General features: G+C 42.2%; 3 protein-coding genes across 6 annotated transcripts; 1 reads left to right on the top strand and 2 right to left on the bottom strand.

The window, feature by feature from the left end:
- Positions 1-15,073: 15,073 nt before the first annotated feature.
- LOC141810881 (DENN domain-containing protein 2A-like) lies at positions 15,074-45,544 on the bottom strand. Of its 2 annotated transcripts, none has more exons than XM_074698727.1 (21): positions 45,279-45,544; positions 44,489-44,554; positions 38,056-38,243; positions 33,915-34,955; positions 33,700-33,791; positions 32,619-32,713; positions 32,316-32,525; positions 31,289-31,382; positions 31,139-31,183; positions 30,856-31,058; positions 29,960-30,069; positions 29,802-29,871; positions 29,345-29,422; positions 29,108-29,248; positions 28,855-29,003; positions 25,014-25,191; positions 24,897-24,938; positions 22,584-22,692; positions 16,634-16,906; positions 16,476-16,562; positions 15,074-16,374 (listed from the first exon to the last, which is right to left on the bottom strand). In XM_074698727.1, exons 4-21 carry the CDS (start codon positions 34,835-34,837, stop codon positions 16,343-16,345), a joined length of 2,931 nt encoding a protein of 976 aa, XP_074554828.1. In that variant the 5' UTR covers positions 34,838-34,955; positions 38,056-38,243; positions 44,489-44,554; positions 45,279-45,544; the 3' UTR covers positions 15,074-16,342. The 2 variants fall into 2 exon arrangements, with proteins under 2 accessions (XP_074554828.1, XP_074554829.1); XM_074698728.1 differs by having other exon boundaries at positions 16,634-16,903.
- A 2,002-nt stretch (positions 45,545-47,546) lies between these two features.
- On the top strand, positions 47,547-59,195 carry slc37a3 (solute carrier family 37 member 3). Of its 2 annotated transcripts, XM_074698766.1 has the most exons (15): positions 47,587-47,647; positions 49,096-49,181; positions 49,421-49,670; positions 50,525-50,639; positions 51,879-51,971; positions 52,064-52,147; positions 52,237-52,382; positions 53,952-54,048; positions 54,138-54,222; positions 54,405-54,607; positions 54,696-54,837; positions 55,064-55,165; positions 55,282-55,481; positions 55,714-55,779; positions 57,851-59,195. In XM_074698766.1, the coding sequence occupies exons 3-15, from the start codon at positions 49,594-49,596 to the stop codon at positions 57,941-57,943; spliced, it is 1,503 nt and encodes a 500-aa protein (XP_074554867.1). In that variant the 5' UTR covers positions 47,587-47,647; positions 49,096-49,181; positions 49,421-49,593; the 3' UTR covers positions 57,944-59,195. The 2 variants fall into 2 exon arrangements, with proteins under 2 accessions (XP_074554866.1, XP_074554867.1); XM_074698765.1 differs by lacking the exon at positions 49,096-49,181 and having other exon boundaries at positions 47,547-47,647.
- Positions 59,196-64,816: 5,621 nt separating this feature from the next.
- On the bottom strand, positions 64,817-70,750 carry cdkn1d (cyclin-dependent kinase inhibitor 1D). 2 transcript variants are annotated; one of them, XM_074698803.1, is made up of 3 exons: positions 70,552-70,750; positions 67,238-67,716; positions 64,817-67,008 (listed from the first exon to the last, which is right to left on the bottom strand). In XM_074698803.1, the coding sequence occupies exons 2-3, from the start codon at positions 67,704-67,706 to the stop codon at positions 66,950-66,952; spliced, it is 528 nt and encodes a 175-aa protein (XP_074554904.1). In that variant the 5' UTR covers positions 67,707-67,716; positions 70,552-70,750; the 3' UTR covers positions 64,817-66,949. The 2 variants fall into 2 exon arrangements, with proteins under 2 accessions (XP_074554904.1, XP_074554905.1); XM_074698804.1 differs by lacking the exon at positions 70,552-70,750 and adding an exon at positions 70,232-70,437.
- Positions 70,751-71,294: the final 544 nt, after the last annotated feature.

Genomic DNA, 71,294 nt, shown 5'->3' with positions numbered 1-71,294 from the left:
TAATGATTTGGAAAAAACACCAAATCGGAAAATGTAATGTCCAGATTAGGATTGTGAATTTTGGAAGCTGAAGTGAATTTGCCGCTTCTGAGGAAAGCATAGAAGGCTAACAAAAATATGGACTCTAACATTGTGTCAACATAAGGAGAGAAAACACCTTCTCTAAGAACTGAAAGCATTTTGTGTAAAATGAACAGAGTAATGGGTAATCTGCGGTCAGGAGCTGAGGGAGAAGCTTTAGAAATACCTTTCAGCAACAATTTGATGGCAGGATTGGAAAATATGCTTGGGAAGGCAGATCAGAACACCTAATGTTAAACTGGATGCCGGCAACCAAACCACGGATATATTGAGGTTTGAAATGGCGAACGTCCATGCAATAACAAATAAATGCACAAATAGTTTTTAATAGGACGGGTTTAAGTGGCACATTGATGGATAAGCAAAACATTGCAAATGTTTTCCAAGCAAAATCATACGATTTCAGGGTGGAAGCTGCCAAGCCCTTCCTCATATAACTTTTGGCAGCCTCCATGTATCTAAACAAAGAGGTCTGCCCTAAAAGAGAGCTAACTCCTTGAGGGGAGGAACTGGCGTTGGAGCTGGATTGGCTTCTGGACAGATGCTGCGGAAGGTCTGGAATTTAAAACGGGAGAGTGCGTCAGCTAAAACGTTGAAATGACCAGGTATGTGACGAGCAGTGATAATGAAGTTGATGGTAACAGCTGACCAAGTGATACTTCTCATGAAAGGCATGATGTCATTAGCTGAGGAGCGCCCTTTATTGATGATACACACTACAGCTTGATTGTCACAAAGCACCGCGATGCGCTTGCGCCGCCAGTGATGCCCCCACACGCGACATGCCACCGCGATTGGATAGATCTCATACAGCGCGGAAGAAGGATCAAGCCGAGGAAAATCCAGAGGCCAGTGGCTAGCGAACCACTGGCCTTGGAAAAACCCCCCAAAACCCACGGATGGAGCCGCGTCCGTGAAAAGCCGAAGAGAATCTGAGGACTGCACGAGTTCGTTATAGAAAAAAGTGACCCCGTTCCATTGATCTAATAGGAGAGACCAGAAGCGCAGGTCAGAGCGTCAGCCCTCATCTAATGAAACAGTGTCATGCAGGTTGGAGACTGAGGAAGCCTTATCTAAAAGACGAGAGATAAATGACCGCCCCTGGGGAATGACGCGCATGGCAAAATTTAGGTGACCGAGGAGAGAGAGCAACTGTTGTTTAGAAATATTTTCTGCAGTACAAAACGAAGAAGCTATTTCCCGGATGCGCTGCAATTTCTCTAGCGGGAGAGACACTTTCATAGCGACGGAGTCGAGAGATATGCCTAAAAATTCAAGACATGTTTCTGGGCCGACAGTTTTTTCTTGAGACAAGGGCACTCCGAGGGACTCGAAGCAGCTTTTAAGCTTCTTTAACGAAGCGCCAGAGCTGTCGTGAGGGGGATCATTCAAGAGAAAATCGTCCAGCAGATGTAGAACCGCCAGGACTCTGACTCTGTTAAGCAGAATCCAGCAGAGCGCCTCGGAAACCTGGTTAAAAATACTGGGGCTACTTCTGCAACCGAAGGTCAGCCGCACAGCGAAGTAAAATTTCGACTCCCACTTAACCCTGAAAAGATGCCACTGAGATGGATGAATGGGGACTATTTTAAACGCATCTGTTATGTCTGCCTTAGATAACCAAGCGCCTTGCCCTGCAAGCTTAATGAGTTGGATGGCATGATCAACTGAAGCGTAATGGAGAGAAAAAGGTTCGGGAGGGATGAGACTGTTGATGCTTGGCACGGAGCCGGAGTGGTGCAGACAGAACGAATATCAGTCTTTTCTTCCCTGAATATTTCCTGGTCGCTACTCCCAATGGACTGGTTCGAAAAACAGAAAACGGGGATGACTTGAAAGGGCCAATGACGTAACCTTTTTCCACCTCTCTCTCCAGCAACTGCGTGACTGTTCCTGGATCTTTAGCAGCCGACTGGAGATTGTTGGCCACGAAGGTAAAAGAGGGGAGAGAAAGGACTCCTACCCGAAACCCCTGCGATAGCCCTGTAAGGTGGTGATCTACGAACACAGTATCAGGATGAGCTGACAGTTCTGCTGCTAATCGTGATAAGTTTATTGGAGTAGACGGGTGATTAGTTATCAAGTCTTTGAACCTCGCCGGTTTTGCTGCCGCGCAGGGATCCAGAAGTTCCTGCTGCGCCGGGGGCAAACAGACCGGGGGTGAGCGTCCCTGCAACTGAGAGAAAGACGAAGGCTGCGGCAAAGGAGGGACGGCCGCAGGTGTGGAGGACTGGAACGGAACAGACGGGCACAGGGAAGCGGAGTGACCTACATTCCCGCAACTACCGCAAGACGAAGCCTGCGATCCTCCTACGAGCAGAACCAGGAGCTCAGTGTCCAGAACCGACCAGTCCAGGCGAGTGTTAAATTGGGTAATGAAAAAAGCTGCTTTGCTGGAGAAAGATTTGTGATACTGATAAAAAAGTCTGCCATATTTCAGATTCAGGTCGCCTATCAGTGCCAGATAAGAGTCCAGCTCCGCCCTCCTCTCCGGAAAAACTGAACATATAACGTCCCGGTAAATACCAAAAGCTACCAGAAATTCTCCAATGGAAAGCTCTCTCATTAACCGGGGATCCGCATTTTTTAAAACTGCAGTAACATTTTCCCCCGGAGCTTGCTTTGTGTTACACTCGGGGGACGGCAGAATGAGGCTCACCATATTAATGTCTTTGCCTTGCAGAATTTTTGATCTGAGGCGTGCTGAGATATTGGCGGCTTGAGGAACAAAAGGCCTACCTAGAGGTGGTGCTGGGGCAGCGGTGGCCAGTGAATGCTGAGCCGCGGTCAGCGTGCCTGAAGAGGGATCGGATGAGGGCGCGGGCTGAGGCAAGAAGGCCTGGGTGGCGAGTAATGGAGCTGGTGGAGCGGCATTCTCCAGAGACCGAATGCGAGTGTCGATGGATACCATGGAGTTAGCCAAGGCCTGGATCGAGGATAGAAGGAGGTCGTCCGATGAAGATGGTCCGGGAGTCGCGGATGGGGATGTGAACACCCGAGCTTGGTCCGCTGGGATGACGGAACTTTTCTTCTTGGCCGGGACTTGAGGGTGGTTGCGTTTCGCAGCCCTTTTCCGTCCACGGCCTGAAGCGGCAGGAGGAGCTGGAACATCTGGACCCGGGCTCTGAACGAACTCCGCAGGGCTCTCGCGGACTGCTAGATCCACCAGCTGGCGGAGTTGAGAGACAGAAAGCTCTGGATCCGGCGTGATGCCGAGCTCTTGAAGATGAAGCCTTAGAGCTGTCTCATCTGGAGGGGCTTCCCCACGACGCAGGAGGCGAGCGCTTCTGCGCCGAGAGCCCGATGAGGTAGACGCTGTTTCAAGCGTAAAATCCTCGCCGAGGCCCGGACCGCCCGGGAGCTGGTCGATATCGGAGTCAGACATGGATTTGACTGCTAGCAACACAATGAAGGTAAGTAGGAAAAGATTTGCCATTCGAGACGCGAGCCTGAAAGACAGCTGACAAGCAGAAGAGATGGCATTTAAACTTTGACAGCTATGAAACGATTGGCTAACGATTGAAGTGGAAACGATGTGATTGGACAGAGAAAGAATTGACTCCAAGTCAGCTGATAGACAAAAGCGGGAAAGAATGAGTGAACAGAAGTGTGTGTGAGTGTGCCCCCAGTCTTCCTGACTGAACTTTTGCTAAGCTTCATTACCACTGCTGATCACTCAGTCAAATACCAAGGAAAGGTTTAAATCTCTGTTCAAACAGTACCTAATAACGTTTGATGAGTAGCAGTAAATGTTATGAAATGTATTGACACCTCTTTTTTTCCCCTTGGAGTTTATTGTGTGTAAATGAGGGGTGTAAGTTTGATGTGTTTAAACTGTATTCATAACCTCGTTTCTGCACCATGATTGTAAATGAAATACCATTTTTGTTACTTTTTTTTTTTTTTTTTTCCCCTTGTCCTGTTCAGCGTCACGACAACAGAATTATGGTCTGGCTGCCGTATTGTGCAGAACACATTTGCTTTTCCAAAGGGAGCCGTTAATGTATAGAGCTGCCCTTGAGTGTTAAAATGGTACTCTTTATTAGTGTTTTTTTTTTTTTTTTTAATTATATATATATATTTTATACATAAATACACATACATACATATACATACACACACACATACGTATGTATGCACATATATATACATACGCATACATGTATCCATACAGTTTCCCTCCCGTATATTGCCAAGTTTGAAGATTACTGCTTAACCAGAACAAGGTGATATCAGGAAAGAAACAGTGAAAAAGGAAAAGATTGTAGAGAAGAGACTAGACAGGGGGGGAGAGAGAGACAACAAAACAACAGTAGAGAACAACCACAACAACTGAACAGATGACTACAGACAGGAGAAACAAATAACCAGCTACTGAGCCTGAAAGGAGACAGTATCCTGGGGTCTTTGACGTCATAATCACAAGAAGAACCTGGAGAGATGAACTGGAGAAATCATGAGTAGCAGTGAGCACAACAATGACAATTGCAAAGAGGTACATATACGTATATAGAAATATACACAGAAGCATATACTCACCTACACATATAGGGGTACAGGTGGCAGTATAGAAAATTGGGTTTGATTTAGGTCAGGTGATCATGCCAAGGAGTGATCATGCAGATGTGGCCCCGCTGCTCCCAGAGGCCAGACATGCACTGAGATAGCCCTCATCCCCGGGCATCCTGCAGCCACAACAGAGCACAGGTCCCAGACAGACCACCATGGAGACAGCAGCACGCCAATCCAGGAGGAGGCAAGGGGGGAGCGTCCCGGGAAGGCTAGAGGCAGGCCCCCGACACTGCAGAGGGAGGACCCCAGGGGCCAGGGACTGAGGTCTGCAGGCCCCGCTAGACGCAGGGCCCCCGATCGAGTGCAGGGGGTAAGACCAGGGGTCACCTGTGCCCAAGGGCCACTCACCCCCGAGGATGGGGGGTTCGGCCAGGCACCCGGGAGGACGGACCCAGCCCAGGCCACCACCTATCACGAGTCGGTGCGAGCCCCCAGCGCACCCGGTCAGACACCAGAGACCACAGAAGTCCTCTCCCCAGAAACCCAGTATCCCCCGTACACAGCCTCCTGTCCCAACCCACCCCTATCCCCCTCTCATCTTTATCACAGCTCACCAGCCCTCCACCGTGGACCCTGACACCCGCACATAAACATTCTGTCCATCCATACCCATACGTTCACACAACAGCACAACAACACCACAGCACCACAAGACGACCACACAACAATATCACAACACGGCAGCACCATATCATTACACACTCAGAACCTCCAGCCACTCAGGTGGGAAATACCCCTCCTTTTCCTCCTCACTCACCAAAAAAAAAAAAAAAAAAAAAAAAAAAAAAAAAAAAAATATATATATATATATATATATATATATATATATATATACACATACATATACATACACACATACATACACATACACATATATACACAAATACATATATATATATATATATATATATATATATATATATATATATATATATATATATATATATATATATACACATATATATATACATATATACACATATATATATACACACACACATACATATATATATTCATACATATATAAATAATTTTAAAAAGAGGATTAAATAAATAAATAAATAAGTAAATAAGTAGATATAAAGCCATGGGCATCCTCCGGGGCGCCGCGGGACCCCTGCTGTGCCACTCGCCCAGATCCCAAGGCAGCGGATCCCCTTTTTACCCCATGCCCCAGGGGGCATGGTAGAAACATGGGTGTGAGAAGAGCCCCCTGCCCTACCTCCCCCGCTCTGTAGTGTGTGGATGTTTGTGATCCTAATGCAGTTAAAAAGAAAAGTTAAAATTGGGGAGTGGACGGCCTCGTAGCTCATGGGGCAGTGCCCTTCAGGTGGTTAGCTCAAAGTGCCCTGCCTACCATATACCACTTGGCCCACCCCAAGGGTCTCTGTGTGTGTTGTGTAGAGTAGTTGGCATCATGTAGGGATGTCTAAGTGTAAGTAAAACTGAGGCGCAAGTCTTATCAGGGTGTAGCAGAAGTGGTCCCTAAGGACCTCTACCACCGCACCTGACGAACGTGCACCTCAAGGTCCTAAGTGTGTGGATGCTCTAGATGAGCGGGGGAGTGAGGGCTGTGGGGCAAAGTAAGACCAGAGAGGAGAAAGCTCCCCTCTGGAGGGTGAGCCGCCCTATTGGCAGCAATAGGCACCCCTGTTCCCCGGGGCCCCCCGGGGCAGGGAGGGCCCAGGATCCGCCAGACTCAGAGCACCGGGCCGTGGCAGCCAGAGGGTCAAGGACACCCCGGACCACCCTGGCCCATTGTATATTAGAGAGATATATACTATTATATAGTAATATATAAATAATAATAGAAATAATAATAATAGAAATAATTATGGTAATAATAATAACAATAATAATAACAATAATAATAATAATATTATTCCATTGTTTAGAAAAATTCACACACGTACATAAACACAGACCTGCACACACACACATCTGAACGTACCCCCATCTGCCCACAAGCACACACAACACACACACACACACACACACACACACACACACACACACACACACATACACACACACACACACAGTGGGGGCTGGTTAACCCTCTGGCCTGTTAACCCCCTCACCCCTCCCACTTAGGCCTCCATGGTCTCTAGAGCAGGGACCAGACGCCAGAGGCAAGCCCCGACCCGTCCCCATGGAGGCGAGCCCAGGCAGGCCCATGCCCCCCTGGCCCGGGCCGCCCCCCTCCCCAGGACAGAGAGCAGCCCTCAGGCACCAGGGCCCACAGCCCACCTCCCAGCACACGTCAGGGGTAACCCAGCTGTCCAGCCTGGTGCTGGCAGCCCGCGTCCAAGGCCCACCGTCAGCCCCCACTCACCGCTGCCAGGACAGCCCCAACCCTCCCAACCCCCCCGGCCACCCCCACCCACCACCCCCCCCCCAGCCAGACCCACCGCTGCCCCCACGACGGACAGCCCAGCCCGGCACCCCATGGGACCACCAGAAGCCCGGGGAATCCCAGCCCTCCCAGCACCTGTCCAACCACCAGTAGACGCGGAATCCCTGCCTATCACCTGCCTAAGTGATGGAGCTAATCACAGGGGACCAGAGAGTGTAAACATCTTCCGATTTGTGCTTAGAGGAGGAGGCAGACATTATTTCATTGCTGATGTAGTCTAATAGAAGGTTCTTAAACTGATTGGTGGACAGATTTTTTTTGCTTTTCCAATTCAAGAGGATTGTTTTCTTTGCGATGCATAGGGCAGTGAGGACCAAATATGCAGAGTTATAGTTCAGAAAGGTGTCATCCAGGTCCCCAAGAAGGCATAGTCTGGGGCATACAGGGATATTACACTTAAACCATGTGGAAAGGTCTTCACACACCCTGAGCCAAAAGTTCTGAACAGGTGTACAGGACCATACAGCATGTAAATAATCATCTGGTGCGTTACTGGTGCAGTGTGAGCAAATGTTTGATTATGTTAGACCCATCTTGAACATCCTGTGTCCTGTGTAATGGATTCTGTGGATAATTTTGTATTGTATAAGTCGTAAACTTGAGTTTTTAGTCATTTTAAATGTGTTTGAACGTATTTGCGACCAGCTGTCATTACTGAGACTGGCAGATAAATCTGTTTCCCACCTTATTGTTGGGAGTGAGATGGAATCCTCTATCTTGACTAGTTGTCTGTATATCTTTGATAACAGTTTTGGGGCACTAAGATTAATAAATTCAGCAACCCCAACAGGAAGTTGTAAATCCAGCTGGTCAGAATTATATTTCTTGCTAATTATGGATTTCATTTGTTGGTACTCTAGGAATTTGGCGCTACTGATTTCATATTGTTTAGTGAGTATGTCAAATGATATGAAGTTTCTGTTTTGAATGATATGTTCAAAATGTTTAATACCTTTAATATTCCACTGGGTAAAGTTGATCATTTTCTTATTTTGTAGGATGTCAGGGTTGTTCCAGATGGGTGTAAACTTACACGGAATGATTGAAGACTTGGTTAATTTAAGGAACTCCCACCAGGCTGTAAGAGTGGAATTAATGTTGATTTTTTTGTAACATTTATGATGTCTAACGGTTGAGCTGATAAATGGCAGATTAGAAATTATTAGGTCATCACATAGTGCTTGCTCTACATCAAGCCATGGTTCATCTAGTTGGCTGGGATTCAGCCATTTTGAGATATATTGCAATCTGTTTGCTAGGAAATAGAGATGAAAATCGGGCAAATCCAAGCCACCGTTGTTTTTAGTCTTTTGTAGAGTTCTTAAGCTGATACGTGGAGGTTTGGCTTTCCAGAGGAACTTATTGATGACTGAGTCTAACGATTTAAACCAGGCGGAAAGGGGTTTGGTGGGGATCATTGAGAACAGATAGTTGACTCTAGGTAGAACCATCATTTTTATGGTGGCAACTCTCCCCATGAGTGATATGGGTAAGGATGTCCACCGTATGAGGTCATCCTCTATTGTTTTAAGAAGCTGGACATGATTTAGTTTTATTAGTTCAGAAAGACAGGGGGAAATGTTTATTCCTAAGTATTTAATATTCCCTAAATTTAGATTAATATCCTGATTATTCTGGAAAGTACAGTTGATGGGGAGAACAGTAGTTTTTGACCAATTTATGGAGTAATCAGAAATTGATGAAAATTTCTTAATGAGTGTGATTGTATGAGCGAGAGACGTTTGTGAGTTCTGGAGGAAAAGTAATACATCATCAGCATAAAGACTTGTCTTGTGTTCTATTCTTTTACCGTGAATACCTTTAATGTCTTTGTTTTGTCTGATACTAGCTGCTAAAGGTTCAATAAAGATAGCAAAAAGTGAGGGAGAGAGTGGGCAGCCCTGTCTAGTACCCCTTTGCAGATTGAAGCTTGGGGAAGTTTGATCGTTTGTCCTGACGCATGCATTTGGGTCATTATATAAAATCTTCAACCAATCAGTAAAGGATGGGCCGAATCCAAATTTGTTCAATGTTGCAAATAAGAACTTCCAGTTGACTCTGTCAAATGCTTTTTCTGCATCTAAAGAGATGATTATGGATTCTAGATTGTGTGTGGTGGCATAATCAATCAGATTTATTAGTCTGCGCGTATTAGTGGAAGAATGTCTGCCCTTTATGAAGCCTGTTTGGTCAGGATGTATGATGAGAGGAGTAACTGATTCTAATCTTCTGGCAAGGGCTTTGCAGATTATTTTGAGGTCGGTGTTTATTAACGATATTGGCCGGTAACTGGACGGGAGTGTGGGGTCTTTCCCTGGTTTTAGAAGTAGGGTAATGTTTGCGGAATTCATGTTTTTAGGTATTTTACCTTTTCCCTTGATCTCTAAGACCATTTTGTAAAATGTAGGTCCCAGTATGGTCCAGAATGCCTTATAAAATTCTGCAGGAAAACCATCTGGACCTGGGGCTTTATTACTGGGCATGTCTTGTAGTGCTTTATAGAGTTCCTCTGTTGTGAGGGGAGAGTCCAGAGCCATTCCCTGTTGCGGTTGCAGTTTTGGGAGGTTAAAATTGCTCAGAAATTCTTTGATACTGCTGTCGGGCGGGTCAATTTGTGATGAATAAAGTGTCTCATAAAAGTCCCAAAAGATGTGATTTATTCTGTCAGGGTCATGGGTGATATTTCCAGCTGAATCTTTCACAGAGTTGATCATTGCTTTTTCTTTTTTTGTCTTCAATTGATTAGCGAGGTATCTACCAGATTTGTTACTATGTTCAAAGTTCTCCAAGCGTAGTCTTTGGAGCATAAACTGAGTTTTCTTTTCAATTATTTCATTCAACTCAAGTTTAGCCTTCCTAATACTGTTCAGTGTTTGCTCGTTGGGGGATGCTCTGTAAACTTCTTCTAGTGATTTGATTCTCAGCTCCAATTCAGTTGTCCGCTGCTTCTCTTCCTTTATCTTGTGTGACGAGAATGAGATTATTTTTCCTCGCATTACTGCCTTTCCTGCTTCCCAGAGGACACAGGCTGAGGTCTCTGGTAGGTCATTATTTTCTAAATATAAAGACCATTCCTTTTCAAAGTAGCTGACAAAATTAGGGTCTTTAAGTAATGATGAATTAAATCTCCAGCTTCTTGTTGGTGGTTTTATTTTCTTATCATTTAGAGTCAGTGAGACTGGTGCGTGATCACTGATGGTGATGGGATGAACACTAGTTTCTAATATATCGCTCATTTTTGAGTTGTTAACTAAAAAGAAATCTATTCTGGAGTATGAGTGGTGCACTGATGAAAAATATGTGTATTCTTTAAGAGTGGGGTGGAGTGAACGCCAGGCATCGCAAAGCCCAAAATCCTCCATGTATTGTTTAACAACCTTAGTGGACTACCAGAGCCGATGGTTCCCTGTTGCACTCAGCCTGTCCATTCCTGAGTCCAAGGCCATGTTGAAGTCTCCTCCTATGATGAGCGTGTTATCTAAGTGGTCATAGAGTGAAGTGAACAGGGAGTGAAAAAAAGAGGGGTCGTCAACATTTGGCCCATATATGTTAGCAATGCATAGCTTCATACTTTGGATAGTTAATGTGATAATTAAAAATCTGCCTTCTGGGTCAGTAATTGTGTTTTCCACATTGAAGTTTACCCTTCTGTTTATTAGTATGGCTACACCTCTTTGTCTGGAATTGAGACAGGCTGAATACACATGAGGAAACTGTGCAGTGGAGAGTGAACCCACTGTTGTCTCTGATAAATGAGTCTCTTGTAGCAAAACAATGTCTGCCTGTAGATCTTTCAATTTATTAAATATTTTTAGCCTCTTTTCCCTGGAACCAGCTCCACGTATATTCCATGAAATAAACCTGAGTGGTGTCATGTCTCGGCTAGCAGAGTAAGTCAACTAGGAAAACTATGTGTATGTGTGCAAGCAGTTATATATGTATGTGTGTGCCTGTATGCATGCATCTTTGTGATCATGCATTTTACACTCATGTACGTGTGTGTACCAGTGAAATCCCCTGTGTGATGATTCTGTATCTGTTTATGTGCATTAAATCCACATGCTGTGAGTGTGTTTTTGTGCATGGTGAGTGTTGATATGTGGCCACATGCTGTTTGAAGTGCAGAGGTGCTATAAGTGACATGTTTTTGGTTGTACTTGTCTAAGACCCAGCTGTTATTGCAGCATAAAAGAATAAAATTCGTAATATTCATGTTGCAGTTAGTTGTGGAGGGGAGAAAAGGAGAGAGAAAAAAGGGAAAAACAAGGAAAATAGGGGAAGGAAAAAAACATAGACAACGCAAACAATCAAATAGAAAAAACATCAAAAGAAACAACAAAAAAATAATAGTGATAGTAATAAAAATAAACCCACACCTGGAGACTAGCAGTGAGCATTCTATTATCTGTTACTGGTTACTTAGTATGTTAATTATGTTTATTTTGTTAATGAGTGGTGAGTAGTGTTATTTACCTGACGTTAATACAGCCAAGGAGTGATACCTGGATCGCGATAAAGTTGGTTGTTCACAAACAGCTTGTCAACAGAAATTACAGCTCGGGCGCCTCCTTCCATGAACCTCCGCCTGATTGGGAACAGGACCTTGCGTCTCTCCAAGATCTCTTTAGGGAACTGGTCGTTGACGCTGAAGTCCGTCCCTCTCAGCTCCCTGCCCTGGCTCTTGACCTGTTCTTTCTGTTTGAAATTGACAAACTTAGCAACAATAGGTCTAGGTCTGTTTGAATCAGTCTTCTTACCTCCCAGACGGTGGACTCGGTGAAACGAGATTTTACTTGCGGTTTCCTCGGGAAGCTTCAGCTGTTTCCTGATAAAGGCTGTGATCGTAGCTTCTGGATCCTCCTCAGCCTGCTCGGGGATACCTGCGAAAACCAGTTTATCTCGCATGCTACGTGCCTGTAGATCAAGGACTGTTTCCTTGATCTTCTTGTTTTCTGCAGAGAGTCGGGTCATCCCATCGGAGAGAGATTTTACCGACTCTCTGAGGCTGTTGTTCTCCGCCGCGAGCGTCTCCACCTGGTGTTGGCTATACTCCAGCGACTCGCGCAGCGCCTGGAACTCCTTGTGGAGGACCTCCAGCAAGCTCAACCGGCCGTCCAGGGTGGTTAATTTCTGTTCAATAGAAAAAAGAATATCGGTTGTGTCGTTACCTGGAGGCGAGATAGCGCCAGATGATTCCCCGTTGCGCGGTCTCTTCGCTTTGGATGAGGTGGACGGGGTCGATGTCATGCTAGGCTTCCCCATGACGATCCTTTCGTAGCACCGATCAATGTAGTCCGTCAAGCTGGCCAGGTCCTCCTCGTTCTTCTCCAGAATGACCCTGTTGAGATATGAACTACTTTTCGACAGATTAAGTTTGTATTGGCGAGTGTATTAAGTTCTGAATGAATGTTTTGAGCGCGCCTAGACTGAGTCTGCCGTCTCACGGAATCCACGTCACAGCATATGCGTCACTTACCTGCGATCTTACCTGAGGGACTCATTTTTGTTACCTTTTGTACGTATTTGTTTGTATACTTTATGAGGAGCTGTGTTTTTTGTTGTTGACCTTACTTTAGAGCTGAAACAATACTTCGAATAATTCGAGGTACTTGAGTACAAAAAATGCTCGAGGGATTTTCTCCGCCTCGAAGAATCGTTAATTTAAAAAAAAAAGATCAAAGAGTGGTATTTCAAAGCAAGCTGACGCTATATTTAGAGAGTTTTCATACCCCTCAAGTTACCTCTTTTTCAAAATAGTGACTGACAACAAATCTAGCTTCTTTTCTGGAGTTTGGAGACTGATAAGAAAGCATATATTGATCTGCATCAGCTGCTTGTCAACGAGCCGCACGTGCTGAGCCCCTCCCCTACTCAAAATCACTCACTCATCACTGACGGACGTCTTGCTTGCTGCAGTCTCTTGTCACTGTCACACTGGCTATCTGAACTGTTTTCATACACTCTTCAAAGTCCATTTTATTTGATCAGTGTGACTCACTTCTCTTTGGCACCTTAGGAGAGGTGAGCTTCAGCGCGAAAAAATTCCAACACGCGCACAAATGCGGATACTCCATATGATCAATGACATAAGATCGCTGTGACCGATTCTCTCAACGGTCATTTTAAACAATAGCGGGGGTGTCAGAGGGCTGTGTCGCACCTAAACAACTTAATATGAGCCTAAAAGTCACTGAAGTCGTAGCAGTGTTCTCTGCGCCTCATTGTGCAGGCGGGTAGAGTATGGCACGGCTTGGATGGCCAGTGTGACTGCGCAGGAGACTGCGTATCGATGAATAGTAAAGGAGGATTGATATTTTAACATCTCAAAAAGAGTCAACCAAACAAAGTTTATTTGTAGCTGTAAACACATTAACAGGTTGCAGTGTTCCCCCTACTTTCCGCCACCCTGAATGTCCAGTTATTTATTTATTTATTTATTTATTTATTTATTTATTTCCGTACAGCGCCAGATCACAGCAGAAGTGATTTAGAGTTCCCTCTCATGAATCAGGTCCATACCTTGTTTTTTAATCTAACAGGTATAATAACCTTATGTTACTAACCTAATTTTCATGACTGGATGTCGTTTCTACATCGTTGGGTTCACATTTCTCCTCGCGGAACTTCACAGTGCGTGAAAGAGCGCGTATAATCTTTAGCGCACTGTGAAGTTCTGCTCCAACTTGTTCACAGACACACAAACACATGCGCGCATTTACACACACAGACAAGTTCATTCCCTATAGAGAACAAATAAACCACACCACCTCAAGAAACATCTCCAATGCTTTCTCCGTGAAGACGCCACACTCGTCCTCCTGCGCTTGCACCCCTCACCCCCCGCTGCCGTAACGTGGCCGCCCCCCCAAACTGTGAACCCAGGGGAAACACTGTTGTGATATTATACGCTTTCTGTCCCTCACACGATGTTATTCCTCTCTCCTTCAGTTCCACAACCGTTACATACAAATGACTTGTTATGCAAATTAGTTGATTACTGATTTACTGTAGATAATCTACAAAACACAGCTCTGAAGAGTGAAGAAGATAAAAAAATGAAAACATAATAGAGCTAACTGGGCAGGTGTCAGGGGTAGAAGGGTACAAATATCAAGTAGTAATGGAGCTATATGTGCTCCAATACAGCAGAGATCATCATTTTAGTCTGAACACAAAGACACAAAATCTTTCAAGAATGTCTCATTCCTAGTTCAAATGTCACATATATGTAGTCAGAATTTAAAATGTATCACCCAAAGTGACTTGATTTTACACTTGCTTGAAACAAATTTCCATTTGAAAAATAATTGCTGTTTAAGTACGCGAAAATGCGTTTTATCCGAGTACTCGAGTACTCTATGTAATTTTCAGTAGAGTACTCGAGTACTAAAATATTCGATAGTTGCAGCCCTACCTTGCTTGTTTGTGTTGTGTGTATTTTGTCCGACTCTTTGTGTTGGACCCCAGGAAGAAAAGCCAATGCTTTTGCTAGTGCTAATGGGGATCTTAATAAAGAAAGAAAGAAAGAGAACCTGCCTGCTCAATTCTCTGCAGCTGTTCCATACATCAGAAAACTACGCTGTAGATTTAATGCACAACTTACTGGAAGGAGTTGTGCAGTATGAGTTAAAGCTGGTGTTTCAGCACCTGATCAAAAACTTGATGTTTGGAGATTGAGCAGGGAAGACAGATGCTGGAACCTGCTGCTCCTCTTAATTCAAATTGTAAACATTGTGTTTTCACCTGTTGTAACTCGTGGTATGACTTGCTATTTGAAACATCTGATACTTGATCATCACAGGCTTTTCAAATCACTCTTTCCAGAGAGAAGTTTGCTTCCCAAGCACCATCTAATGATCCATTACCCAAGCTGCATTAGGAAAATTGGGCCCCTCATACACATGTGGTGTATGCGATTTGAGGGAAAGCATAACTTCTTCAAACAGTCAGTAAAGAACTTTAAAAACACAACAAAAACTCTGGTAAAGAAACATCAAACTGGCTTTTCATTTTGAAAAATTTTACTTCAGTAGGTTACAGTTTGGTGTCATCACTGAGGTCATGGTCAGCAGTCTGGAGGGCAGCGAGGCACTGGAGGAAAGTTTTGATGTTGGGTTCAATGTTTCCACTACTTTCTGGGTCGAAAGCTTTGGAACAGTATCAAGATGGGATGTACGTATGTTCTGGTGTTGAAAACTAGATGCCTGTACACAGTAGGATTGTCAGTATAATTTTTTGAGATGACAATAGTTATCTTCTGACTTGTAAAGTCTCAACAATGTACTTTGATAAACACTTCAATGCATTTTGTATTGAGGAAAATCTAAATGTCTTCCCACTGATCTGTGTATAGCTGCATTTCCACCAAGCAGTACGGGTCGGTTCAGTACGGTTTGGGACGGTTTGGGACAGTTAAGTCTGATCCCGTTTGCGTTTCCACAGCAAACTGTGCCCTCTCGTGGTGGGCGGCGTGTAAGCCGGATGCCGGAAGCCACAGCTGGTAAACAATAGCGCGACGCCGTAGCAGCTTACCTCGCTATTAAATCCAACAAAGAAGAAAACGCGACACAGTAAACAAAGAGCACGGATGGAAGACATGCAGCATTTCGTCCTCTCTGTGATTTTCATGTAACTCTCTGTTACAAAGTGCAATCAAGCTTTGTTTCAGAGAAATCTGTGTGCCGCCAGGAGACATGCAGCCGCTGTCGGGGTAAGTGGTGATTCTTTTGACCAATCAACCGTCTGCAGTGTGTTGCTCCACCTCCCGAGAGTGGATCGGTTCAGTCTGGCACCCATACAAAAGAGTCCCAAAAAGGTGGGACGGCTCGTCTTGGTTTTCAGGGATCCGTCCCGGGATGAGTCAGTGGAAACGCCGCTAAAAGCGCACCGTACCGAGACAAACCGACCCGGACTGCTTGGTGGAAACGCGGCTTATATGACCTGGTGTACTACAGACCCTATGACAGGTAGTATTCTTGTGAAAACAATGACAGAATGTACAATGTCCCATACAGCATGTTTGTATGAATTTCAAATGAGGTTTTGAAGTATTTAAATGGTGTACTTCAATACAGTGTTTCCCAATCCTGGTCCTCGGGCCCCCCCTGCCCTGCATGTTTTAGATGTTACCGCTCCAGCACACCTGATTCAAATAAATGGCCCGTTATCGGGCTCGAGCAGAGCTTGATGACGAGCTGAGTGTGTGTCTGCCGTCCATTAGGGATTTTCTCATTTCTTCTGGTTTGTGTGTCTCTCAGGGTATTTACCCTTAAGTTATTTCTTGGAAAGAAATTTCATTCTGTTTCCTGGAGCAAAGAAAAGAAATGTCAGTGTTTTTAGGTGAGATTGTTTTTTTTTTTTCACAGATAAACAGAATCTGTGTGATATGACTCAGAGACAGTCTTACCTAGGCCTTTGAGGAACCTGTTCACTCTGCGGTGTTCGTTCTCAGTGATGGAGTCCAGATACTCATGCACCCTCAGCTCAAACAGGCCTGAAGTTAAAGTACCATGAATCAGTGGATCATCTCAAAGCTGTGTGTGACTTTGGAGGGGGTCTTTGTACCTTTCAGAGCCTGCCTGTGGAGCTGCCTCTCCTGGATAAACCAGCCGAACATCTGTGTCTCCATGAAGACCTCCAGGAAGCGGCGTATGGTCTTAGATGGGATTGCTTTCTTAAAACCCTCGCGCTGGAAGAAGCAGGTGGCCGGAGATGAGGAGGAAGAGGAGTAACCGTCTTCTCTTTCACCAACAATAAAGAGCGGGTAGTGTCCTACCAGCTCGATGAAGAAACGAACAAAGGCTTCGGACACGACTGTGCTGAGGATGCTGTAGTCTGCTGAATGTGGACAAACAAGTGCACAAATTAAAGCCACTGCTGTGCTGGAGAACAGGTTCAGCTTTCACTCCTTAGTCAGGAGTTCAGAGGGGTTTTCTGTTATTTCCTGGGCTTAAAACGTCTGATTCTGCAGAATCTTTTTTGTTATTATTTATTTTCAGAGTGTATTAAGTTTACAATACAATCAATCATTCATCTCACTTTAAATAAAAGCTTGCCAAAATATTAAAACAGGTCAGTATTTATTATTTTTTCATAGTCAATATTTTTGTTTATGTTCATTTTTGGTACAAAGAAATGTCAGAAAACAAAAAACAAGAAAAACAGCATCTTAATTCACAGCAGGAATAGCTTTCAAAATCTTAATGCATATTATTACAACTGCATACCACTGTAACAATGTTAAAATGTGACAATTTAACACTAACACATTCAAAGACAGTGGGTTCTTTTGGCCACCTGTGCTTGTCAGATTATTTTTGTGGTCTGTATCATCAAGTTATCCCTCAGAGTTAGCAGTCTGTGTGCAAAACACAACAACACATTAGAAAACACGAAGGCAAATCAGAAAACCCAATGCAAAAAGAGAAAACACAACGACAAAACGGAAAACACAACGCAAAAAGAGAAAACACAACGCAAAAAGAGAAAACAACACAAAAAGAGAAAACACAACAACAAAACGGAAAACACAACGCAAAAAGAGAAAACACAAAAAGAGAAAACACAACGCAAAAAGAGAAAACAACGCAAAAAGAGAAAACAACACAAAAAGAGAAAACACAACAACAAAACGGAAAACCCAACGCAAAAAGAGAAAACAACACAAAAAGAGAAAACACAACGCAAAAAGAGAAAACACAACGCAAAAAGAGAAAACAACACAAAAAGAGAAAACACAACGCAAAAAGAGAAAACAACACAAAAAGAGAAAACACAACGCAAAAAGAGAAAACACAACGCAAAAAGAGAAAACAACACAAAAAGAGAAAACACAACAAAACGGAAAACACAACGCAAAAAGGGAAAACACAATGCAAATAGAGAAAAAAACGCAAAGTGAAAAAACAAAACACAAAAAGAGTAAATTAAAGAATAAATTTCAGCACCTCCAAGTCTGAGGCCATGGTTACAGTCTGACAAGGGTGGACTGCCCACTCCAGGTCAGGAGAGAGTCTTTGTCCCAAGTGGAGAAGTCTTGTTCACAAGTGGGGGGAAATGGAGCCAGAGATTGACAGACGGATCGGATCGGGCCGGTGGCGGCAATGATGCAGACACTATACCAGTCCGTTGTGGTGAAGAGAGAGTTGAGCCAGAAGGCAAGGCTCTCAATTTACTGGTCAGTCTACCTTCTGACCCTCACCTATGGTTGACTTGTAGTTCTCGAGACCTGTCTTGGTCTCAAGACCGAGGCAAGTCTTGTTACGGCCTAGACAGTCTTTGGTCTCAGTCTTGTCCTTGTCTCCCGGTCTCAATGGGTCTCGTACTGACATGTCGTTCTCGGAGAGGTTTAAAGCCTATAAAATCCAGGGACACTGCTGGCTTTGCAGAGCACAACTTTGGCACATTATTATTATTATTACACACCCTTTGAGTATTTTGTGATAAACGTCTGCACTTGTCCTGTCTGTGACAGTGGAGAGGCAGATGGGACGCATTTGTAATATCCTTTCAGCTTGCTTTAAAGTCTTGATTGCCTAAATTGAGAAAATGTCTTATCTGGGTTGAGTAGCAGCAGTCTTTCAGGTTTAGCAATCCCATTCTACCTCTACTCTTTGGGAGTTATAATGCTTTAAAGCTTCTTGGTTTTCTACCTTGCCAAATGAGCCTGAAAAGTGTTTTATCCCGATCTGAAAATTACTTTGTTTCTATTTCTATCAGGAGAGCTTAAAACATAAATAAAAAAACTTGAGAGAATGTTCATTTTGATAGTTTCTATACTTTGGGTAAAACTCATATATGGATTAGAGTTCCATTTTGCAAGATCTGTTTTCATTTTATTTAGTAGATGGGTATAGTTGACATTTTAAGATATTTCTTTTGGTAATTTCACTCCTAGATACATTATTGCTGCTAGGTTCCAAATAGTCAGTTAAGCTTTAAAATGTGTCTTTTGAATGTTTAGTTTATATCCTGTATAGTTCCAAAATGATTCTAGTAAATTAAATAATTTTGAGAGTGATTTTGAAGGTTCACTTAGATATATCAGTATTTCATCCACATATAGGGCCAGCTTGTGTTGATCATGATTAAAATGTATTCCTGTAATCTTGTCATTTTGCCTGCCTCCATTGTGCTAATGGTTCTAAATATAAAGCAAAAAGAAGGGAGAAAATCCACAGCCCTGTCTCAATCAACATTACAGTTTTATAGGTTTAGACTAGGGATGTGCGCGACTAGTTGTTTAATCATTCAACCACCTACTGATTTATTAAACGTTTAGTATTTTACAAGTCGGTTAAATGCTGCATTAAGCATCATGCATCTTGTTCTTCATGCCTCTGCCTCGGCTTCTTTGTAAACAGGCTGAGCAGCCAGGAAGGGAATTCCCCCCCCCACACAGACACATGCATAGCAGGGGGGCAGGGCCACAAAGTTTGGGGAAGAAAGTGTGAAGATGCCAACGCTACAAAATCAGCACCATTTGGCAGTATTTTGATCCAGCAGATGACAACAAGATCGCTTGCTGGCTGTGTAAGCAGAAACTTGCATATAACCACTCTACTGGAGCAATGAGAAACCACATTCATAGTAGACACCTCAATGTAGACCTGCAGGGCGAAGATGGCAAGGCCCGGTGGGTATGGTGGCGGGGCAAGGCTGACGAGCACGAGAGCGTTTTTTCCAGCCAGACGCTGTGATGCTCACCGCACAGCCCAGACTGCCCGCTATATGCTGCCGCCGTCTTTTGTTAAAGGCAAAGGCTTCGAAAAGTTAATGCAGTATATCAAGCCTGAATACACAGTGCAGACTTGCAAAACAATTATATCTCGACTCAAGATCAACCATTGCAAAATGAAAGAGGAGATGCAACGAGCGTTTGAGGGGGCCGAATATGTGGCCATAACTTCAGACAGGTAGACGTCCATAACCACTGAGTCATACATGACTATAACATGTCATTACATGGACGAAGGACATCTCAGTAGCTGTGTGCTTCAGACATGCACCTTGGAGGAGAGACACACCACTGAAAACTTTGCTGCCCACCTGCAAAGTGCGGTGAGTATGTGAGGACTGGCCTATGAGACCCTGCTGGACTGGGAGTCAGTATCGTGTTTTGCTCATGCTCTGCAGTTAGCAATCAATGACGGGTTGAAGCAGAACTTGATGGGCCGACTGATCGGTGCTTGCACGTTTGGTGAGCCATTTTCACCACAGTACCGTGGCTACGGTGGCACTGAAGAAGAAGCAGCTAACAACTGCATGATCCAGGAGACAAGAGTCTGCCACACAAACTGATACAATCATGCAAGACACGCTGGAAATCCGTCCTCGTTATGTTTAAGCGCCTGCACTCAGAATGATGCCATCACTGCCGTCTTCTCAGATAGAACAGAGACGGAGCTAACAGACGCCAGGATGTCTGAGCTGACTGACAGAAACTGGCACACAATCGATTCTATGCTCCCTGTGCTGGACTCGCTCAAAACAGCCACCACTGCTCTGTCTGGCGAGACATACGTGTCTGTGTCACTGGTGTCCCCCATCATCATGAGTTTACTGAACACGTAAATAACTGTCAAATAATTTTGAGAAAAGTAGCCCAGATGTCTGATGTGGTGAGTGGTGTTTGGGGCAGCAGAGACACAAAAAAGTTATATTATGTTTTAATATTTTCCATTCAATTAATTATAGGCATCTCAGGGTACCCCAGCAAGGTGGTGGTGGACTTCAAGAAGACAGTGGCAGCATCGCTGTAGAGAGGAATGAGTCCAAAAAAACAGGAGAGAGCTGGTTGTGTGGTGCTGCTTGCCTCTGCCCTTGATCCCCGCCATGCTGGACTTTCTTGGGGATGGCTTTGGAGAGCATGCAGAAGATCACGATGAGCTGGAGTGGTACTGGCTGGAAGCCTGCATCCCAGCAGACGAGGAGGATCCACTCGTGTGGTGGTGCAAGAAGGAGCGATCCTTCCCAAAGCTATCTCATCTTGCACGTCGCTATTTGTGTGTGCCTGCTACATCTGTGCCGGTAGAGAGAGTCTTTCCAGCTGCTGGTCTCACAGTTCACAGGCTGAGGTCTTGCCTGACACCAGAACATGTTAACATGTTGATTGCACTGAACAAAAATTCCTCTTTTCACTGATGCAGCAGTTGAATTGTTAATGTAGCTTGACCCTGCCTAGTAGTGTTTCTGACAGCGATTTATATATTTATATTTTCTCTTAGGTGAAATATGTGCAATGTTCATAACGCACTGCAGAAAGTGCCACTTGCATTTCAGAGCTTTTTTTTTTCTTATTGATGGTTGATTATTTATTTTTATTTGCTGTTATTAAAGTGTGCAGTGTCAGTATAGTGCACTGGACAAAGTGCCACCTGCATTTCAGCTTTAGTGAAGTGTTATTTATTTAATTTGATTTTATATTTCTGTGCAATGTTAACTGAATTGTGCCACAGATTCAGGGAAACTCTGTTCAAGGCTGCTATGTTGTACGTTTGGAATTGTCATGTTGCTGCATCCAAGTTTCATACTGGAACAGTATTCATAATAAATGCCATGCCATGCATCACTTCTTCCGTTGCTCTGTAGCTTGCAAAGTTAGCAATTCTAGTCCAGGGTTTTGTTTGTGAGTTTCTCGAGTCAGCTGGCTGGACCCGGTGTGCTCGTTCAATCCTTAGTTCCACTTCTGTTTGGATGCCCAGGGCATCAATTAACATTTTTCTCTAGGAAGATGCACATATTATCTCCTTCTTCTTTCTATGGTATGCCATAGATCCAAAGATTGTCCTGGAGTGCTCTCCCTCCTTGGTGGATTAGCAAAGCCTCCATGGTAGTATGACACTGCATCAGCCTTTTCATGAGCTTAGCCATAGCCTGCAGCATTGTTTCGACATCATCAATCCTTTCAGCTTCCTCCAGTCTGCTGTTTGTTCTACTCAATTCTAGCTTTATATCAGTTGTTGATTATCATCTCAACAAAAACCTTTGATTTCACTGAGAATGTGGTTCCACTGTTTTTTGCTGGGCTCTTGTATCGGTGAGCTACTCTGGCTAGTTTGGGTGAGCAATGGCCTTTCTTCATGGTTTTTGGCCCAGTCATGTTCTGAGCTCCCCTGTTTTTTTGTTTGTTTTTTTGTTTGCCTTTTTGTCTGTCATCTCTGTTTTTATTCGTTTTCTGAAGTATTTACCACAACAAAAGTGCAATTTTTTAAGTTAGTCGGGAGCATGGAAATCAAGCCGCCATCTTGTTCGTGACCCAGAAGTGAACCCAATTCTGCAGAGTCTTTTATGAAGTAACTCTCTTAGCAATGTTTTAAAGCTGTTTATCTCATTCCATCAAATTTTGTGATGAAATGTGAAATACAGAAGTGAAAGCTGGATAAAAAAACACTGTGAAAAGACACTTGAAATACTTATGTGTGTGTTATTTCAAACGTCTCTGTGGTGTTTGATGTTGCAGAAAAGAAGCAGGAATTGTTCAAATATTTTACAGTATTACTCAACTACGACTCACCACTCGGTGTGTCCCCTCCTCTCTCATTAGAGAACTCTTGTCTCCTTTCCAGAATGGTTTCCAGAGATGATTGGAGCTTAGAGGGCAGGAGAGTGTCCTCATCATCCAGCTAAACACCGTAATTAAAAATGGAACAAAGAATAATCAATATCCACAGTATCTTATAGACAAAGGAAGCAGTGTTAAAGAAATGAAGGAGGTAGCCAATGGATTCAATTCATTTTTTGTAAATATAGGACCAAAACTGGCAGAGGAAATAAAAGTGGATGGGACAGAAATAGATCCAACTAATTATGTGGAGGGAAATAAAAGCTCAATGTTTTTAACGGCTGTGGAAGAAAAAGAAATTTATGAAATAGTCAAAGGATTTAAGAACAAAACCAGTACAGACTGGGATGATATTGACATGGTAACTGTGAAGAAAGTTATTGATGGTATTGCAAAACCACTAACTTGTGTTTTTAACCTGTCTTTCCAAAAAGGAATATTCCCACATAAGATGAAAATTGCCAAAGTTATTCCGATATTCAAAGAAGGCGACAAACATAACTTCAGTAACTATAGGCCAATATCAATACTCTCCCAGTTTTCAAAAATACTAGAAAAATTATTCATAAAACGATTTGATGGTTTTGTTGAGAAACACAAGTTGCTAACTGATAGTCAATATGGTTTCAGAAACAATAGATCAACAACAATGGCCCTCATAGAACTAGTAGAAGAAATAACAGACTCTATTGACACAAAGAGGTACGCACTGGGAGTGTTTTTAGATCTCAAGAAAGCATTTGACACAGTTAATCATGATATACTAACAAGAAAATTAGAGAAATATGGTATCCGTGGCCATGTTTTGCATTGGTTGAAGAGCTATTTACGAAACCGTCAACAGCTTGTACATATTGATCAGATTGCGTCTAATCTTATGGACATTACTTGTGGGGTCCCTCAAGGATCAGTCTTAGGACCAAAACTATTTATAATGTACATAAATGACATTTGTCATGTGTCAAATGTATTAAAATTTGTGTTATTTGCAGATGACACAAACATTTTTTATTGTGATGTGGAATTACAGCAGCTTTTGGATGTAATTACAAAGGAAATGAATAATGTTAACAAATGGTTTAAAGCAAATAAGCTGTCTTTAAATCTGAATAAAACAAATTTTATGTTATTTGGACAACGAAGCAAAAATATAAATGTAAAATTAAATATTGACAATGTTAACATAAAAAGAGTAAATGAAATCAAATTCCTTGGTGTAATTCTTGATCACAAAATCTGCTGGAAGCCACATATTAAATATGTTCAGGGGAAGTTGGCACGGAGCATTGCCGTCCTGGGAAAAACAAGGCAAATTTTCAGCCAGAGAGCACTTTATATTTTATATTGTGCATTAATTTTGCCATATCTGTCATACTGCCTAGAGGTATGGGGAAACACATACAAAAGTAATCTCCAAACACTGATTAAAATGCAGAAAAGAGCCATCAGATTCATCAATAAAGCAGGATTTAGAGACCACACAAACAGATTTTTCCTAGAATTACAAACCCTAAAACTTCAAGATATGATTCAGCTTAAAACTGCACAAATAATATTCAAAGCAAGAAACAATTTACTTCCAGACAACATAAGAAAACTGTTTACAGAAAGAGAAGGAGGTTATAGTTTAAGAGGGGAGCTGAATTTCAAAATACACCATGCTAGGACAACATTAAAAAGTATGTGTGTGTCAATATCAGGGGTTAAATTATGGAACAGTTTGAGAGATGAATTAAAGAAAAGTAAAACTATAGGCATATTTAAGAGAATATTTAAAACACACCTTTTGAATAAATATCAGGATGAAGAACAGCAGTTTGACCCAGGGCGGTAATGACAGAGCCAATTGAAAATTAAACAAACAAACAAATAAAACATATACAGAAATTAAGTATCATATAAGGGAAATGTTATGTGAATGTGTATGAAAAGTATGAATATGTAAAAGTTAAGATATCACCGTAGGAGGTGTGGATAATAGGGGTAGGATTAAATAAGTTTAACTTCTTCCTACTCCTTTTCGAGCATGTAGTTATGTAACACATGCAGGTTGTTGCTGCAGTCTTCGTTTTTCTTTTAAGTTTAGTATGCATGTGTTTGTTTATGGTGACGACCTATTTCTGTTTTGTTTCTTTTTTTGCATGTTCGAAATAAATTCATTCATTCATTCATTCATTCATTATATGTGATTATCCAGGGAGTGAAAAATGATCCATTGTTATGTCATAGACGGAACAGCTACAGGACTTAAAACAGAAGTCCTACCTGTCTGAGAAACCGGCTGTTTCCAAGATCCACGACCAGGACCTGAGAACAGAGGCCTGAGTTACTCTACCCAACTTTTGCATGAATTTACTGAATCTGATTTAAAGCCTCTCTGACCTCCTCCAGGGGTAGCTCTTTGATGTGGGGCAGAGAACTGGACAGCAGGCCGATGATGAATGGCGTTGGTGTGCAGACTATGTCAAGCATGGCCAAGGGCAGCACAGGGATGTAGGTGTGCTGCCAAACGAAGGGGTAGAGGAGAGCTACGATAGCATGACAGCACTGAGACAGTGTACTGCACAAGAGAGAGAGAGAGAGAAATGTGACAGGACAGCAGGAGGAAGAAGTAAGTTACCTTCTCTTTCTCACCACATGAGGGCCCTGTGATCTAAATAATGGTCTATGAGAGCTTTTGTTCCCCTGAGAAACGTTTCCCAGAGAAGAGAGCATTGACGTCACTCTCTTTAACATTCCAGCTATTTACTCCAGTGACCGTCCTCTCTGACTCTCTGAATTCATCCTGCATTCATCCTCCACCATGGCCCCAGCACAACAATGTCCACAGAGACACAGCCTAGAACATCTCTGTGGCATGCTTCTTTCATAAAACTGAGGGGCTTCCTTGATTTTGGACCTGGACTGGGACCTGGACCACACACACTTCTTATAGCATCATCATGACTACAGCTGTGTCCCAATTGAGGGTCTGCAGCCCATGAAGGTTACAGCCTTCAGGGGAACCGGTCTTTGCAGCCTTCATAGACTGCAAAAGCTGAACTGAAATGAAAGGTCTGGTCTACAGAGCATTTCCTGTTTGCCACTCTCATCAGCATGCAGCGTCACCTTCACCAGTCAGGCTTCCATTAGTAATGTCACATCAAATTTGTATAGCAAGCTTTTCAAACACATGTAAACTTACATTTGAAACAGGATGGGTTTTTGTACTATTAGTATTTTTACTATTCTATATTGTAATATTTTTTATAGAGTACAGAACCACAATCACGTCATAAAACAGAGTAAAGCAAAACTGTACCTTTTCAATATTTGAACAAGTGCCAGGGGGTTTGTTACATCAATTACAAAATATTATGTTAAGTGCCAGCCCTTTTAGTTTAACTGCTTGTCTTTTTTCAAAGTACTTAATTGATCAAATGTATTGTTTGAATTCTCCACTTTATTGTGGTCTCGGTCTCGTCACAACCTCGACAGTCTTTGGTCTCAGTCTTGTCTTGGTCTCAGGGTCTCCTGGTCTCAATGGGACTGACATGTCGGTCTCAAAGGGATTTCAAGCCTACCATATCCGGGGACACTGCTGGCTTTGCAAGCACAGCTTTGTATAATGGCACATCATTAATATTACGCGCCCTTCAAGTAATTTGTGGCAAACATCTGCGCTTATCCTGTTTGTGACTGAGGAGAGGCAGACGGTGTTGTATCATTTTTTAAGGGACAAGCAAGAAATTGTACAGCATTTTACTTCTAGCAGTCAGCACATACTAAGGAATGTCTGCAGTCTAAAGTTAGCTGACAGCTGCCCCTCCAGCCCTCTCAGCTTTGGGGTAGGAGAAAACAGAATTGTAAATAACAGAATGACAGGTTACCACATTGCTTTCAACGTCTTCAAAAGTACAGTGGTTGAAGCTGGACACTGCCCAATGGATGAGCTTGCAGAATATTATAATGTTGCTGTCTATATCAATATGACCTTAAAGGATCTCTGGAGTCTGAGTAACATTCTCACATTTAAATATTTCCTCTCTCTGACTGACAAATGAAGACATGATCACGTTACACCAGTCTCCCTCCTGAAGTGTCGGCTGACATGCAAGTCCAGGGCCAGCTATGACCGAAATAACATGGAAACATCTGAGTCTGCTCCCATTCATGATGCAACAGGAGTTGCTATTATGAACTTCAAACTGAAAACCAATGCACATCTTCCAAAGGTGGACACCAAGAGGACAGTTTGTGTAGCTCAGAAAAAAACAGCCAATCAACTCGTTGTATTGAGGAAAGGATGGCCTTGCCGATTATCTGGAACGCTCTACACCAGTATATATTACACAAGCTGCATCACCCTTGAAGGGTTTTTTTTTCTAGAAGTTTTTTCCTAGAGAGGTTTTTTCTAGGGGTTGGCGAGGGATGGAGAGAGAGAGAGGGGAGAGGGTTTTTTAGTTGATTTCCTGTAGACCTGTCAACTCACTTTGTTCAAGATGGCATGTTTGAATAAATTTTTGGATGACTGAACTCCTTGGCTGAATGGAAAATCACAGAAATTGTTTTCAGCAGAGATAAACACAGATCTCTCTTCTCTCTACTGAACTCCGTCAGCTGACATGATGTTGTCATCAAGACTTTAACCTGCTGTAAATCAATCTGGTCCTGTAAGACCAAAGAGGGAAGCTGAGTAATGGCATTTGAAAATAACCTATACTGATGCTGATAATCTCATTTTAAGTTGTGTATTACAATCAGGCATCGAACAGAAACTATTTCAAGATTACTTGGAAAGTGCTCACAGGCCCTTTAATTTTATTCTTGTTTTAGCTTTAATAATAATAATAACAATAAAAAAACTCATTTAATTAATTAGTTAGTAAAAGCTGTATCAGTGCCATGGTCAAGGCACCCCAGTCTAAAATAACTGGACACACCTATGCTTGTCAGCGCAAATCCCTCTGCAGGTACGTTATGTTGCTTTGCTCACCAACTGATGAATATATGCTGGACTGAGGGTTCAGCTCATGGAATAGAGGTAGTTACAATGCAAAATGGACTTAACTTTCTCCAGGTAAGAGTCAAACAATTCCCCAAGCATGCAACGCGTCTCTCTCTCTCTCTCTCTCTCTCTCTCTCTCTCTCTCTCTCTCTCTCTCTCCCTCCAACAAGGCTGATGTGGATCACCCATCGGTGTCCGGTTGTTGTAACTTTTTCTGGTGCTTTGGGCCTCCTGCTGGCCCCGTTGGGATGGGCCCCTAAGGCCTCTGCTTAAATACCTCATTATTGAATTTTCCTTGATCTTACCTTACCTTACCTTGATCTTAGACTATTGAGGAAGAAGACGCAGAGTCCATTCAGCCAAGGAGTTCAGTCATCCAAAAATTTATTCAAACATGCCATCTTGAACAAAGTGAGTTGACAGGTCTACAGGAAATCAGCTAAAAAACCCTCTCCCCCCTCTCTCTCCATCCCTCGCCAACCCCTAGAAAAAACCTCTCTAGGAAAAAACTTCTAGAAAAAAAACCCTTCAAGGGTGATGCAGCTTGTGTAATATATACTGGTGTAGGGCGTTCCAGATAATCGGCAAGGCCATCCTTTCCTCAAAACAACGAGTTGATTGGCTGTTCTTTTCTGCGCAACAGAAGCTGTCCTCCCAATTGGGAAGCTAAGAAGCAGCATTTTGAGGTAACCTGTAACCTGTAATGTAAGCGCTTATAATCTTATTTTAAAGTTTGAATTACAATCGGCATATATCTAGAAGGGAGACTTTTTCAAGATCACTTAGAAACTCCTCACAGCCCCTTTAAACAGTGTTTATTAGGTTTCCTATATACTGTTAAACATGGGTATAAAGTCACAAATACTGGCTGTTCAGACTGAGTGTGCTGATTTTCAAGCCTCTACATATTCATATTTTGTAGAAATCCCTGAATCGGTCAGTCAGTCTGCATGAGATCTGAGGGCACTAGAGGGACAAAATGAAGACTAAAAAAGGATAATATCCCCTTTTTAATACTTTACAGCTGATGATTTGGATCTGCAATTGGATTTAATTTATCAAGTAACAATTGAGAAGAGTCAACTGTGAGAATTTCAATAACGGCTCCTAAAATTTTTTTCAAAATTGTAGTTTCAAGCGCATGCACACAATCCACAGGGCTGGATTTTAACAGATATCTGGATGGATTGATTTCAGGCGAGTGTGTCAGACTGCAAAATAAATGAGGACACTGACCTGAGCTTGTCAGCAGTGAAGATGACTCTTCGCTCAAGCAGCAAAGACCCGAACACTCTGAGGAGCAGCCGCAGGCTGAGACAGGAGAAGAGACACTCAAAGTCCACATGCTCTAGACGAGAGTCAGGGGGACGACAAAGCTCCATCACCTGGAGGAGAATATCCCACACTGACTTTATGTTGTGGTTTTAGATGAAAATTAAACTTAACTTAGTCCTTTTTTCTGTAATTGTGAAGTCTGTCTGTGTCCAACCTCTGTTCCTGATCCTGGAAGGAACGTTTTAACAGTGATGATTCTGCCTGGAGCTGGAAACTGAGCCTCCATGATGGCTCTCATGAAGGGCTGCACAAGGGCTGGAGATAAAGCCCTCCTTCTCTCTACCTCATCCAGAACCTACAGTAGACATAGATACACTTTAACATCCGAGAGATGTGTTTATCTTACTTAATGTAGCTTATATAGTCACAGGGAGCAGAGGTAGAAGCTTACTTTAGAGAAAAGGTCAAAACAGCCCAGATGACTGACAATACAGTAGACTTCAGGGAGACGTTTCCCTTTTCCACTGGGCTGCAAAGAAAAGTTAGGATGCTTATTCTGAAAAGCCGTATATTTTATTTATTTTCATATAACTGGGTTTTTTTAAAGTATTGCATGAGGAGAGTCTATAAGAAACACAGGCATGGACACACACACACACACACAAACACACACACACACACACACACACACACACACACACACACACACACACACACACACACACACACACACACACACACACACACTTTCCCAGCCACACACACTTCCCCCCTGACTCCCAGATGGACTCTTTTCCCACAGGCATGCCGACTATTTTGGCAGAGTTATTTTCCCAGCCGTCATCATGGTATTTTTTTCACTTCCTGTCCAACAGCAGAGCTTATTTATCTGACATACTTTTATTTACCAGTAAACGCCGGCAGTATCCAAACCTCCTGCTCCCGTCCTCTCCAGTCAAAACAAAGGAGAACATCTCACTGTGAGGCCAGACCACAACACACAGGATCAACATCAGCATGTCTTTATTGAAGAGGTAAATATCTGTGTTCAGATCATCAGTCTTACCTTGGGTAGTGTTCTGTGGGCTCCCAGTCTTTAACGTCAGGGAAACAGAACTGAGGAATGATCCTCAGCTGATCCTTCATCTCCCTCATAAAATTGAAGCTTCGTTCCAGCTGCAGCGGGGCAAAAATGGAGCAATAAAGAGATTCAGATTGTGATACTCTCCTGATGTTTTCTCCATGTTAAGCTTCCCAACATATATGAACTGTGGAATCTGAATTATGATTGATAAAATTAAACAGTAAAAGCTAACTTTTTGAAAGAGTTCCCTTAACAGATTTAGGATTATTCAGATCCTGAGCTCTGACTTTCCTCCATATGACTTAAAGTCATTGATTTCTAATCTTAGGTATCACTGGGATTAACAGTTGATCACTGAAGATCAGCTCATGGATTTACAGAACACACATCCAAACTGTAAAACTTGAAGCAGCAAAGGCGTGAGATAAACTGAACCATTACTCTCGTGCTGGTGACCTCAGAAAGCAGAACTGTTTCCCAACAGTTTTCACAGGCTGATGAGCCTTACTAAGATAATAATAGATAATACCTGGTTAATGCCAAACTGCACTGGCTTTGTACAGAAAGCTAACAATACAAAAAAAGAAAAAAAGAAAGCCATCAGTGGACACAGCCCCACAGCTGTTGCAGAAGTTGGTGGGAGCATGTAGAGCAAACAGACAAAGAGCCAGAACAGAGCCCTGAGGAACCCCACACATGTTGAGAGAAGTTGAGGAAGTTTTTCTCACTCAAACATTCAATCTTTCACTTTTCAACTCTGATAGTAAACCAAAAGGGAGCCACTTTAAATTAGTTAAGAAAGATGAATAAATAAGTGAATGTCCTCTTTACATCTTTCAGCAATAAAAAACGGTTAACTGAAGAACTCTGCTCCTGACCTTTGAGGGGAACTGCTGTGTGACCTCCGGCAGATAGTGGCCACCACTCTTTGACTTCTGCAGTGACACAACCAGAAAGTATTCAAAGAGCTGATGCTTGAGGGGCTGCTGTTTCTCCCAGGTGCTGGTTCCATTACAGTGGACCTGAGACTGGCTGGACTTGCTCAGAATGGACTTGACCGACACAAGTCGCTGACAGTGGGCTAGAGAAAAGGAAATGCAACAAAGTTGTTTCAACAATTAAAGATGCCAACAAGAAGACTGCTGATCTTTGGTGATTTACCTTTAACTCTCTCTTCAACCTCACTCTCAGAGTCACTGTTGTCATCTGTTACTGCAAACAAAAGTTATCTCAGTTCAGACAAATCTCTAAAATCAATCACAGGGGGAACTTAAAGTTCAATAGTTACGTGTAGTTTAATGTCTACGTCACCTCTCCCAGAGCTTGTCTCAGCGTAATGATAGATCCTCCTCAGGTGTTTCTTCCCGATGCGAGACTCAAATACGCTGTTGATCCTGAGAACAAGCTGTTAAAAAAGAGCTTTCGATCAGTGCACAGCGATACCATTCATGTACAAAAATATATATTTTTATTTATTTTATTTTATTTTATTTATTTATTTTCTATGATGCCTCTCAAGTGGCTGACTGTTGTGGCAGCTCTCTCTTTCTTGTAATTTTTTCACATTTTTTGGTCATTTTTTGCATGGAGTGGGTCATTACTTTGTATGGTTTATTTGCTGGTCATGGACACCAAACTGGTTCTGTCTTCAGTGATATTTTTACTATTTTTCCTTCAGTATTTGTCTTGAGATCCTACATATAACCATGGCCACATTGTTTACATGTGAAATCAGCTGTTGGCAGCCCGTAGCATGTCAGTGCTAATTGGTCCACGCCCGATGTTACCTCACAATGTGAGGAGAAGGAGGTGAGGACGATGTGCTGGTACTTAGGAAAGAGCTAAGCACTGACAACATGGACCTGTCCTTCGATCCACTATTATAAGAATAAAAGATCTATGTCCAATAAGATGGTCAAGCTAGCCATGCGAACCCAGACGGGAATACGAGAAGGCAGAGTAGCATCATGCTATTCACAGACATGGCTAACAGAGCTAACACCAGACACCAACACCACATTGGAGGAGCTTCGCCTGCTGTGAGCAGACAGGATCCAGGAGACAGAGACTGAACAGACTTCTGGGGAGGCTCAGTCCTGGACCCTGTGGAGGTGGAGACTGGCTGAACTGGACAATGATGGACTTTCTTATGGACCTTTTTGCACTATACACTTTCTGACTTTTGTTTTCTTGTATCTCTGCTGTGACTCCTGAATTTCCTCTCAATGATAAATAAAGTATATTCTATTCTATTCTATTCTATTCTATTCTATTCTATTCTATTCATCAGGATAATATTTCATAACATGTTCCTCCCTAAAGCCTGTACAGAACTCACCGTTGGTATCCTGTGACAAGTGCGGCTGTACAGATCCCAGGGCAGCCAGGAGGTGTTTTCAGGCCCAGTGGGAGTGGAGGGAGGGCTGACCTGAAGCAGAGATGAAACACCCCCGCTGCTGGTCCCACAGGTGGACTGGATGGGTCTCTTCAGGTCCAGAAGCTTAAAGCTCCTGTTTGAGTTCTGTCTGAAGAAGCTGGGCCGTGAAATCTGAGCACAGAGTGATGATCTTTAAAATCACTTCACTTAGTGTTAGCAGTGCTATTTCTGTGAGGCATCATGTTTGGCATGAAGATAGGGAACCTTAGCAGAGTCTGTGCCAGGGGAGGAGGGCACAGACTGCTGGGAACACTGACTCTCCAGCTCAACGTCCTCATAAGGGTTCTCTTTGGATGAGTCTGAAGGGAGACCAGAGGATTACTTCAGCACGGTCACAATAGTTTATTTAGCTTTTACAAGTATGAAACCACAGAGTTTAACGATCCAAAGAACAACTTCAGTATGAAGTTCTATTAGTGCTGTTGAGTGATTATAAAAATGAATTGAGTTTATCACACCTACTCTTTGACTGGTCATGATTGACCAAACATTTCCCTTTAGCTTAATAAAGTCTAAAGAATGTATCAATTAAAATACTTCAACTGACTTGAATGTTGTATAGGTGTCAAATGATTTACGTTTTTAATCAGATTAACCACACGGATGCTGTGGGTATTACTTTATAAAAAAAAAATTGACAGAGGCCCTGACATTTCATGGGGGTGGTTTTTTTGCAAGCTGGGTGACGCATTGGCCAAAGTGCTAGCAGAAAGAAAACTTAATACTTTATATTACAGAATATTTTATGTTGGTTGTCTATTCTGTTCCTTTTATTTTCTTATTTCTTATTTCTTATTTTTTGAGTCAAATCTATTGAGACAAACTGCCCAAAATCTGTTGCCAGCTCTGGGATTCGGGGTTCAGGGGTTTTTAATCATCAGATGCAGCAGATGAATTAATTGTGCTTTAATCAGATTTATCACAATGATGGAATTAATCTGATTAATGCATTGATTTTGACAGCCCTAGTTTTTATATATGTTTATATCTGTACATTGAGATTATCTTATTTTAAACTAAGTTAAAAATAAAAAATAAAAAAAAGACCGAAACAACTGACCTGATACTATACCTGGACCATACCTCCTACTTGTTACCTGACTGTGTTTAATTCTTGATTCTGATCGGTCAAAACCCCAAACATTGTCCCTTACGCATAAACCACTTTGAAACCAGAAACCAGTTTTTACACTAACTAGCCGTATATCATAGATCAGAGTGCAGGAATCTGTTCTCCAAATGCCACACTCTTAAACAACAAAGGCTGACAGTGGGGGTTTCTGACCTTGGATGTCTTCATAGTGATGTTCCTGAGACAGCGAGCGGGAGAAGAGGGAGCTGTTTGATCCTCCCAGGTCTTCAGATTCAAAAGATTCCCTGTCCAGGCGAAAAGAGCAGTGAAAGCATTTTCCACATCCTGCTTTATTATTCTAATAAAATAATATAGACTTGTGACTGCACTGCACTTGTGACTGTTCCTTTAAATTCACAATTTACTACCTGTTGATGCTGTCTCTGGCTCTCTCACCCCGTGTTCTCCTGTTAACCCCTGACAGAGGTTTTGAGGAACCTTTCCATAAGCTGGATGGCAGAGGGGGGAGGTTCTTTTGCCCTCTCCCTGGTCTTTGACTCTTCCTTGTGGGGGTCTTTGTGGGATGCTGGAAGGTGCGTCTGGGTTTGGGGACAGGGTTGATAGGCAGAGTTCCTGGCTCTGTGTATACATTGTCCTGGTTCTGCTTTAGCTCTGGTTTCACTTTGTGAGTCTGACTCTTAACTTCAGGTGTTTTCTTCTTCACCTCGATGGTTTTGTCTTTACTCGGTGGGCTGAAGTAGTTTCCAAGCTCTGGGGGGGCCTTCCCCTGGTTCTCCCCCATCGCCTCCAGCTTCTTGAACAGACTGAACACAGCCCTTGTCTCCTGGCTGTTATGCTCACCTTTTCTCCTCTCACTGCTCTTCTTCAATGCCTGGTGTTGCCCTGTAACCGTAGACAAACAAGGCTTCATCAGCCCGAGTATTTCCTTGTTCTCCTTTCCATGATCCTGCTTCTCCACGTCTTCATGCTCTACTCTCTGGATCAGCCCATCTCTCTGCTGTTTCCTTCCTTCTAATGGTGAGCACAGCCTTGAATCCTGATGACTTCCTGACCTCTCTCGTCCTGTATTTTCCTTCTCATTTACAGCTCCCCTCTCTATTTCTGCACGCTGCTCGTCTTGAGTTTTATTACTGTTCATCAGTGATTCTGTCCATTTCACGTTGCCACAATGACTCACAGCACTGGAGGTAGAGGGTGAGTGGGTGGGCTCTTTCCCCTCCCACAGTGAAATCTTGTCCTTGATGTTGCATCCATTGGATCTTGAAGTCTTGCTCCCAACTATCAGAGCACTGTCTTTGCTGTGGTCAAGCATGGGCCACCTGTGCGCCATCCTGGGAGAGTCCCTCTTCTGGTAGCTCAGGCTGTCTAACTAGGTGAACAGGAGCTTCAGCGTGGCCTCTTTTCTTTCACGGTACAGACTTCTCTCAACAACACTGCTCTTCTTTAGCCTAAAAACACACAAAGGATTGAAAATCATGTCTTAGTTTTTTGTGGTGGAAATAAAATAATTGCATTTTTTTCATCGGGAACTTCCACCAATGGGTGCCTGAACAATGATTTCTAAACATGGTTTCTATTTGTAGCAGAAACTCAAATTATTGAAAGAATTTAAACCTCAAAAAGTCACAGTAGAAAGAAAAAACAAGTTACTGGGTTTCCATTTTAAAGGCATTAAAAATGAGTAATAATCTGGCTCATGAGGTAGTCCCTGAACCTCACATGTTGCAGTTAAAAGGAGGTGTCACTTTGGATGGGTGGTTCTTATTGCAGCACACTGTATTTGGTTTAATTGTATGAACATTTGGGTGGTGTCACATCTCTGGGTTAAGTGTTTTATTTTCTCCCTTTTGTATCTTGTCTTGTTCATTGTTTTGTATCCACTCTTGTCTCTTGTTTCAGGTCCTTTGACTTCCTCCACTTATGTCGCCACGCCCCTGATTACCTAAATGTGTCACACCTGCGTCTTGTTTACCTCTCTCCTGTGTGTATTTTTACCCAGTCTGACCTCCCTTCTGTGCCAGATCATTTTGTCTTTATTGTCAGCGGTCCAGGGTTTTTATTATTTTGTTGTTTATCTTTTGTTGTCTGGGTTTGTTTTTGATCTTCACCTGCCTTTTTGATCTTGTCTCTGCCTAGCGTTTTTTAGAAACCTTTGCATGAGAATTTGCCTGCCTGTGTACAGACTTTTGGACTGATAAAACCGTTTTTTAACTCTCTGGGTGGATCCGAATAGTCCTTCCTAAGTCCTTTCCTATCCACTTTACCTTAACCCCGAAAAAAAAACATCACAGGGTCAAGGGAAGGAGGGGAAAAGATGAGAGGAAAGGCGAACTGCGGCCAAAGAGGATTTCGACTGCACTTTCACTTTGATGTCATATTTATGTGACGACAATTACTTGTGACGTAGGTAAGCCACGACGAACTACAATGTTCCGAATATGAACTGCAAGAAGTGCATTTGTCCTCTGCCTTATCTCACAGGGTTGTTTCGTGTCTTCACTGGTTAACATGAACAATCCATGATCAGAGGATTTACCTGTGATGGTGTTTTGTCTTTGGTCATGCAGTGTGTGTTTCCTGCTCACAGCTGTGAGCTCGGTGAGAGCATCTATAAATGTTGACGATCTGAAGCCTGATAACACAAGAGGACTGTGGATAATACAGCAGACTGTCAGAAACACTATCCCCCCTGTTTCATTCACATGATTCATTATGAACATTGTTTGAATTTATTATACTTGAATATTGTAAAAGTCCTCATTTGTCCTTCTTTCATTGATTTTAATAAACGTTTTTACTTCGATCACTAGTGATTCATTGTTGTAACCAAACGTTTGGGGTTATAAATCTTGTTGACATTCAAACATCGTGAACACAATAAACACATTCAGGCAGACACATGATGGTAAATGTTAAAAAAGCAACAGTACTCAAATAATTTCTGTCCCTTCTCCATCGTAAGTTTCCGTAAACTTTTGACAGGAGCCGTATTTATACACGTCACATGCCGCAAGGCATTATGGGATGTTTCTTCATCTTTCCTTTTGAAAAGGATGGTCCGGTGTTTCTTAAGCTAAAGGAGATATTAAAGGAAGCAACAACCCTCCTTTCCTTAACTTTTGGAGAATTCGAACAGCACTTATCATGGCCGACGCTTAAATGCTTCTGGGTCATTTCTTCAGTTAGGAAAGTTCCTTATGAAAAAAGAACTATTCGGATGCACCCCCTGCCTGTCTCCGGAGTCCTACATTTTAGGTTGTTTTCTCTTGTGTCACAGATGGAGCTTAGAAAAGTTATATAGTAAACTCACCAGCTTACTATACACCAGGGGGCACTGAGCACATGTCCCTGGTAGGTAAAAAGCCCTGACTTATTGATTGTCGAAACGATGAAATCATGTCAGAAACAAGAGCGAAGACGTTTCCCTTGGCGGAGCAAAAACTCCTTACGGAGTTGTATGGGGACCACAGGGGGAAAATCATATAAAAGAGTAACACGGTTGCAATTCATAAAGCCAGATATGCTGCTGGTTCAAGAATACCACACTGCAAAAAACGCCTGTCTCAATATAAGAGACAAAAAACTTGATATGAGTAGATAAATACTGGAAACAATTCAAATTTACTGCCAGTGCAGTAAGATAATTTCACTTGCTAAGATTTCTTGAAATAAGATAAAATATCTAGATTTGAGAGAAGTTAAAATGTCATTAAATAAGTAAAAAATCACTTGTTTTGAGGACTGCATTAAGTCAAATAAGCTCAAAACTAGCGTGTTAATTCTTCTTTCAATGTTGTATCTTTCTTAATTTGAGTGAAAAAATCTTGAAACTAGATCTTATGACAAGTGTATTGTTCTTGATTCAAGAGTTGTTAGCTTTTCTGTCTTAAAATGAGAAAGCCTCAAAATGAAATCCAGCACACATTATAAACATCATTGTTTATTTATTGCTTTTAGGCTAAGCGCCCACTTACATGCCAGCAGTATGAACACCTCCCATACTTTTTCCAGCATGGTCATTTTTTTTGAAAATTATGTTTTTCAAGACTGAGACACATACAACCTATACATGCAGCAGAGCCAAGCCAGGTGACGTTGCTGACTAGAGTTTGAACTACACTCGTACATTACTTGAAGTGCAATGAAAGCTTTGCAAGTTAATAACCAAAATGCAACATAACATGACATCACCATCAAGTGGTACTTTTGCACACTACTTGCATATTTGCAAGCCCAACTCACTGTCATGAACATCTAAACTTTTAGATAAAGGTGACTGAAACCCAGCTTTTAAGTGCTGACATACAGAACAATATGGCACAGAAGTTGTTTTAGGTGAGAAACATAAGGTATCCAAAAGCATTTTGGATGAACCAAACAAAGGGAAACACTGACGTGAAACTCATTTTAAACAATACTTGGCTCTACGTCCCAATAAAGTTTTTCCACTCTGACATGGCTCGTTTGTATGAGGGAGTGTTGTCTCCCTCATGAAGTGTGTCGTGTAATACCTCTGTCTGGATGACAGAGAGGAGGGTGGCGACACACCTTGGATATGTAAGGTGGATTGTGAAGTAGTACGCCATCAAATACAGGAGACCTTCACCGTGTTCTTCCTTGGTGAATGTGGTGATGGGAGTGGTTCCAATTGCGACCAGACAGCTTGACCCATCAAAGAGCAGTAGAGGGCTGGATAGAGCTCTTTTCTGGAGGAAGATGGTTGGGTCTTCTGCTGGCTATAGAAAAAACAAAATGTCCTTAGGGTGGGACAGAAAAATAACCCCTTTGACTGTTAAAAGTCCCTCTCCACTCAAAATTGTTTTTGTCTTGTTTCTACAGGTTTTCACAGAATTACTGATACTGCACAATCATGTTTGAGCAGAGTCTGACAGGGGGCTGTTTTCACATTCATTTGCTGAAAATGGAAAGTCTCTGTGCTCATTTAAAGGGCAACTCCGTTTTTTTGACACCCTGGACCTTATTTATAGGTGTGTGCATGCTCATATACTCACTCAGACAAACATCGTGCAGCTCGGAGTCCTTCAGAAGTTATTTAGATCCAGCTGATTTTAGCCGCACTTAGCGGGGGCCACGGTAAGGGAGCTTCAGCGCGGGACATAATATCTGCAAAATCGCTCATTTCAGCTATATTTTTTCATCCATCGTTATCACAAACACACTCCTCTTCTGTTGCCATAGGCGAACACGGTCCACAAGCACGACCAGTTCACATTGAGTCGTGGACGTGCTCCTGTTTGTTGTTCTCCAGCCAGCTCTTTGTCTCTCTCCCTCTGCATCCTTCTTTCATGGAGCTCCTCGTCCATGTACTCAGGCTCAAACCGGTAAGGACAACCGTCAAACGTGTGTTTACCAGGTCAGCTCTGGGTCAGCTGACTCACCTGAAGACGGCAGACGGGCTGGCTTTATAACACTGGCGATGGATGAAAAAATATAGCCGAAAAGAGCGATTTTGCAGAGATTATGTCCCGCGCTGAAGCTCCCTTGCCGTGGCCCCCACAATGTGCAGCTAAAATCGGTTGGATCTTAACAACTTCTGAAGGACTCCGAGCTGCAGGATGTTTGTCTGAGTGAGTATATCACTGCTCCTTCCCAGCCAACATCAGTACCCCTCCACCTACCAGCACCTGCTACATCACTGCTTCCTCCCAGCCAACATCAGTACCCCACCCACCAGCATCTGCTACATCACTGCTCCTTCCCAGCCATCACTACCCCTCCACCTACCAGCACCTGCTACATTACTGCTCCTTCCCAGCCAACGTCAGGACAGTGGCAGCCAATCCTAGAGATGTAGCAAAACGTCTTAAGTTTTTTAATAAGACTTTGCACCGTTGCCACTGAAACTCCAAAACATTTGAGATGGCTTTATAGCCCTTTCCTGATTTGTGAGCAGACACAATGCGCAGCCGCAGGTCTACACTGAGCTCCTTCTTCTTAGCCATGACTGTCCACAAACTAGCTGCAGAGAGCTGCTGTTTTTCACCTGCTGAGTTGATTATAACAGCTATTACCAATGAATCAAGATACTGAGGTTGCTTTAGAACAGCTTGGACTATTTGGAATGGTATAGAACTTTGGATCATACTATGAATTCACATAGGCTGTGACAGTTTGTAAATGGTATGAATAATTGCTGTGAATGCAGCAATGCATTCACAGCGTATGTTCTTCTGTGACAAAAAATTGTTTCTTCCTCTTCATTCTTCTGCCCGTTTATTTTGGACCGCTACTCCTCCTACAAACTTCAATTGATTTTCACTGTTCAAACATCAAAACGTGTGTCTCAGTGAGGACAAGTCCGCTATGACTTTTCAGAAACTTTTCACAAAGACTTTCAGAGATATTCAACGATTTACGCAATCTCGGCCTCATAGGGATGAATGCAGAATTTTCAAAATTTTCTCCCTTCAAGACATATTTTCAGCCTGATTCAAACCCTTCTCATTCAGTCATACATTCAGCTACAAACTTCATTCAAACTTCAAAATATTCAGCTATCTTTTGGCTTCATTCAGTGGGTTTCAAATGTTTCCTAGCATTCATAGTTCCTTCACAATGACCCTCAAAGGTCATGATGCATTTCAGCTCTTCGAGACGTTTAACATTGGTGTGTATTGGACGGAATGTTTCATCTTAGAGTGGGAGATTCAAACGACAGAGTGGGGAGAGGGGGAAACAAAACCTGGATATTTTCTGGACAAACTGAGTTCTTGGTCACAATTTTTGCCCCACATAGGCATATTATGTGTCAAAATGTAGGTGATCTTGTCCTGCTTCTGACAAAGTGGTTTTTAAAGCAAAAACATGAAACACTTAATCACAAAATGGCCAACTGTCAGGCAAAGTCAGCACCAGCACACAATGTACTTCCATTTTAATTCCTGAGGGGTTTTCTCAGAGATCAGTCAAATTTAAGTCATTTGTCTCTTGCCATCACGGGCACATTTCTGTGTTTTAAGATATGAAACTAACACAGAAAGCTTCCTCGGGGTCTTGGGGTTCTTATGGTGTTTTCATTTTTGTTCTAGCCCTTACAGTTTTGGCATGGTGATAGGACTGGGCGATATATCGATATTAAAATTATATCAATATATGTTTAAATGTGATATGAAATTAGACTATATAATTTATATCGATATAGTTCAAACTTCCGTTGTGATCCTTCCTCCGCTGCGCTGCAGACCCAGAGCTCTCTGTACTGCTCCGCGCGCCCCCGCCCCTCCTCTTTCATGCACAGGAGGGGGAGGGGCAGAAACACTCCGGCACTCTTCAGTAAGCATGGAGGAAGCAACAATGGCTGCGGGGCAGAAACACTTTGTGACAAGTGGTGTACTATAACAAAAGCGGTGTCCTATCACATGGCTAAAGATATGGTCCCTGTTGCAACTGTGGAACAAGTCGGATTCAAAAAGCTACTGAAAACTATGGACCCGAGGTATGAGCTTCCCAGCCGCAACTACTTCGCACGAGAGGCGCTGCCACAAATAAACACTGAAGTCAGGCAGAGCCTAGCTGACCAGCTCGCTAACGTGACCCATTTTGCATTGACCAGCGACTTGTGGTCGAGCAGGACGTGTGAGCCGTACATGAGCGTCCTCATGGTTATTTTCCCCAGGATCACACCGATGAACATATAGCTGAGGCCCTGCAGGACGCTATTGCAAGCTGGAAGCTCTGAGAAAAGCATCTGGTTGCTATAACAACCGACTAGGGGCTGTCATATTTTGTTCTTTTGTAATGTTCATTGGTTGCATATGTGAAGGTGTTAGAAAGGAGAAGAAAATCAGTAATTTGATTTCAATGAGCAATTTATAGTTGTCAAACTAAAAAAAAATTTATTGTACTTTTTTCATGAATAGATTTATTTCAGAAAAAGATTGGCCTATTTTATTTTATAGGCTATTTTTTGTTTTAAATGTGCACCTTACAGAGCTTTTATTTCAAAAAAAGGTACTCCTATTGTTACACAGTATTTATGTTTACATTTTATTATTTGAACAACTGAGCGTTTTTTCATGAACCAGCTGAAGAAACCTGTTTATTATTTATTCATTTGATTTTGCCACTTTTCACTGAAGTAGCCAGTTTCAATAAAAATACTTGTGACATGTCATATTTGGCTTTGACTTTGACTGAGCATTTGCTCTTAATTTGCAGAAAAAAATATCGAGATATATATCGTATATCGATATTAAGCCTAAATATATCGGGATATGACTTTTGACCCATATCGCCCAGCCCTCCATGGTGACAGGAGATTCAGACTCTTGCTTTACCACAAAATGTCCTGAGATTAACAGAGACAGGTTCTGCAGCTGCAGCCTAACAAGAGGGTCACTATACAGTCTATGTTTGTGACTTATTGCTTTGGAGCTAGAATAGTACACACACACACACACACACACACACACACACACACACACACACACACACACACACACACACACACACACACACACACACACACACACACACACACACTTGTTTGAGTTACTGTTCCCTTTCCATCAGCTTGAACCAGTCTGGCCATTCTCCTCTGGCCTCTGGCATCAACAAGGCATTTTTACCACAAAACTGCTGGTATCTTTATATATATATATATATATATATATATATATATATATATATATATATATATATATATATATATATATATATTTGGTGGCTGCTGATCAGTCAGGGAGGGGAAGCTCATTTTTTCCGGCCTACATCATAAATTTGTATATTTATCTTAATGTAAATTCTATCCTCCATTCCTTTACAAGAAATTGATCTGTGACCCTGTACCAACCACAGGGTTTTTTTTTCAGGGATTTTACCAGTGTTCTCTTAATGGCCAGCAGAGCTAGACTGCTTAAACAGCCTTGGCCCGTTGTGTAGCTGCTAAGACTTGAGCCGCTTTGAACAGGAGAAGCTCCTCTCTACACCTGCAGGCTGTAAGTGTGAGTGACAGGGTGAGAAGCTCCACAGCTGTAGCTGTAGCTGCTTGTTGGTGAAAAGAGAGAGAACCTTTAAACACAACGCTCATCTTTTTAAGAAAGGTAAACTTTCTTGGGATTGGTAAAGCCTCCAGATCAGTCCAGAAAAACTGACTGTAAAACTCAGAAGATGCTCCGGTTGAGGGTTACACTTCAAGATCGCTGTCTGGCTCATTTCACTGTCAATCAAAAAGGGATTCAGCCCCAGACAGATCATCCAATCATCATGCAGAACACCAGCGTCCAGGCCAGCCCACTGCCTCATAGACCCCCAGAGATGCTGAGCGTCCGATGGGCGGGACAAAGCCCAGCGTTTATCCAATGACCCTCCAGTTTCCACAGTGCTCCACACTTCCCTGCTGAAGTAAGAGTCAGCTTCTGACTGTGTTAAAGTGCTGAGACGCTGCGGGGATGAACGAGAAGGAGGTGGAGCCAGTTACCTGTGATAGGAGCTGATTCTGAACAAAAGATGAAGGAATTCTTGCGCAGATTTTGTCAATGAAATGTACACACAGCAGAACATATCACCTATACATATATAGATAGATAGATAGATAGATAGATAGATAGATAGATAGATAGATAGATAGATAGATAGATAGATAGATAGATAGATAGATAGATAGATAGATAGATAGACAGATAGATAGATAGATAGATAGATAGATAGATAGATAGATAGATAGATAGATAGATAGACGATTGGGGGCCTGGCATCTAGCGGGGCCTGTGGGCCTCAGCCCCTGGCTTCCTGTGGCTCATAATGTTGGGGGTCTGCCTCTTGCCTCCCTCTGCATCCAAATAGGTTGGTGTGTTGCTGTCTCCATGTGGACTGTCTTGGTTCTATGCTCTGTCTTGGCTGCTAGCTGCCCAGCCCTGGGGGCTCTCTCAGTGTGCATCTTGTTCTACATCTGCATTCTCACTCCTTGCCATGACCACTTAACGCAAAACACAACTAAACCTGAATAATCTGCACTCTCAGCCATGCCTCTTCATGTGTAGGTATGTGTATGTGTCTGTGTATACATACTTGTGTATAAATATTTATAATTGTTGTTGCTGTGCTCATTGTTGCTCATGATCTCCCAAATTCATTTCTCTACAGGTGCTCCTAGTGATTGTGGTGTCAAAGAGCTAAGGATACTGTTTCTTTTACGGCTCAGCAGTTTGGTTCTGCTGTCTGTATTCATTTTCTCAGTTGTGCTTGTTGTGGTTGTTCTCTACTGCCGTTTTGTTGTTTCTCTCTCCCTTTTTTTTAAAAAAAAAAATCAATTTTCCTCTCTCTCTACTATTCCCTTCAGTCACTGTCTCTCTTCTGTTATCACCCTGGTCCAGTCAAGCAGTGATCTTTAAATTTGGCAATATACAGAAAAAAAGCAAATACCAAACACTAATTAAAAGTATCCCTTAAACTCAAGGGGAGCCTTATACACAAATGGCTCTTCTTGGCAAAGTAAATGTGTTCTGCACAATATTGCAGCCATACCATAATTCTGTTGTTGTGATGCTAGACAGGACAAGTTTTTTACCTTTTTTTAAATGCCTCTGACGAAATGAAGAATTTGTTATGTGCTCTTGTGTTCATTGCTCTTTGGGGCAGCTTAATATCCCTCCTGGGAACTTTAATGTTCAACATCTCTTCAGTAGGACTCTTTTAAGATCTTTAAACTTCCAAGTAAACCCCGTGTCTCTGTCAGTTTGGGGACACTCTGTCCTTTTTTTGGTTACAGTGGGAAACTTCAGCCTGTGAGTAAATGCCAGAGGACAACCCTTTGACCGAGCATCTTCTTCTCATCCCCTTGTGACATAAACACATATTTGGACAGAGGCCTGTTTCATCAAACTGTAATGTTTTGATAAACAAACTGGAGGAAATGGGAGGCCATACGTTGACAGACCTTTTGACTTTCTGAAACTCTGCAGATCATTTCTCTCATGGAAAATATCACTTTCTGTTGGGAAGAGGTGCAACCTGTACAAACCTGTTGACAGTGGAGCAGATGCAGTCAGGCCTGGTCATTTTTTCAGGAGCCGCCATCACAGTACACCTGAAACAGAGCGAAAACACATGTGCATTGATTTCATGATGCATTTCTCAGTGCTGTGAGTTATATATTCAACTAGAACCCAGACTGTGGAGACTTGTGAGCATTAATCTACAGTAAAATGTGTCCCAGTGTAACTCCCCTCAGCAGTTCATCACACAAATCAACATCTCCACAGTGCAGGTAGCTCCTGCATGAATTACTCTTCTCTTCTGCACATAGGAAACCAGCCTTTGTTCCTCTCAGCAGTTAAAATATTTCTCTTCCTCCTGACTCTGATACTTTCACATCTCTGAGGTCTGTGTTTCTCAGTTCAGTAACCTCTGTGACAGTGCCTGGTGTTTTCCCAGCTGTGTTCAACTTTTTTAAACACTGTCAATGACAGCGTGCATGAGGAACAGGACACAGTATTTAAGGACACTTCTGATAAGCAGGGAAATGTTTAGAATGTGTGTGTGTGTGTGTGTGTGTGTGTGTGTGTGTGTGTGTGTGTGTGTGTGTGTGTGTGTGTGTGTGTGTGTGTGTGTGTGTGTGTGTGTGTGTGTGTGTGTGATAAAGACAGCAAAACATGCAGAGGTACACAAATTTCACAAAACATAAGAATCTAACCACCTCTTATTCTCTTCCTTTAAGATATCCAAAAGGAAACTGACTGAATGAAACTAATTTGCACATCTCTTAGAACAAATGGTTACCATTCAGTAAACAAATTAAATCTGTGTCTTACCTCCATTTGTCTCAGTTTCCATGAGTTTACAATAAAAGCAGAAAGCATCCAGAACTGTGAGCATATCCATTGATCTGAATGTTAAATCCACAGCAGAGAGCTGGGAGTCTGGTCTTAAACAGTCTGCGTCAGGATTTCTGATCTGGCTTCAGTTTAAAATACTAATAATCTTAATTTTATAAGTTAAAATAAAGATGTCAAGGTCTCCCATCTACCTCCTTTCCTATCACTGTCTCCTCTCTGATCCTCAACTTTCCTTCACTGTCTCTCTCACCACATACTTAGGATGTGACTTCCTCTCTCTCTCCCCCTTTCTTTTATTTTTCCCTCTAAGTCCTTCCCTTTGTCTCTCACTCCTTCTCTCTCTCTCTCTCCTTCTCTCTTTCCTCCTTTCTTTTTTCTGTCTTTCTCTGGTTCTTCCTTGTTTCTTTTTCATCCCTCTCCTTGGCCTACATTCTGTCTCTTCATCTTTGTATTTATCTTTCAATTTTCTCCCATTCTCTTTCCTGCTTTCTTTTTTCTACTTTTCCCTCTTTCTCTTTCCTCACTAGAAATAGAAATAGAATAGAATAGAAAATACTTTATTTATCCCCGAGGGGAAATTCAGGAGTCACAGCAGCATTTAAGAAAACAAAAGTAAGAAAGTGTATAGAAAGTGCAAAAAGGTCCACGAGAAAATAGATGACGACAGCCTGTCCACCACTCTCCAGCCCAGCCAGTCTCCACCTCCACAGGGTCCAGGACTGAGCCTTTTCAGCAGTCTGTTCAGTCTCTGTCTCCTGGATCCTGTCTGCTCACAGCAGGTGAAGCTCCTCCAACGTGGCACCGGCGTCCGATGTCAGCTCCGTCAGCAACGTCCATGAACAGCACGATGCCACTCTGCCCTCCGGCAGCCCCTCTGCTGCTGGGCTAGCACGGCTAGCTCATCCATCCCACCGGAGATAGATCCCACGTTCCCAACAACAATGGATGGAAGGACAGGTCCACGTCGTCACCTCCCAGCTCACACCCGAGAACCAGCACGTCATCCTCACCTCATCCTGCTCACCTTGTGGGAAATCATCAGGCCTTGCACTAGTTAGCATTGACATGCTACAGGCTTCTAACAGCTTATATCACATGTAAACAATGCAGCCATGGTTACATGTAGGATCTCCAGACAAACACAGGAGCAAAAATAGTAAATATCACTGAAGACAAAACCAGTTTGGTATCCACGGCCAACAAATGAACCATGCAAAGTAATGATCCACTCCAAATGCAAAGATGACGAAAAAGAGATAAAAGGTTACAAGAAATGGGCAAGTAAGAGAGAGCTGCTGCAAGTGGCAGCCACACAAGGGCGGTGCCTAGCTACATGCTGATCAGGAGAGTTAGAGGGCTGAATTTTGGCAAGTGTAAGGTATCTTTCTGCTGCCAATGGGGTTGTCGGCGTATGCACACTTGCCAATGCTCCCGTTTTGGTCAGGAGATTCCCGTTTTTTTTATCACCCCTTCCTGATTTTCTCCCGGTGTCATATTTCTCCAGGATTTCTACTGATTTTTACCGATATCTCATCTTGCCTTATTATCATTATTTTCCGCTGCCCGTTTCATTCGACTCCTATTGTTTCCACTCAGACTTCATTGGAGTTACACACCGGTGATGTAATTTCCCTATTATTGGTTTGCACGCGCAGCTATGTTTACCACTGCCGCGCCCACATACCCCACCAAATACTTGTGTCAATTCCAGAATGAGTGGAAAAGAGAATCCTGTTTAAACGGGACAGCGCGAAGGGGGACGGGAATATGCATAGATTGGTGGTTAATCTATGCAATGTATGCCTTTTTTGTTTGTATTTTTATTTATTGAGCATTCATTGCATAGATTAACAACCAATCTATGCAATGTATGCCTTTTTTGGTTTTATTTATTTAAGTAAGACATTTTTTTTATTTACCATTTTTTGCATGGGCACTGTGGACAGCTATTAAATTTGCTATATGACTTTACTTTGTTATTGTGGACTGTTATTTTCTTTGTCTAATGAATGAACTCTGTGAAATTCAAGTATTTCATTGTTCTTGTTTTGTCTGTATATGACCCCCCCCCCCCCCCCCCTTTAAAAATCTCCAGAACTCTGAGCTGAGGTCTCAAGGTTGGCAAGTATGGGTGTATGACAGCTGTCACAGTAACAGGTGAAACAAACAGCTAACTTTCACAAACCCCAGTCACCCTACCGTCGTTCCACTCCTGTCCTACTGGGGGCAGCAGCGCTCCGCTGTGCTCTTGTTGGTGGCAGGTCGGTTGATGACACAGGATTCACAGTAAACAGATTTTCAGCCTCAGAAGAAGCGAACCTACCCACGGACACAGAAGCTGAAAGGTAAGAAAGCACGCATTTTTCGCCTCACAGAGCTTTAAACTGTCAGTCTGCTCTCTGTTTGTAGAGCTTAATGTTAATAAAGCTGTCAGCTCTGTACATAACGGCTCTGTCAGCACGAACTATGTTCTTACAGAGGAGCACGGATAGGCTGGAAATCTGACAAAAACTCTCCTAAAAACATCAAGATTATGACTAAAATTTGCGCAGTATACCCAGTATTACAGTGTGTTTCTGTGCTGTTTAGAAAACACGAGCTGTCATCTACGGTCATGCTAAATAAGTCATGTCAACATACAAATAAATGCGTTAAAATGAGAGGAACAGCACAAAGCCTCACTGTGCATGGCATTAAAAGCGTCTTTTAGGCAGAATGATCCTCTTGTTTACATTTTCCCTTTATTTTGTGTCAGTGAACCATGACCAGTCACACCTGTCAGTCTTTGAATCCGCATGGCATCGAAAACAAGCTCACATAGACAGAACAGCAGATCACTGATAGACTATTTCAATATAGTGTTGAACACAGAACACAGACTCAGTGTGACACCATGGAGCTCTGTCTTCCTGTCAGGAGAAACAGTATTTGTTTTCACCTTGAGCAGGTTTTATTGTGACCTGGTTTAGGACACGTTGCATACACCTTGATAACTACAGTGATGTTTGGTTTGTAACCAGGAAGCCCAGGTGGAGAGGCAGTCATGTGAACGAATTAAAATCATTAATAGATTATGAAATCAGCCGCTCACTTAAATGTAAAGTCATATATATATATATATATATATATATATATATATATATATATATATATATATATATATATATATATACATATATTTAAGTTCAGACAGACAGTTTAAGTTCAAACAATGAAAAATGAAGGTAGCCTTTAAATAAATTTGTAATGCAAGTGCAGAAGTTAAGGTATTAAAACTGTGCTGACTTAATCTAATAAACGCCTGGATTTAAAAGAAGCAGACATTTTCTTAAAGTTTGTTCAGATATTTGGAGCATTAAAACAAAATTCTGCATTCCACATATTTGGTTTTGATTTTGGGGAAGGAAAATATACCCATCCCAGTTCTATTTTCTGACAGATGCAAACTAACACACAATTATAGTTAAAATAATAAGAAATAATTTCTAGTTTCTAGCCCTGCTCTCTCAGCGAACCTTTCCTGGAGGGAAATGTAATGCTAATATAGTCTTTTTAGACACCAAATGCCAAGTTTTGGGATTGTATGAGGACTGTAAGGAGGGATCTCTGTGGTCTTCGTTCTAACTCTGTTGAGCCATGAGTTGTCATCATGAGATGCTGCATTGCTCTAGCTGCTGGGGGAGGTGTTCTGGTTTCGGGGACGGTCACACACTGGGCCCATTGATACCTGCAAGCACCCAACAACACCCAGCAACTCTCTGACCAAATGCATCCATTCATACTCCTGTTTTAGCCAAAGGATATGGAAACTCCAAACAAAAGAGTCCCTGTAGTAAAGAGGGCATCATCCAGGAGTGGCTGGACTGGTTTAAAGGACAGGTAAAGTTTTTGTCAATGTCTGGCCACTGAAACTTTGGGTGAAGTCAAACTCTGAGCACTGTGAAAAATTTTTACTGTTGAAGTTTGTTCATGAAACACGGAGAGGCAGATTTAAATGTGAGGTGTGTGGTGGTGGAAATCACTGTGTTTGTGTTCATTTCTAGGAAAACTTTCTATCTAAAGGCTGATTAACAGAGACTTGTGATGTACTAATACTAGTTTGAAATCCTTCTTTCCAGGCTATGTGGTCATTGTCCCAGTGATGTACCCGTCCCATCTGGCATAGTGGGAGTGTGTAGCAGACCCTGGTGTTCTCCTAAAGACCTCCACCTCCACCTCCACCTCCACCTCCACCACCACCACTTACTTCTTCTCCCACCTCCTCCTCTTCCTCCCTCCAGTTGTCCCTGTGATGCCTCCCTTTAACTGTGGCTACCTGTCACAGTACACCCATCATCACCTGGTTGTCTTTCTACTCACCTTCTTTAGGTAAAGTAGACCCCATTGCTGCCTTAGAGGAGACTTTTGTGGATACATTTAATTTTTTAAGGAAGCTGTTTTGTATATTGATTTGAAAAAAAAAAAAAAAAAGATAACAGAAATCATGAGAAGTGACATGTTTGTCAGCAGAGTAGGAACAAAAGTCTCCTGAAGTGCCATTAGCAGCTCACTGAATGAGCTTCATTTGAGAAAGAACTGAGTTGTATCAAAGAAAAATGTAGCTGGTGCAAAAATGTATGAGGAATGATCTGTTAAAGTAGGTGAAAGGTCTTGGGTGCAAGGTTAAGTGAGGTGAGATGTGGTCAAGATACCTGGGACAGTAGGTAGTGATTTCCTATATGAAGCATGCTCCACAGATTCACTAAATAAACTGTACAGGTTTTAGAAACAGGTAGAGACACTTTTATTCAGCAGCGCAGGATTCTAATTGTCACATTCATCACCACCTGGTGATTCTCTGGCTATTTATAACATTTCAGTGAGATTTAATCTTTTATTACTGCAGATCAACTTACATGTCTGCTGCCTCTGTGTGACCTTTCTTATCATGAGCAAAGCAAAGAGCCGTCTGCAGCGGAGCGTGTGCACACAGAGCAGACTGCTGCTCAGCAAAAACAGGCTTTGCATTCAGGTGCTTCCTATAATTTAAAACTGCTGCTTCATTGGCATTAACCTTCTGTGTCTGGAGAGAGAACATATGATGTAGCTTTTCAGGAATTTTTAATAAACACAGGTCATTTCACAGGCTTGATAACAGAATGGGAACAGAACTTTCTGTCAAAGTTGTTTGCATTTCCTCTACCTGAGTGAAGAAGCTGATCTTTTTGCTTCTTTATCTGCAGCTATGTGCTGCTGCATGCATCCAGGAAGACCTTTAGCAACGTGAAAGTCAGCATCTCAGCCCAGTGGACACCGTCCCCCAAGAATGGCTCTGCAGTGCCTTACACTCCAGGCGAGGTATGGAGCAGATTCGCATCAGATGTGTTATACCTAAACAGAAAGTCAGTAAAACAAATCTAGGACAATACAGAGAGCTTAGCCTGCAGCTGCACCTTTGAAGACTGCCTGCAAATTTGTGATACATGGGTTGGGTCCTCTTGTCTAGAGATGGACCAATATGGATTTTGTTAGGGCCAATACTGATGAATGAATGAATGAATGAATGAATGAATGAATGAATGAATGAATGAATGAATGCTTTATTTCAAACATGTGAAAATAATACAAAGAGAAGAAAAGAAAATCAACTGAGAAAAGAACACAAATGTGTAATTGTGAGATTATTTATGAAGTATTTAGCCTTTATCTAGAGCTCATCTGATCGTGAACTCTGAAACTTATTAATATAACCCACCTTATTGTGTCTCAGGAAGATATTATTTATTAGATTTCAGTTTTCTGTATTAATCCTCTGTTATATTGATTTGATGATGGTTGTGTTCAGTGTTTTGTGCTTTAAACTCAGATTTATGATCAGATTCTGAACAATCCTCAGTGCATTAAACTTCCATTAAGCTCTGTTGTGTTTGTGAAGTTTCATGTAGAGAAGTCTGAGCTGCTGCAGCGTCCAATCAGAGAGTGATATTCCACATGGGGGCGTGTCTGTCAGTGAAAAGACTTCCACAAAGCCGGCTCTCGTGTCTCCTCAATCATAGCTCCTCCGATAAGTCTCCTCCATCCTCTCTCCTCTCTCCTCTGAGCGCAGTTATCGCTTTGGGACAGTCTTCAAACTGGCGACTAAGAAAGTACTTCCAGTGCCGTAGAGATAGGACGGAGGAGGCATAAAGTTAATGCATTGAGACGCACCCTAAGTAGTAACTGCAGACATCGGCACGGCTGCGGTGGAGCCAAATCAACATAGTTTTGAAATTGGTTTCTTATCAGCTATTGGATTTTTAAAAACGGCTGATGCCGATATGCCTCAAAATGCCAAACACCAGCGGCAATAACTGGCCCGGCTGGCCAATAATCGATTTCTCCTTACACTTGTCTACTTACTGCATGTTTTTTCTTTATCTCTTTTACTTCCTTACTCTTCATTAGTCCCCTCCAAGAGATACCCAGAATGCCCAGAAACTGTGTCAAAATTGTGAAGCAGGTGTATTCAAGGAATCAAACTGAGGATGTGTAGGATTGGGATACATAGGAAGTTGCTTTTTTAGAATTCTTCTTTTAGAATTCTGTCTTCTCTTCCAGACATGGGAAGACAATCATCTGTTCAAGGATGAAAAGCAGGCCACTCTGTTTCTGGGAGCTCTGGACTCCCTCTTCCTCTTCTCATACGCGGTGGTGAGTAGCAAGACGTCACTTTTCTATTCATGTTGAGTTTTGTTTCAGAGGAGATGCCTCATGCAGTATTAAAACATGTGGTGACCTCACAGGGTCTGTATCTGAGTGGAATAATCGGGGACAGGGTCAACCTGCGCTATGTGCTCTGCTTTGGCCTGTGTGGTTCTGCTACTGTGGTGAGTTCAAAGACTTCAAATTCTGCTGTGTGTGGAGTTAATGCGATCCACTAGATCAAAGTTGTGACTCTTTGTGTGTGTGTTTGCAGGAGTTCATGTTTGGCACACTCACTGAATGGCTAAAAATATACAACATTTACTTGTACTGTGCCCTGTGGGTGCTGAATGGCCTGCTGCAGTCCGCCGTCTGGCCCTGCGTGGTGGCCGTCATGGGGAACTGGTTCGGCAAAACAGGGTGGGTAACGCTTCTCAGGTTTATAAAAGTCTTCTTGTTCTGTGGAGGCTTTTAAAACTTCAGTATCTGTGCTGTCTAGGGCTGTCACTCTAACGCGTTAATTACATTAATTAATTGCACCACAAATTAGCGCTTTATAAAAATGAACACAAGATTATCTCATTGGCTGAGCCATTTTCAGAGCATCTTGAACAATCTATCAAGAACAAAATAACATTGTTTTCTGTGTCTATGTAGGCACCAAAACTACCTAAGAGTGGACTCTCTTCTTTTATGTCTCTCTTTCTGTTTTTGATCCAAAAAACAGACAAAATGTACTTTTTGTTGATCAAGCTCATCTCGGGCGCTCCATCCTTTGTTTCTCTCCACGATCGACGTCATCTTTTCTTACGATAGCGCCGCTCTTTTCCTCTAAACTACCTCGACACATCCTGAATTCGAGTGTGAGCTGTCTGAACTTTTTGACTTGCAGCACCTTTTTATGCCTCTGTCATCTCACATCTTCTACTCATATATATGCTGATCTCTTGTCCAAAGAGCGCACTGCTAGTTTACGAGCGTGGTTTTGATTAACAAGCTCCCCCAGACCCTGCCTCCCCCCAGACCCTGCCCTGACCTCTGCTGAGAAACATAATTTACTTCTATAGATGCAATAAACTGTTGCAACTGAATTGGCTTCTTGACAAGACAGTTAAAGCACCATCTACAGGCCTGGCATGCTGACAACAGCGTTTTCAGTCCCTCCGATTTTTTTACTACGTTTTCGCGTTTTCGGATGAAATGTTCAGCAAACAATGTTCCCATGTAAACGCGAGGCTGAAACGCAACAAAACTTTTGCGTTTCACCCTGTAAACCGCTTTGGTGCAAACGGCCCCTTAGACAATGGCCACGTATACATGGACCCAAATATTCCGCTTGGATTCGCTTTATTTGCTCAAACGGAAAGAATCTAACCTTTGTATACACCTCATTCTGAAAGAAAAGTGCTAATTTCACAAGGGGTGGAATATTCCTTTCCCCAAACCGATTGAGGTATCATGTATCCACTCAAATGGAAAGTTGTCAGGGTGCGTTCCTTCAGCGCATGCTCAGATATGACGTATAGATGACGTAAGACGCAGCTAGAGACGTTCCTCAACTTTAAAAATGGCGGCGAGCAGTCAGCACTGGACTGCTGGAAAGTTTGTTTTTGATCCAAACTTTGAAAGAAATGAATATAATATCAAGCCTGGATGGACGAAAAACTCGCAATACGGAGTATTGCAACACCGTGATAAACAAACTGTCGTCCTCTAGCTTTGATAAATCTCGTGATGTTTACGTTTTTGTACGCATGCCCCATTGACTATTATGCTTGATTACAGCGGCGCATGTAGACCAGAGATTGGAATATTCCTTTGCATGTATACAATTGTTTTCGGAAAAGTCATTTGGACAGATTCCATTCAGAAAGACAAAAAACTCCTCATGTAACTGTGGCTACTGTCTTCTTTTCGAGATCAGAAGTTGATTTTTCAGAAAAAAATCCCAAATTTGATTTCTGATTTTCTTTCTGTTCTTGTTTTCAGTCGTGGTTTCGTGTTTGGTCTCTGGAGTGCTTGTGCATCTGTTGGAAATATCCTGGGAGCTTTTCTGGCTTCAAGTGTGCTCAAGTATGGATATGAGGTAATGAATACACTAACTATTATTTCATTTTGCACAGTATTTTTAACCTCTTAATGCTGAGTGAATGTGCTTTGTGTTGCTGTGTGCAGTATGCCTTCTTGGTGACATCAGTGGTGCAGTTTGCTGGAGGGGTGGTGGTGTGTTTTGGTCTTCTTACATCCCCTAAAGAAGTTGGTGAGGACTGGAGAAAGACTGTCAAACTCTATTTTTACTTTGACCTGACCTTATTCCACCAGAGGCTATTTTTAACTCATGTCAAGTGTAACAGTTTAGAGTCTCATTTTCAAACTTCCTGACTAAATCAAGGCTGTATTCCTGTGTTTCTGTGTTCCTGTGTGTGTGTGTGTGTGTGTCAGGTCTAAGTTTGAAGACAGAGACTGGACTCAGCCCGGTGGAAACAGACACAGACAGTCACAGACCTTTAATGAGTGATGAGGAGGAAGAGGTAGAGGGGTACAGCAGAGGATACGATTCAGTTCTGCAGCCTGAAGAACCTCTGGACGAGCCTCCTAAAGCCATCGGGTTCTGTCAGGCGTTCTGCCTGCCTGGAGTTCTGCCAGTGAGTTGAAACATTTTGTTAACACCAGGTCCAACAAAGAGATTAATTGGATTCTACATGCCTGACTCCGCATCTGTTCATGCTGCAGTATTCTCTGGCATACGCCTGTCTGAAGCTGGTCAACTACTCCTTCTTCTTCTGGCTTCCCTTCTACCTGAGCAACAACTATGGCTGGAAGGAGGCCGAGGCAGACCGCCTGTCAGTGTGGTACGATGTTGGAGGGATCCTCGGTAAGTGGCATCTAAGTAAATACACCTTTATTGATTCATTTTAGATTTATCTGGAGGGTGGAGCTCTTTTATTCCAGGTCTGGTCAGGATCCAAGCTGCAGAGAGCTCCAGTCTCAACAGTCTCTAGTTTATTTCAAAGTCTACAATCATAAAAACCTAGAGTAAAAGAGGATGTCTCAGATTTGGATGTTGAAGACTCTCTTGTCATTTCTTGTTTTTGTATCAGGTGGGACAATTCAGGGTTTGATTTCTGACTTCATGGGAAAAAGATCTCCAGTGTTGGCAGTCAGTTTGGCTCTGGCCATGGGAGCTTTAGTGGGATACAGCCGTGAGTATAATGTGCAGCTGAGAAATCCTTTTGTGCCTCATTTATGATCTCTATGGTTTTGTAGCTTAGCATTAGCCACACTATAGGAATCCTCTCTCTGTTACCATCCCTCTCAGACTCACCTGATGGCAAAGTGGTTAACGCCGCGCTCTTAGCCACCACTGGCTTCTTCATCGGAGGCCCTTCCAACATGATCAGCTCGGCTATCTCTGCTGACCTGGGGAGGCAAGAGGCTCTGAGAGGCAGTCAAGAGGCGCTTGCAACAGTCACCGGCATTGTGGATGGGACTGGAAGTATCGGAGCTGCAGGAGGACAGGTGAGCAAAGAAAGAGAAAACCTCTCCATAGAGGAGACGTGGACTTTTATTCCAAGAGAAACAATAGAGATCCAGTTTGATTCAAATATGAGTTTATTTGTCAGACTAGCCCTTTGTTTGCATGTTTGCTGATGCAGTTTTATCATTAAGATGTGCATGACCAGCCACTTGTTTTTAGTGTCGAGCATTACATGAATGTGAATTTTCTCTGGGCTTTCTGTTTGACCTTCAGTACCTGGTGTCGCTGATTGAGAGCAAGCTGGGCTGGATGCGTGTCTTCTACTTCTTCGTTGTGATGGTAAGACATCTTCCTGAAAGTCCTTTGAAATGCATCACACCTGAGGCAACAGGAAATTATTTCTGCTTGATCATGGACCAACTTGCAAAAGAATCTGAAAAAGTCTTAGACCAAACTGTTTTCACAAATATCAGGAACTGGGTCTTTTTAACGTCTTTGTTGCGTTCTTGTGTGCGGTCTTCCCCTTAGAATTTCCCTCAGATTTAGTCTAAAAACATGCCCACTAACATAAAGGTTGTATAAAAGGCTCAAAAAGTCAGCACCAGGTCCCTCTAATGCCTTAAAATCTGATATTTGCAATTTTGTTGCACTTGTTGCAGTGACAAATAAAGTTCTATTCTATTCTATTCTATTCTATTCTATTCTATTCTATTTCTGTTACGGTCTGGCGACCAATCGCAGGGTGTCCGCGGGTCTTAAAAAGTATTAAAAGTTGATAAATCAGTTGCGGGAAATTAAGGCCCTTAAAAAGTATCAAAAACTCTAAATTGTAATGTAATTAGGTATTAAATGTTATTGGTATTCAAGCTTTGACTCCAAACGTATCCATGAATATTTATTTTCCTCCTTGTGACTGTTACAAACTAACCTGACATGCCAGACAGACAGTTCCATATATACGCCACAGAAAAAAATCCATCTGTTTGGAAAATGTTTTCAGGGGCTGAACCTTCAAAAATAACCACACCTGGTGATTGGACGATCATCCTGCTCGTCACACTCATCACAGACCAGCGTGAGGATCTAGAAAAAGCTTTAGCATCTCAAAAATATTTCTCTCTAGATCATAAGAGTTTCTCAAGCCCCCTTAAAAAAAATTCTCAGACTTTTGATGACCTGGGATCTTGGATTCTTAAAATTTAGAGAAAGCTTCCCCTGATCTCAGTTGTTTTGGAACGAACTTTCTTTGTTCAAATCACCTTTTTACTGGATACAACGTGACGAGATAAGGTATTTATCAATACAGTTACATAACACTGTTGTTTGAGACGTGACAACAAGCAAAGTTGTAATTTTGTGAGGCACAGGCTATATATTGCGCTAGCTGCCCAACATATCTGTAGGCTAATGTGACAACAAACTCAGTTTGTACAGTAGTTATGTAGCCATCTGTATGAAGTGTTGATAGAAAGCAAATAACACAATCTGAAGCACATGTCCATGAATTTTGACAAAGATGAAATCAATTCTTGTTGTTTTTCTCCAAGTTGGTCTTAAATAACAGCTGTTACTTTTTGTGGGAATGGGAATGTCAATTAACCTGCCTTTAGTTTTATTTATTCTTTCAAGCTTTATTCCTTCTCAGCTTACCTAATTTATGTTAATGCAACTGTCATAGATCCGTTGCTGACAACAGCTTAAAGTCGGGATAGGGTCTTCAGACTTTTTAAAAGGTTTTTAAAAAAGTCTTAAAAAGGTATTGAAGTTAACCTCAGGATTTCAGCATATACCCTGAATAGTAAAGCTTGGACCCAAGAGCAGACAGAGGCTGGGGAGCAGTTAAGGAGTTTTTATTGAAACCAGTGCCGGAGGTTTGAGGAGGCACTGGAAAAGGCAGAGGACACAGGTAATTAGCCAAAACACACCAAAACTTGCAACTAGCAATACTCAAGTGCTTGCAAGTAGGCCAATGTACCACGGTAGCAGTGGGAATACTATGGCATCAGCCTCCTCTCTCAGCAGGGCTCATATGCAGTCTCCTGATGAGCCTGACTGGCCACAGCTGTGCTGGTATAGAGGTGGCTGGTGCTGGAAAGAGTGACAGAGCTCTGCCCAAGCTCTACAGGGGAGGCCAGGAAATCTCCACAGCCACAGAACACAGATCACCACAATTTGGACAGTTTCATCCACCTTGAGACCAACAGGACCAGCTGACACCACTGACCACTAGTTTATTTACTCTTTATATTTTCCTCTTATTTATTTCCCAGCAGCAGTGTCACAACAAAACGTCTTAGTTTGTCATTTTTATCTCCAACATTTTATCTGTTGGAGTCATGAGTATGTCTAAACCTGAAGCAGCATAATCATCATACAAACACACCTTAATTCTTGTATTTGTTTCTCACAGACAGGGGGCAGTATTGTGTTCATCACTCCCTTACTCATCAAAGAAGTTCGAGCCATGTGGAGAGACAGACATGAGCTGCGTCGTCAGCTGTGAAGGGCTCTGCCTCTGTGGATGTTTCTGTTTTATCTCTGACGTTTGAGGTTTAGATTGAGAAACTTTGTGGAGGATGTTTGTCTCCATCTGAATGCTCGAGGTGAGCTGTAAATGCAGAGCAACCTGCTGTCACTCCCACAAGCACTAGTGTTTGTTGGTGCTCAGTCTTATCCTCTCTCTGAACTGTTACCTGTAAATGTGCTTTTATAGTGCCTGACTGAATCTGGCTTTTAAAGGGAACTGTCAGTAAGTTCAGACCTCTCAAGGCCTTTCACAGAATGTACTGCTGTAAATATTTGAAGATTTGAATGGATGTAAAACCTTTTTAAAGATGCTTTTCAGCCAACTTGAATTGTTCTTCACTTAAAGAGAAGAAGAAGATCCCATGCTCTGAGTTTATTCAGGGGCTGGGTTCACCGTAGGAATGTGAATAATAGTGTAGTACACCATCCTTTTTGGTCTTTTAGGCTCCTGTATATATGTACCATACTCTAATGAGCTAATGTTGCACTTTAGTAATGTAGGATCTGTAATTAGACTGAGTTAAAGGAGTTTGATGAATCACTTTTACCTGAAAACCACTTTGTTTCTCTACTGTCCAGTTTTGTTTAACATTTTTATTGTGACTGATTTTTATCACGTATTCAACATGTGCCATCATTCCTTTTTACTTCCTGTTTACACCTCACATTAAGTGTCTTAACTGATAAATCATATGTTCACACTCTGACAATCTGCTGTTGTCTTCTTGGTTTACGATTAATTACGTGTCCTCTTTCTGAAGTGTAAACTGATGCCTTGTTTGCAGAAAAGAAGTCTCTGTGTTTGTAGGTTTGCACAGTCATAAGGATATCTTGACGATGAATCGTTGCTGAAAATCGATGTTTTGCAACAAACTGTGTAACTGCTACTGATCAGAAAACTGAAACTGACATCCTGTGTGTTTTTCCTGGACATGGTTTTGTTAGTTTTTACTTTACTAAGCTCTTTGCTCTATTTCCAGTTCCCATTTGCAATTTTGTGACACTTGTTGCAATGACAAATAAAGTTCTATTCTATTCTTTTCCATCCTGAAGTATTTAGTTGTTAATAAAAAAAAAGGTTGTAATTTGTTACTTTCCTGAAGTGAGCTGTAAAAACATGACTCCTGACATAATGTGCTGCACAGCTTAAACTGACTTTGCCAAGAAAACTGTAACAGAATGTAAATTTCAATTCATGTTGGATTTTTACCCGTGTTGTGTTTCTTTTTTTTGTCTGTGTTCAAAAGTTTTAACTTGTGTTGGTGCAGATTTTGTTTGAATAAATGCAAACAACATTTTACATGCTTAGAGGCTTCTTCTGGGAACCCACAATATCTCCAAAGATTTCATTCATTAAGGGGACGTTTACACGACAACGGTTTTAGGGTGAAACGCAAAAGTTTTGTTCAGACTCGCATTCACACGGAAACAGCATTTCAGCCGACCTAAAACGCAAACTTTTGAAAATGGCCTCCAGAGTGGGATTTTTCTGAGACGCTGCCGACACATTTACCACGTAAACAGTAAGCCAGCGTTTTCAGTGGAAACACTGACGTCACACTTTGCTTCACGAGAGCGCATACAGCAGGACAACAGTACCGTTTTTACGATCGTTGCATACTACCACGTTGTGCTTGTGCTGCTGAATCTGCTGACTGTCTTTCAACAAAATGTGCATCTGTTGCTCCCCTTCTGAACGTAGTATTCCTTAGTATTCCCCAATACACCTGGGGGGTAATTCCAGAAAGCAGGTTCAGTGAAAACTCTGAGAATGTTACGCCTGAAATCGGGGAAACTCTGGGTTTCCAGTTCCAAGAAGAGAGGTAAGTGAAACTGAGTGACTCACCATGGCAATTGACTCTGTGAAGCTAACCTGCCCCCTAGCAGGTTTTCTATAAGAAACCCAGAGTTAGGCCTGCCTCTTCACTTCTGCCGTGTGCAAGTTATGGCTTAAGGAATCCAATCGACATTGAGGCACAATTTATTTGCGCTGTTTTGCATGGAGACAGGCTCTTCAGACCCTGTCTGGATGTGCTTTCATTCCCAGGGGAGTTTTTGTTGGAGCGGTACCGTACGGGATGCGCCTCCTAGCTCAAATACGGGACGTCCCGTGTAATACGGGACGGTTGGCAACCCTATGTGTAGGGCAGTGCGCAAGCTAGCATTGGCCTTAAAGCAGCTGCTCCCCATGATGGTGGTGTTCCCCGGGCACAAAACCCTGAGGAACATTAAAGAGGGATTCCACAGGATTACAGGTACATCAAGTCATGTAATCACTGTATGTTAATGACAATCTATCTAAATTAAGATTATATTTTTCTACATTATACAGTATTTAATGTTAGCCCATATTAGTGATGTTCTGACGCAACCTCACATTAAGATCTGTATGTATCCATCTTTTTGCCAGGCTCCTGAATGTAATAGGCTGCACAGATGGTACTCAAATACCTATCACTGCTCCATCAGTTAATGAAGGGGACTATGTTAATAAGAAGTCATTCCACAGCATAAATGTTCAGGTACTGTAACTTCACATCTTGAAGTGATAGGACTATAACTCATATGACAATGCTACTTTAATGTCATTCTCTGCATATTTAAGATCATATGTGATGTTGGACACACCATCACAAATGTGGAGGCAAAGTGGCCGTGCTCTGTCCATGATGCATGGATCTACCGTGAGTGTGGCCTGAGTGATAGATTTGCACGTGGTAAGTAGACCAAAGTGTGCATATATTCCTCAATGTCTTTCTCCTAACCCAAAAGGATGTATTAATTGCAGGAGAGTTTGATGGCCACTTGCTTGGGGACCGAGGATATCCATGCCAGCCCTCATTACTGACCCCTTACAGCATTTCAATGTGGCCCACTGCAGGACTGGAGCCCGGGTTGAGATGACTATTTGCATTCTCAAATCCCAGTTCCAGGGTCTGCGTAAACTCAGGGTCACGCCACAGAGAGCATGCGACATTATAGTGGCATTTGTTGTGCTCCATAATATTGCAACTATTAGAGGAGAGCAACCCCCTGCCATACAATTTAATCACCCTGAGGATGACCATCCCACCTACCCTGCTGAGGTGCAGGATGGAAGGGCCATGAGGAACATCATTTGCCAAAACCACTTTCAATATGATGTAAATTTACCACAAATAATTCAGTTTTCAATCAGTCTTTACCCCCCGTAGATACAAATGCAACAGTCAGTCTTGGTACTTTGATGCAAACAATTAAAACATTGCTGCTTTAACATTGCACCCACTTCAGCTGGCGTTCAAGCAACTGAATTTCCAAATCAGTCTTCTTCATCTGAAGGTCCAAGAACATAATTTCTTTGTCCTTTTTTTATTTGTCTGATAAGATGCTGTCTGTAAAGTTCCTTGGCTGGTAACTGCTAAAACACAGGGGTGACAATGAAATTCCACAGTCCCACATGCAGAATCAACCTGGCATTTACTGAGTATCTCACTGTGTCAAGCTGTAGGGTTGATGGACCTTCTTCCCATTGGTTATGACCAGCCATGTTCTATTGAAAAAGATTTCAAACAATGTGAAAGTTACGTCTCCATTCATAAATGTCACACTCCACACAAAGATATGAAGAAATGTGATTTGGTAGAAATCTGCTTTACAATCAACATCTACTGTATACCTCTGTGGGCCTGTCTCCATTCATCTCTGTGGCAGCAGACAAGGTTTCTTCATCAACATCCTTATCATCCTCATTATCCTCATTATTAATTGCTTCTTCCTGCTGTGAAGAGCACTCTGTTTAGTTATAATGATTCATTTTATTTATACACCCATTTTAATAACACTCAGATGCTTTACATATAGAGCATAGATTATCTTTAAACTTGTATTGATGTAAGATATGAGTACTGAGTACTTACGAATGCAGGCGCAGGTTGACTGGTGGTGGCCGGAGTTCTCAGCCAGAGTCAGAACACCATCTACAACTGTACGGGGTGGGGGGTAACGAGTAGTAGGTCACATCCTATCCCAGGGTCATTTTGAATCTAATCATCTAATCACTTACTTCACCATGGGTATGGTTTGATATATAAATGTAGGAAGTGAGAGGGTGAGAGAAATCAAATGCAATGAAATTTACATTTCACGTAGAGACATTTATACATTCATTTCCCTGTGAGGAAGTGTTTGATGAACTTATCCCCCCAGGGATGCCATCAGCAATGGGCTGCCCAGACGTCTGGCTCAGGGCCAGCTCTTCCGCCTCGGTCAGAGGTGCAGGGGGTTGCCCTCCTTCCGTTTTACGGGCTTCTGCCCTATTTCTATTAGCTGGGCACAACTCAGATGTTACCAAAAATCAAATATAAATAAAACTTGGGAAGCGCACAATTATTGTGAAGTAAACGTGCCCAACCTGTCTGGATTAAATTCTTAGATTTCTTTTTTAGTTACTGCCATGTTCTTCTCACACCTATGGTATTGCACCTATATGAAAGTAAGTATAATTCACAACCACTTTTCCAGCAAGTGTGCTATAATTTGCAGTTCAATCTTTCAAAAATGGATGAGTGCATTCTGCATTATGCATTCACCCTGTGAGCAATTTTCTCTCATGCAGCTTCTCTTTCCTTTGCTGCCACTGCGGTGTTTCTCTTTTTCATGAACACAGATTTGTAGTCATCATATGAAGTCATTAAATCCTCTAATTCAATTGGCGTAAAGTACACAGAGCGAGTTTTCTTTTCCATGCTTACGAAAGTGGATCAATGTATCAGTGCTCCATTGATGATGGCTTTTTGTACTGGTTGTGCACGCGCTAAACTCAAGGTGAACCCACTCAGAGTGGATTGACCTAATTCATATCAGCTGTTCTGGAACCAGAGACTCAGAATTTCCCATCTCAGTGTAAATCAACCTCGAGCTCACGATTAGACTCAGGGTTTGCTAAACCATCTACCTGGAATACTCCCCAGATGATCGGCTCAACTCTACTTTGGTGGAGATCTCCCAAAAGCTGCTTCTGGACAAAACAGTTACAGTACCACCTGTAGGCCTGGAATGCTTACTACAGAGTTTTCCGCCCCTCTGCGTTTCTGTGTAAGTGCAGATATTTTTCTCTGCGTTTTCACTGCGTTTCAGCCTTTTCAGATGAAACGTTGTCATGTAAACGGGGCCTAAGAGCTTCATGAGACCAGTGTTTATTTGGTCAGATATTGATAAAGATGTTGATTAACACTTAATCTTTACTCTTAGTCCAAATGGTTTCTCCTTAAATTTATTCAAATGGTCGATCACTTGATTGACTTTCAAAAAATATTAGCAATCACAGGAGCATACTTAAAGTTGGGGGACAATCAGGAGAAATCACAAGCCAGGAGAGCAGCCAGAGAAGGGGTTTAAAAAATGGGAGACTCCCTCCATATTCAAGAGTGTCAGCAGCCTGCCAGTACTCTTTATGGGTAAAAGTAACAAGTTTATGTATGACACAGATTGACAAAGATAAAAACTAAAGACATTTTCTTCATCATTTTAGGTTATTTCGGTAATTTTTGTAAACTCACTCAATAATTGTAGTCATTGTTTTATGTAAAGCCTCTTTTATTTTTATTTTATTTATTCAATGAAAATGTTTTTTTTTTTTTTTTTTTTTGCTGTAGTACTCACGGTTCGCCACTGGATCACAGATCGGTGTTCAGGTTGCAGAAAGTGTTCAAATTCTTTAATATTTCGAAAAAGTTACCAAAAGGTCTCTATTTATGTTTAAGAACATCATTCATTACCGTTCTAGATGAATTTAATGAGAGACATGCAGCTCCCAAGGCGTCTTTCAGAAGCCCGTCTGTCCTTCTCTGAGACACAGCTAAGGGAAGCTTGGCCTGCCCGGGACCAGGCTTGTTATGCTGGCTAATTTACCATGGTTACTAGGCTGCGCTATCCCTTAGGCCTCGTTTGTGGAACCGAACTCTTACCAAAGTTGGGGAGGCTAACCGAAACAAGCCAGTCTTTGAGCTAAGCCTGCTTCATGGAATACCCCCTGCTCTGACCAGAACCAGGCTGGAAGCAGTCAAAGTATGTTTAATCTGTGGCCTATTTGCTGTATGGACACGCACCAACAGTACATCTGTTGCAGGTAAGTGACCAAGCTATCAGCTAACTCAGCAAGCTCGATGCAGGAATGCAGTGATGTTATTTTGACAGATTACATACACAATGGGAAACATATCAAGGATTTTAATTATGACCTTTTCCTGCAAATATTTTTGTCTCATTCACAAACAAAAACAGTAAACTTCCGTTTATCAGAGTTTTTATTATCAATGAAATGTTTTATTTTTTCATTGGCATCAAAAGAAAAAAGGTTGTTGGCCATAACTTTCATTAGCTGAATTGAAACCACATGAAACAGTTATTAAAACATCCAAAACTGTCTGGTTTTAATGCAACGTGATGACAACCAGAGAGTGCTGCTCCTTAGGGTAGAAATGTCTGCCTCTGTTGTTTCAGGGTTCAGTAATAATAATAATAGTAAAAATAAAATGAAAATATCATGAGACCAGTGTTTCATGTTTTGTATTGCTCTGATGAACACTTTATATTTTGGAGCCACAAATCAACAAACTGAAAGACAACAGTATACCAAAACAACCCACAAATCATGTGTTTATACAAAAAGAAAAACATTCTGATTCAGTGTGAATACACTTCTTACATGATGCATGAATACTAAATTATAAAACAAAGGTTATAAAACATTCATGCATGAACAGGTCAATAAGCAAACGCTACACATCGATATAGTTGTAATAGCTGAACCAGGAAGCAAAGATTGCTTGGGAGCGCAGAGAGGAAAGTCTTGACATATTTTATTTCCATTTCCTTATTGTGTCCTATGTTGACTAAAAATGAATTTAAAGAAGTTAAAATTCGAGAAAAATCTGCATTAAAAAATGGAAATAATTCAAAATGTCAACAAATACATTGTTTGTGTGCGATGGGTTTTTTGTTGTTGTTTTTTTTCTTTAATTTTGTAAGTTCTTTACAAAAATAGTTATCTTGTCAACAATGTTTAAAGTAGTGCAAAGATATAGTTTCAGGAATAATTAGTTATTTGTTGCAAATAAAGGGAATTAATAATAAAATCCCCACATATAAAAATGATACAAACAAGAAATAAGTTAATACAGGCTTTTAAAGTTTCCTGTTGGCAGGCTGGAAAGATGACACACACACACATACACACACACTCACACACACACACACACACACACACACACACACATACACACACACACACACACACACACACACACACACACACACACACAGAAAGGTTTTCAATCAGGATGTTGGCCTTTCTAGCTTTGTGTTAACGTGATCATGAAGAACAGCGCTAAGACCGCACACAGACTGGGGTGGTTTGTTGGTGAAAAAGAGGCTGAGAGGCTTTCAAGGAGGGGGACAAAAGCGTGTCTGAGTCTCAGACCACTCATCTGTTTGGTGAAATCCTTTCATTCAGAGATGACTTCTTTCAGTGTTTGCCCAGAAAATTTTTTCCCAGTGTCCTCATCCTCCACCTCTTCCTCATTTCCCTGCTCTGGGAAGCAGAGACCCCCTCCCTCCCTCTCTCTCTTGGCCCTGTGGGGAGTGAAGTTTCCTCCTCTCTGACACACTGACTGTTTTACCCAAACCAAAGTCAGGCTGCTGAACTGACACCATCAGTCCTCTGCCTCTTTTCACAAAAACCCACCCGGCATCACGTGTTGTTTTCTTGTTTAGATTGGTGAGGTAGCAACAGTGGATTAACACAGATTATGGCTTTCATCCATGAAGGAGTTAGATTTCCTATAGGTTCATTTTATGACCCACAGCTGAAAACTCAAATAAAAGGCAACCACTGTGAGTCTAATCTGCACAGCAACTTCTCTTTGGTTCAACTGCCACAACTTTAACAACTTGACTCTTTCTTTCATACACAAACACTTTGATGCACATGTACACGATGCACAGTGACAAAGAGGTAAAGCCACTCTGCTCTTGATTTAGAAAATCTAAAGTCATCCCGAGTGAGACCAAAAAGCTCGAGTCCTCTGAGCTGCAGGCGAGTGATAAAGGAAAGATTCCCTTCATGGAGGAGAGAACACAAAAGAAATGCTACATTAATACAAGCATGAGGTTGAAAACAACATGCAGAAAACAAAAAGCAAAAAGAGGAAGAAGTTGGTATGTGTGTGGGGGTTTTTTTTTGCACTGTTGTGATGACAACAGTGGAGCATTTACGGGTCATGAAGATTTTAAGTCTAACATGATAAAGGGCAATGGCACAAGTTTCCCCCAACACCTTATTTCACTTTGTTTGATGCATTGCTTGTTCATTTTTTTCTTTTAGAAATTATTATTCTTTATGTGACGTGATCATGAATAATAAATGAATAATAAATAAATACTCAAATAAGAAACACTATTGTTATTATTTCTCAAGGTTTAAAAGTCATTATCTTCTCTGAGCCTCCACCACTGACCTTTAACCCTGTGTCAATCATGACCGCCAGATTTTACACTCTGTTTGAGGTTTTGACCCCAAGCCAAGTGTTTGTGACTCATTTAGCTAAAATAACCTCAGAGGACTTTTAGCATAAGGGTGACGAAAGATGAACAGCTGAAGTCAAATACAATCAGAGGAAATCTGTAAAACTGGAGTCGGCTCTCTGCCCATTAAGAGTGCATTCAATGTGATTTCACAGTTCATTCAGAAGCTGAGGGTTACAGTAAAAAGCGTGCAGAGCATGTCTGAAGGAATTATTTGAGGAACTGTTTATGAATGAGTCTGGACTACTGTAGCTTCCTTGTGCTGAAAATAAACATTTGTGAAAGTGAGAAGACTTTTCAAGCCCATGCTGAGCGAGCCTTTGGACAGTCCATTCAAAAATGCTACATATATACATCTGATATGAAAGATATCGGTGTGAGGTGACACCATGAAGGCTCTGGTTGTAGTTCTTCTTTTCTACTGCCGAGATGGAGCCTTGTAATACAAGAGCCGCCTCTTCTTCACCTTAAAGAAGTCTGGAGAGAAAAAAGGACAACCTCAGAAGAATATCACAGCATGAAGAAAACACGGTCAGGCTGTCTGCAATTTTTGTGCAATAAGACTTGAAGGTCATCACCAACATGATGTCACCAAGGGTTAAACCAGTAATAGCAGCTGGCGTGTTATGACACATTTACTTAATGGCTCTATAAGAAGACTTTCTAAACATCAACACCAAGAACTTAAGATATTCGTCAGACTAACCTTTGATCGACAACTGTTTGCGTTTTCCATGCAGCTTGATCCTGTAGCACCTACTAGGGCTCACATCGAGACACTCATCCCCAGACCCTGAAGAGCTGCTGGACCCTGAGGACCCCTCCCTCAATGAGGGCAACATATGCCTCTTCAGTGGATGTGTCATAGGTTTGACCATGCAGCTGCGATAAAATGCAGGCACATCCTGGCACTTAAGCTCCTCCCACTCCATGCTGGATCCCTTCCCAGGCACTTCACCCTGGAAATCAAAGTTCCAGCGCTTATTGGCAACCTCCACGCTCATGCAGAGGAGCCTCTGGAAGTCGACTCGCAGCTGCTGGTGGTCAACAGGACCGAAGAGGTTCCTCCTCACTGGCCCCACCTTGAGGTTGAGGGCCTCAATACCTTTCAGGCGTGACAGCTCCATGTTGGACTCTGCAGCCTGTTCTGCTGTGGATGTTGAAGGAGACGCCATCGCTCCGTCCCTAGGGGAGAACAAGGCATTAGACAAAGATTAGAGGCTGACTGTGAGGCCTGCAGAACTTCAGGGAGGTGTGATTACTAACGAACATATGACCCCCAACATGTACCAGCAGACCTGCCCTCCTTTATGTGATTGAACACATGTGCCTTAACCCACTGAGTAATAATTGCAACAGGCAACTCCACCAGCACCAAATAAATCTCCAAAAACACACACACACACACACACACACACACACACACACACACACACAGTGTGTCTGGGTGAACCTAACTCTCCACCTGCTTCGGTGTCGGCCTGTCAAAGGTTAGCATTGGAGGTCAAAAGGAAATGAAGAAATTTATCACTAAACACAGCAGCTATAAACTGTGTTCAGCTCAGGCAGGAGAGCTGGGAACCATAATCTGAAATATGGCTGCAGCCTAATCTGATGGCAAACAGACCTTCAATGTGTTCTACATGTTGAATTTGATTTGTGGGTGGTGGATAACCACACCCACCACTGGCTCTATGAGCCTCTGTTTGACTCTTACTGAGGGGCCGTTTACACAACGGTTTTAGGGTGAAACGCAAACAGTTTTGTAGCATATCAGCCTCGTCCTGTTTGTATGCGCATGCGAGGCGGAGTGTGACGTCAACGTTTCCACTGAAAACGGCGGCTTACTGTTTACACGGCAACGGTGTCTAGAGCGTTTCAGAAGAATCCCACTCTGGCAGCCGTTTTCAAAAGTTTGCCTTCTAGGTCGGCTGAAACGCTGTTTCCGTGTAAACACGAGGCTGAAACTTTTGCATTTCACCCTAAAACCCTTGAGGTGTAAATGGCCCCTTAGTATGCCCCAATTCACCAGATGCTCAGCTTAACTCTGCTTCAGTGGAGATCTCCCCAAAGCGGCCTCTTGACAAGATAGTTGTAGCACCACCTATAGGCCTGGCATGCTTACTACAGTGTTTTCAGTCCCTTTGCGTTTCCTTGTAAACGCAGATTTTTTTCACTGCTTTGGCGTTTTCAGATAAAACATTGTCGTGTAAACGGGGCCTTAAACTGTGTACCTAATGCTTTATCAGCTGAGTGACAGCTGTAAAAGATGGTAATAGCAGTTTACTACTGATACTGCTCAAGGTCTGACTGTCAGACCTGAATAAAGTTTCTGGCAACAGAATTATGAACAAGTTTACATCCTGATAATTGTCAATCACTTAAAGCCATCAGAAATTAAATCAGTGCATGATTTACACACATTAACACTCTGAAACGATTATAACTCATTAAACATTTCTGGTGATATTTTTTTTTTACAAAATTTTCAAAGAAAGAAAAAAGCATGAATACAAGAGGAGCCAGAGGGTGGAGGGGCCTGTGAAGGGTTAATACATCCTGTCCAAACCTTCACTTTATGAGACAGTTTCCAAGAAATGATCACATTTTTACCAAAACTCCATCACTTCCTGTTAACTAACAGCCTATAAACACATTAACGTAAGGGTAAGCCTGCAAATTATAAAGTAGAATCTCCAGATACGTTGTGATTTTTAGCAAAAAAATGTGTTATCAGTAATTCTGCAGGAATAGGTGAAATTAACCCAAAAAAGTTGTAAAGTACAGATTAAAAAACAAAAAACACCATGAAGGGCAAACGGGAGGGGAGGGGTCTGAGGTAGCATTATGTCACCTGCGTGTAAAAAATACTAAAAAGAATACTTTGACGAGAGAACCAGCCATTTTACGATCCCTGGGTGCTCATGTAAACTGTAAAATCTCAAACCACAGCAGGCTGCAAAGCTTCACTCTCCCCCTTCGTGCGCACTTTGCGCTGATCACTTTCAATAACACATCCAGGCTGCACCCCACTTCCTTTCAAATGGTTCCTCCTTAAAAACCGGGAAAAAGTTGGCCAGAGCAAGTCAGAACCATAACTGCTTTTTTTTCCAGCAGCGCCATCCCTCTCAGTGAAAGTTGTTTTCGTCGAGGAGCGTGGGCGTGGTTTGTGGATCATGTTTCCATACATGCAGAAAAACACACAGGAGCTCCTTCAAATCCAACTCAAACTCTTCATTAAAGCCTGACAATTAACATGCATGAGAAAAATAACCGTTTACAAGGATTAAACATCACGATAAAACTCGCAGGAACTGACTTTACGCAAAGTGCGTAAAGTTTTGAAGAGAAACTTTGTGACGCAGCTCTGCTGCGGTGAATGTGGGTCAATGAGATGCACAAAACGATCTGCATCTTGTCGAACCACGACACACATTATATAAACACAAAACAACCACTTTGTAGCATTTACTAAACACAGAAAATAAGTACTCTTGAAAAGAAGATACGACTCTGCACAGGGAAAACTAAATTTGCGCATTTAATGGCCAACCAAAACTTCGTAAAGTTCCCAAACTTCATCTCAAATCCACCAGGCACAATACTTAACTAAAACACGACACCGAAGAGGAATTAAAAATGCAAGCTGCTCTTTTGTTATGTCACGATATGACAGGTCAAGTAGTCTTTTTCGTCTTACCATCAGCGTCGATCCTGCAAAGTTTCTCCAGGAGCAGATTTCTCTGCTGTTCACACACTCCGCTCAGATGAGTGACTCCTGACAGACCCGTGGACACAAACACGGTCACGTCGACATAATACACACAGTCACAACCCACTCAAGGATTTTTCTCGTCCTCTTATCAGCGACTTGTTTGTGAAGGACCGGGGGGTGCGTGAAGGAGTCACGTGGTACGGTCGGTACAGTTATTGTTGGAGCGCAGCCGGAAGATGACAACAATCTGATAATTCTATTCAGGTTTTACAAAAGTGTTAACAATAATTAAAAATGTTACTCACCAGATACACACGTTGCTAAAGTCTCTTTCTCTCTCTCTCTCTCTCTCCGTGTCAGCCTTTGCGCTCCTGCTCCGTTGCTCTGCTGTCAGTGCTGCTGCAGCGCCCCTCTGCCTCCCCTCTCCTTCAGACTACAGAAGTAGGTCAAATACCTTGGTGATGGCGGCCATTTCCCCTCTCCCGCAAATGTGACACACATTCTCGTGTTGTGCTTGCATCACGTTTTGTTTTGGCCCACAGCCCGCACTCTGCAGTCACGTTGAGCTGCAACGTGACTCGGACAAACAGCTCTTTGAGCCTCTCAAGCTCCATCATTCCGAAAAAAACATATAGGCCTACACGAAGCTCCAAGAAGAGGAAGAAAACTCGCAGAAGTTTAAGACATGTTCATGAGCTGCAGAGAGGAAGTGGAACAAACTGTGTCAGTAACACTTTGACTTTCTGACCTGGTTGTGAACGTTTGGCCCTGAAGAGAAGTTATAATCCGTTTAACTGCAGCAACATAAAACTTTTATCAGCCTTCACAAATGTTGACTCTAAGAAAAGACTGGAAGTGGAGTTGAGAAGCAACAGTTTTTTTCAAGAATTCTGGAGATGAAAGGAAGGTGAGAAATCAGGCAGAGGTTATTGAAGTCTTTGGGGTCTGAACCAGGTTTTTTCAAGATAGGAATGACAGCTGCAGATTTGAATAGAGTGGGGTAGGCTTGTCACGATACTGGATTTCTAACTTCAATACGATATTTTGT

Source organism: Halichoeres trimaculatus, unplaced genomic scaffold, assembly GCF_033239565.1.
Source record: "Halichoeres trimaculatus isolate MK-OKI-2021-1 unplaced genomic scaffold, fHalTri1.1 fHalTri1_scaffold_21, whole genome shotgun sequence".
NCBI lineage: Eukaryota > Metazoa > Chordata > Actinopteri > Labriformes > Labridae > Halichoeres > Halichoeres trimaculatus.
Note: the sequence above shows the minus strand (reverse complement) of the source record. Positions and strands in the feature narration are given on the sequence as shown.

Coding starts and splice junctions, on each gene's coding strand:
- LOC141810881 (XM_074698727.1), bottom strand. CDS start 34,837: ATGGCGCACAGGTGGCCCATGCTTGACCACAGCAAAGACAGTGCTCTG. Junction 31,059..31,138: donor GGTTGAAGAGAGAGTTAAAG/GTAAATCACCAA, acceptor CCTTTTCTCTAG/CCCACTGTCAGCGACTTGTG. Junction 24,939..25,013: donor AAGAGCTACCCCTGGAGGAG/GTCAGAGAGGCT, acceptor CTCTGTTCTCAG/GTCCTGGTCGTGGATCTTGG.
- slc37a3 (XM_074698765.1), top strand. CDS start 49,594: ATGCCTCCCTTTAACTGTGGCTACCTGTCACAGTACACCCATCATCAC. Junction 49,671..50,524: donor TTTCTACTCACCTTCTTTAG/GTAAAGTAGACC, acceptor CTTTATCTGCAG/CTATGTGCTGCTGCATGCAT. Junction 54,049..54,137: donor TGCTCAAGTATGGATATGAG/GTAATGAATACA, acceptor TGCTGTGTGCAG/TATGCCTTCTTGGTGACATC.
- cdkn1d (XM_074698803.1), bottom strand. CDS start 67,706: ATGGCGTCTCCTTCAACATCCACAGCAGAACAGGCTGCAGAGTCCAAC. Junction 67,009..67,237: donor CAAACAGTTGTCGATCAAAG/GTTAGTCTGACG, acceptor TTTTCTCTCCAG/ACTTCTTTAAGGTGAAGAAG.